We start from the raw sequence: 71,784 nt of genomic DNA, 5'->3' as shown, positions 1-71,784 counted from the left end.
GCTTTTGAATTGGAATAATAAGAATGCGTTTAGTACAAGGAGTTCAAAATAATCTAATAATTATCTAAAATATTAAGACAAAGAATATGATTTTTTTGAAAAAAAATTCAACATCTTTATTAATTGCAATCCATAGTGATTACATGATTAAAATCTGGAGTAACATCACTACTCCTAATAACACGATCAACAACTAAATAGGATGCTCGAGCTATGAAATGAGCAACATTATTTGCAAAACGTCTAATAAAATTGGCATAAACATCTTGCAAGTCATTTAACAACATCTTACAATCAGAAATAATACTCCCAAAGTATGAAACCACAGGAATAGAGCTACGTAAAGCTTACACCACAGTAAGATTATCAGTTTCAATGACAACCTTCCTTCAATCTTTCCGTTTAACCCAACTCAGTGCCTCCTTAACACCCAAAGCTTCCACCATTTCGGGTTGCAACACCCCTGATCGACAGCAGGTAAAAGCTTCCACCAATACGCCAGTTTCATCCCTAATCACCCCCTGCAAAGCTATAAAATGCAGTTCTTGAAAAATGGCAGCATCTACATTAATCTTTAAGGTGTTTTCAGCTGGTTTGGCCCAAGTTTAAGCATCATCGACATCAGTAAGGAATGCAATCGTAGAATTAAATGTTGAATCTTGAGCCCGAGTCTAATCTGCGAGTAAAGCTTGAGCTAAGTGAACAACACTCACAACAGTAGGAGACTTATCAGACCATACTAGCTCATTTCGATGTTTCCAAATTTTCGATATAGAGCAACAGTAAGAATATATGATTTTTTTGAAAACTTGGCAAGTGTATTTTCGGTTGTACAAATTATTATTAGTTAAATTATTATCTAGCTTGAAAAAGTATAATACGAAATTATTAATATTCTAATAGATGACAATGTTTAAAAACTACCTTTCAAAAAGATTTAAACATACCCTTTAATTTCATTTTTGTAGTAATATTTTCTAAACTTAGAAAAAACTACCAAAACTACATACCAAACATGAAAGTTAGCATTCGCAAAATATCAGCCAATTAAAAAAGATTATCAAATATGTTTCCAGTCTTATTACTTTTTTACTGTTAATATTGTGATAATTAATTTATGAACTTATTATTGCATATTTAGAAGAAAAAAAAATATTGCATAGTGACAATATATCTTAGGATATATATTACATTTTTAAAAGAATATATTTTTGATACACTTAGTCAATGTTTAAGATTATTTTTTAATCCAATATTTTTAAGACACATTATAAGAATACGAAAATAATGTTAAAATATTTTATTGCAAACGTTATTTGTTTTTCTTATTTATATTCGTGGTAAAGTTATTTGAACTTTATTCTTATACAGTACTTTATTAAAAAAAAATTAAAAATTTATGAATTATTATAAATAATTATAATATACACAATAATTAAAAATAAAAATAAATTAAAAAAATTATCCTTCATCACCAAATTAATAAGAGTGTACTGAAACATCTATTTTATAGGTGTACTAGTAGAGACTTTTCCTATACGTTATAAAAAAAATGTTAAATGATTTTAAGGTGCCAAACATTATAAAGTATTTATATCGTTATCATTATATAATTTGTAATATTAAATTCATATAACAGTGACTCTTTCTCAGAAAAAATAAATATATTTATTATGTGTGAATTAGCCTCCCCAAATAATTTATCATGTGGTTATATAGTTGTACACGAATTATGTGATTAGCTGAAATATACAAACATTTTATTAATATAATAAATAAAATAAAGCTTAATCAAACAAATTCTATAGCCAACCATAGGAGAATCCGTGTGTTGGAGGTTTTGGATTCGAATCATGTTTGTAAATTATATAAAGAAGTATTTTTAATAGCCACAATAGTGGCTAGTACCTCTAGACTTGTCGCATTGCGATTGACTAGCAATACTGTTTAAAAATTATTATATTAAATTATATAAACTCAATACCTAGTTGAACTAAAAACTATATTAACACATAAGAAGATTTCAGACACTACTGATTTGCTTTAGCATTTCTCTTAGATTTACCAAATCATGCTACCAAATCATGTACTGATTTGCTTTAGCATTTCTCTTAGATTTCAAACACATAAGAAGTATTTTTGTCCCCTAAATTTTAACATGTACCAAATCACGCTACCTGAACTTTTCTGACCGTTAAAATTTTTTCTTGAACTATTGAAATTGTTAGATTTAAGAACTTTTATCTAATTACATTTAATTTTACTATTTCAGTGATTGTTTATATACTAAATCATGCTCCCTAAATTTTAATATCTATCAAATTATGTCTCTCGAACTTTAATATATATTAAACTATGTTCTCTGAACTTTCATTCATATTAGATTTTTTATTAAAAATTAGACAAAATTTATTAAATCTAACAATCTTAATATAATTAAGAGAGCATTTTTAACGACCTTAAAAATTAAAAAGATATAATTTCGTACATATTAAAATTCGAGATCAAAAATTATAATTAGCTATTCACTTATATAAAAGGTGACATGGCACGTTGAAGACACCCTATAAATCATAAACCTAACCTAACCCCTTCTTATCTCACTTTCTAATCTCCTATCTTTTACTACTACTACTGACTAAAGATAATACAGTCTCTGACTTTTTCAAACCGGTCCCACCTCTCTCATCTCACTCACTCACACCCACGATCACATAACAACGACCGTTGATGCCTTGATGGTCGTTAACTACTACCCTCACACCAAGGGCATTTTCGTAACTTCACCCACACACACACATATAAGAAACACAGATGAAGAAACCTCTCTTCCCCACTATGGCTATTTTCTCGTGAAGAACAAGCGCCAGGAGCGTTTTCTCTCTCACATTCATCACCACACCCCCCCACTCCTCTCTCTCTAAAAAAAAACTCAAAGCCCATTTCATTTCTCTCTCTATAAAAACCACAATTCAAAACACTCAAAAAAAAAAAAATCATGAATAATCAGTCTGAGCCAGAAAATAACAGTGTTATTATGGAATCAGTAATATTACCACCAAAGCTCTCTCTCTTCTCACTCCCCAACCAACTCCCGGAGCCGTCGGGCGGCTCGGCTTCACCGCCGCGGCGAGTCTCGGCTTCGGTTCCTTTCCAGTGGGAAGAAGCGCCTGGGAAGCCGAGAGCCGAGCCGAGTCGTCAAGGTGGTGCAGATCAAGAGGAGGAGGAAAGAAGTTTAATGATGAAATCGTTGGAGCTTCCTCCAAGGTTGTTGGGTGAAGTTAAATTTACGAATATGACCTCGTCATCGCCTACTACGGTGCTTTATGGGCCTGAAGTGGGCCGGTCTCTTTCGTTCACGTTCTCGTTTCGAAGCCCAACTGGTGATCAGAAACTGAGCAGAGATAGAGTTGGGTATTTTGGGTCTTCAAGGTGGGGAAGTTTTAGAAAGAATAATAATAATAACAATAAGGTACCACCTGTAGTCGTTGGGGGTAGTTTCGACATTTCACCTAAGGAGTTTTATCATCATCATCATCAACATGGTATTACTACTACTTCTAGTAATAATACTAATCATGATTATAATGGAAAAGTCAAGATTAGTAGAATTAGAAGAAGAGGCAGCCTTTCGAGTTTTTCTAACGCAAAGTCACATTTGTTGGTAAGTAACGAAAACGACACTACTTTATTTACACAATTTTCACCACATTTTTTTTAAAAAAATTATAAAAAATTTATATTCATTTTTTACCAATAACTAACAGATTTATTTAAGTTTCATTACTATATTACTATAGAGAGCATTAATATTGCATGGATCTATATAAACCATTATATTTATACCTAGCTATACGTACTAGCACATATATAATAATAATAACATTATAGAATATGGTATTATTATTATAACATATACAACTCATGAATTACAAAAAGGTCACATGTTATATGCATTATGTTATATATATTGCCATGTTGTATCTCGTTTATTATTAGCTAATTTAATTTGCCTAACTATACTAATTAAGCTTTTTCTGCAAAAAAGAATCAACCAGTGAAACAGAATTTTTATTATATATATATATATGGGTGACTATTCAATGGTTACATTTTTATTGTAACCATATGGTAATAGCAGGTTACTAATAGGTAGACTTTCCTTTTTTAGATTTAATTAATTATAATTAACTATTTTCTTAAAATAATTAATTAAATAGACATTCCTTTTTTAGAATTATTTAATTATAATTAACTATTTTCTTAACATAATTAATTAAATATTTAACAAGACCTCTTTTAGTAATTAATATTTATATTTAAATCCTTAATTGAATTATTTTAATAATTAAGCCATTTAATTATAATATTTACAAAAAAAATTATTTTTCTTACAAAAATTAAACTTCTTTTGACACAAATTAAAATTCTCTTCTTATAATAAATTTTCAAATAATTAACTATTTTTAAATGATATTTAATTATTTTGTTACAATTATATGAACTAAGTATGATCGAGGCCTCGAGCTAATCAATCGATAACAAGTGCAGCCATTTTTTTTAAAAAAAATCCTTCAACTTATTTCATTTTTTACTTTTTAAATATTTAAATAAAAAAATTAAATAATTATGTGTAATAATTTAAAATTAAGATTACAAGTATAATAAAATTTAAATTATGAAATTATATGTGTATAATTTTAAATTATAAAAAACTTTGCTATAAAATTTTAAATAATTTAAGTATAAAAATATAAATTGCTAAAAAATCCTTATATAGTAATAAATTGTAAAAAATTAATTAATAATTATAATTAATTTAATTTTAAAATATAATTAATCTTAATTAAAGTTTTATAAGGAAATAAATGATAAGGTTACTTTCAGGTTACAAGTTATTTTTTATTTATTTTTATTTAATTTCCAAATTAATCACAACCATTAAATAGTAATCCAATGGCTTAAAAAAATGTAACCATGTTACAATAAAAATGTAACCATTGAAACCTCTTCCATATATATATATATATATTATTAATTTTTTAATTATTTTCTTAATAATGGTTTGCTGCGGTAGTTTCTATAGATGATGATATAGTTGGCGTTATCATGGAATATTTATCTTCTTTTTGCACATTAATTTATTGATATTATTATTATTATTATATACAATCAATATCAGCTATAATTAATATATATATATATATATAAATATACATGGTAATAATGTATACATTTTTATCAAAAATGCAGGCAAGCATTTATGAAAGTTTTAAGCAAGTGGTCCCATGGAGACGCAAGCAAGAAAAACAGAGAAAAATGGGCTCTTCATCATAATAAATATGTATCTATATATCTATATCTATATATATATAATGTATTAAATAATCATACTAGTAGTCTTGGTCGATCTTCTTGATTGTGGTTTCATTGACTTTTCTATATAAGCTTCAACTTTTCTTTATTTTTCCTTTCATGATTTTGTATATAGCTGGAAAACATATTTCTAATATAGTATATCATGATATGATTAGAAAAGCTTCTATTTGATATGATGTAATACTTGATATAATCAACCACTTTGATTAATTAATCTATATATATATATATATAGATATATGTGATGTGTACTACTAGTAGTACCACCACCATATATTATATTAATCCAATTAATAATCATATATATTTATCTCTAATCTTACAAGAGCCAACTACTTCAATCACTTAATTAGAATTTATAAGAGAAACAAAGTGAGATTTATAAAGTGAAAAAAGTAAACCACATCATCATAAAATTGACATTTAACAACTTTGTACAGAGTACTACTTGATTAGAACACAACATGTTTCAATGGTAATTCTAATATGATTAAACCTCTATCTAGAAAAGTAGTACTACAACTACTACTATAATTTTCAATATTTGATTCAAAATGATATCTTTTTTGTGGTTTTAACTTTGTGTGCCTGTAAAGTCATGAAAGTCAATATAAGAAAGTAGTTCTAAGATCGATGAAGTGAGGATGCTAAAGACCTTTTACTCTTGTAATTAGCCTTAAAACAAGCTTGTCTGAGCTTTTTGGCTCTCTCAGTCAATTCCATGTCAGGAATCTCTTCCACAAGCCTTTTTTGTTCTTCTAACATCATTATCTCATTATTACTCAATCCCATATTCTGCATTGCCCAAAATATCAGCATTAGATATGTATATTACTCATAACTATTTATACATATATATGACAAAAACACATGTATACAAACCTTGACATTCTTTAAAAGATACTTTAAGCTCTTGAGTTTTCTATGAGGCCACCTCATGATGTTAAGCTCTCTGCATCTTTTCTTTAATCTTGTTACTCCAATTCCCAACTCCATAGCAGCATCTTTGATTGGTAATTTGAAGCACCTTTGAATCTCATCCAATTCTAATTGAGCAACTTTCTTTTTCTTCTTCCTATTGTTATGATGACCATTGTTATTATTATTGACTCTACCATTTGACATGGTCTCTTCATCATGATTTTTCTTCACCAAACTTCCATACAATTCTCTTGAAGCATCATACCCAATATTGTTTTTGTCATCATCATCATCATGGCAAGTTTTCAAATTTTTGTCATGATTATGATGACCAAAAGAAGTAATGACCATGTTTGGGTGAGGTTTTTCTTTAACCATATTGGGTTCTTCAAAATTTAAAAAGGCATTTTCTAATGAAAACCCATTATCAAAATCTTCAAAGCTGTTGAAATCAATTTGAGGAAGTTGGTCATTTTGGTATGAAAATGAACCAAATTGGGAGTAATTCTCATATTGATCAAATGTTGGAAAATCTAGTACTGATGATACCAAGCTGCAATAATACCCAAGAACAAAAAACAAAAAGGAAGAGTTTTTATATACCAAACAATATCAATATGTCGATTTCAAACAGAATCTTCAGCAGTAATACACATATACATATTATATAATAAAATATAGCAAATGGGGGTTTAAAGAAATGTGAAATCAATGAAGGAGAGCACACACTATGAATCATTATAAACTTAAAAGAAAGTAAAGGTTGAATTTTTACAACTTAAATAATGAAAAAAAACTTACTTTTCATTTGGGTTTTCATGGAAAAACCAGTCAACATCAAATGGGTTTTCAATCTTTGGCACGATGAGTTGGGTAGAGTACTCCATTTTAAAGTTTGAACTAACAGAATTAAAATATGGGTATTTAACTATCTATGTGTATGTGTAATGACTAATGACACTGTGTGTGTGTGTGTGTTTACATATATATATATATATTTATACGAAAAGTAATAAGTGGAAAGTAGAAGAGGGTATATATGAAAAGAGAAAAATTGGGAAGGATTGGTGATTTTATTGATTATAAGTTCGTGTACGTACCCATATTTGGGAGTTACAATGTAAGTGGAATTATTTACTTAATAAATGCTTATAATACACATGTAATTGGCTATAACGATTGCCAATCCAAATTAGAGGCTTATTAATTAGTATTTATCCTAGTTAATTCTTTTATTCTAATTCATATATACACATATATAGACCACATCCATGAGCATGCATGGAATAATAAATACACATTGAGAAAGTAAAAAGAGATTTTACATGTAGAGAAGAGTAATGTTTTTTAGCACTACTAGTATGCATCACTTTTTATATAGGTGACATTTAGCGATATTCTTGAAAAATTATTTCACTCGATATTTAATTACATCAATAGCAGTATGAGAAGTGTACTAGACACCAATAATACCTTTAAACAATTCTCTATATATAATTCACTATTACAACCTCGTAGTTATTTTTTGTGTCCAAAATCACATGTCAGAATATTTTTTTTCATAACAGTATTATTATAGTTATAATATTATCACGGTAAATTTTTAAAATTTTTAAATAATTTACAGTATCAAAAATAAGTTTGAAGTTTTTTGAACACGCGTGATAAATTGAAATATCAGAAACTCTATTTTCGGTACATAAGTTTTAAAAAATTTACAAGAATGTTATTGTAACTATAAAGAATACCGTTATAAAAAAAAAAATCTAACATTTGATGACTAAAAAATTATAATTAGTACTCCTCGTCCATTATATCCATACATAACAATATATGAGAAATGTTAAAAGACACCCGTGGTATTTAGCACATATTATATGTATCAATATCGTTATTGATCCAATTAAGTATCAGGTCTCATATAGATTAATGTAATAATTTTTAAAGAATATCGCTAACGAATTGTAAAACGACATGTCTAGAGGTACTAGGAGTGTCTAATAGTATTACTATATATACATATTAATTGAAGGAAATGGAATAGTTTAATGAGAGGAAGTTACATAACGATTAACGAGGTTAAAGGGGAATAAAGGCACCCCAATTAATATAATGATGGTGTTAATTCCGATTATGATAAGAATGATTTTGCTTTCACATTTTATATTCATCATTTTCATTTAGTTTGGCATGCACTATTTAATGATTACTTAGGGAGTAAATTAAAAATTAGTAGTTAAGAGAGCCGTCATAACCTGAAAATGGCCCAATTATAGGGATGACACGTGTTATCCCTTCTTTATTTTCAGTGTAAAGATGAGTAAATTAGACCATTAATGCATGGGCTTCTATAACACATAAAAATGGGCCCAAATCCACTCAAATTTCAATCTCTCACCATTTTTGTTTCGGCCCAAATATGTAATTTTGATTGAGCCTTCGTATAAGAAAAGTTAAGAAGCTATTGATACTTTGATATGTGATGGAGAATTATGTTTTCGAAGAGTAAATTATAATTTTGTTTATGATTGATTGCAATGATATTCATTATATATTAGTTTTAAAAACTTTGAATGGTGATTGGTTGATAAGGTCAAAACAAATAAGCAAAGGAATATTTGAAGATTTTTTTTGTGAATAAGTGATTTGAAAAGGAAAATTTCATTAATAATATATGATAAAACTCCAATATTAAAATTTATATTTTCCATTAATTTGTACAAAACAATGTCATTATTTTTCTAAACTACTCAAAATACTCTTTTATTTAATTTTCCCTCCCTAACTATCTCTCTCTTCCTTTGCTCTCTCTTCGTCATTCTCTCTCTCCACCACACCAAGAACCCAACCGGTGTGATATAAATCCACCCCAAAGGCCTAAAGTCTCACCCCTTCCTCAATCTTGCATCTCTCTCTCTCTCTCTCTCTCTCTCTCTCTCTCTCTCTCTCTCTCTCTCTCTCTCTCTCTCTCTCTCTCTCTCTCTCTCTCTCTCTCTCTCTCTCTCCAAATCCCGCAGGCGACCCAACGCTCACCACCACGACGACGACAACGAAGACCACAGCAGGCGACCCACAACGATGACGACCACGAACCACCGACATCAGGCCACCACCGAGAGAACCCAAATTCAAACCGTCGCCACCATCAAGCTTAGTAAAAAAGTAAGTTTTTTTTAAAAAAATAAATAATTAGATTTTTCATAGATTTGGATACAAATTTGTGTATGTTCTTCAAATTAGTTGAATTTTTTGTATATTTTGGATAATGTGTGTTTTTCTGTATGTTCTTTAGTGGTATCTGTGTGTTTTAACAGTGTTATCGTTGAGATATCGATAGGTTATCGATATAATGTCGACCAAAATTAAAAATAGTTTGAGCATAAGAAATTTCTATTTTGTTATGTATATCAATAGGTTATCGACATTTTGATTAGGATATATTTTGTAAGAATTTATTGGTTATATTGAATTTTGTCGATGAAATGTCAATATGTTGTCAATAGTAGGTTTTGTTTGAACAGAATTGTTTTTTTCAATTTATTAAGAATATATCGATAGGATGGCGACGAGATATCGATAGTTTTTCGACACCCTATGTGCAATAATTTCCTGATGTAATCTATCAATAAATTTTTGACAGGTTATCGATATGTTGACAATTCTTTTTTATGACATTAGTAATATTTTTCTGTTATATATTTTTTCAGATGGCTCTACGACTCATAGTTCTAGCATCCGAGTATTTTACTGGTCGCATGACATATAGAGGCACCGGAGCTTTTGCAAAAGTCAAGTCTCGATTTGAGGAGTATAATTTGAATAACACAGCGAAAGAAAGCAGTTTCATCAACTTTGGAATTATGTACCCCTGACATTCTCCTTGGTGTTATTTCACCAAGTCATGTTGCACAAGATGAAGGTTGATGTTGAGGAGGATTTGCACTTGCGACTTTACATTGGTCGGAAGGAGCTCAGATTCGTAGTGGTTGAGTTTGCACTCATTACAGGCTTGAACTTCTCCTCGGGGCCAACAACGGAGGAAAAGGTTGCGTAGGTTGCCCACTCAGGGTCAGACCGATTGATCAATGAATATTTCAACTGGTCTGATAGTGTGAAGATAGAAATACTCCAAGATAGGTTCACAAACTGTCAGAACCCGGAAGACTTGTACAAGCTTGGCTTGTGCTTGTTTGTTGAGGTAGTGCTACTGGGTCACGAGGCTAACGCGTTGATTACGGCTGGCATACTTAGATATGTCGAAGATCTCGAGTTCTTCTTTCGAATTCCTTGTGGGAAGCACTCATTCACCAGACTTATGCACTCGCTCCAAAAGGACATGTTGAAACAGAAGGCCAACTAAGAGAAGAAGTTGAGTTTAGAAGTTCAGCATGACTGCAAATACACAGCTTATGGCTTCACACCTGCAGTACAATATTGGGCGTATGAAGCCATTTTAGAGGTTGGGAAGAGGTATGGCACGAATCATGGGATTCAGTTTCCTAGGATGCTTAGTTGGACGAGCAAGGGTGATATAGTGAAGAAGGACCTTAGTGCATTATTTTCTAGACGGGTATGAGTTTCTCTTATGTTTAGAGTAATTATTTAAGATAAATGCTTGTGATAAATGCTACATCATTTTTCTCTTTTATTTTTTGAATCTTAAACAACATCTTGAAGTGGTGAAGGGGTTACTTCTACGCACACAAGATGAGAAATATGTGAGGACAATCTCTTATGATGGTGTGGAGAACCTGGTTGAGAGTGGGTGGATGCTGCACAGGCTGAGGAGGACACCCAAGATCCAACCGTTTTTAGAAGATAAGTAGAAAAAATAGCATAATATGTTGAAAATGATCCTTTGCCCAAGACAGAGACTCATGTACCATTATTTAAACTTTTTTTTTTATGATTATTGATTGTCATTAGTTGTGATTTATTGGTTAGTTGTAATTTACATAGGTTGTAATTTACTTGGTTAGTTGTGTTTACTGTGTTATATATTTTAGGGTTTAGGGTTTACGTTTAACCAGGCCTGATCCTGGGCATAGGCGGGCTAGGCCTGTGCCTAGGGGCCCCAAAAAAAATATTTTCCTTTTGAAATTATACAATTTTTTTTACTAATTTTGAAAAATACCACATTTTTTTATAAATAAGGGCCCAAAATAATTTTTTTTTTCTATGGCCCACTAAATTTCAGGGTCGGCCTTGCGTTTAACGGTGTTATATATTTGTCGATAAGATGTCGATAGGTTATCGACAAGTTGTCAACAATTGTCCATCGACATTGTATTAATTAACTTTTTTGCACATATTCGTCGATATGTTGTCGACAGGTTGTCGACAATTGTTCACCCAAAAGTCTAACATGAATGAAAGTTCAGGGAGCATGATTTAGTACATGTCAAAGTTCGAGGGGCATGATTTGGTATATATCAAAGTCTGAGGAGCATGATTTAGTACATAAACAATCACTGAAATAGTAAAATTAAATGAAATTAGACAAAAGTCCTTAAATCCAACAATCTCAATAGTTCAGGGAACATTTTTAACGATCTTAAAAATTCAGGGGGCATGATTTGGTACATGTCAAAGTTCAATAAGCAAAAGTCATAATTAGCCTAAAATAATAGTATTATATATGTTCATGTGGCTAAATTATATAACCAGACTTCCACAATTCCAAAACCAAATCTCAAATAAATAAGTTTAATTGAGACTTAAGTTATATGTAAGTAGTAAGATTTAAGTGAATGTCATGTAACAATTTTTAATTGGTTTAAGTTATTAAATTTTAAATTTTTATTTAAAAATTAACTTAAAGATACTAAAAAAATAACATGTGGATAATGACTTGACATTTAACGGTCAGGTTTTCAAAAATATAACTAAGTATTATTAACGTCAAAAATTAAACTTAAATATTTATGTGCAAACAAAAATTAAATTTAAATATTTACGCCACAAATTACTCTTACCCTTGCTCATTTAGAATTTTTTTTTTTTTTTGAAAAAGAACGTTTATTGATAAATAAATTTATAGCTTACGGTCATTACAAAATAAGTCCTGCGGAATAGAAGAGATAATCAAGTTACCAAATTGTCTGTGGGTAGAGGCCCATTTCACCACATTATGGGCGGAAAAATTATAAAATATGAGAATACAAGTAAAAACACAACCATCAAAACATTTAGAGAGTTTCCAACAAAAAGAAAAATAGTTCTCAACCTATAAATAAAATCATACATTTTAACCTTAAATTACACAAAATACAATAAAATGAAATGGAAAACTTACATTTATGGCGTGATGGTTGTGGTTCAGAGATCTTGGATCTTGGATTGGTAGTCGTCGATGGGTTGGAGGCGCGGTAGTTGGCAACCGTGAATTGTTAGGGTCTTCGTGTGTTAGAGAAGATTAGAGCGAGAGAGAGACCGAGAAAATATCTAACTAATTTTGATATATTTTGATTTAGTGTGCCAATTTTGTCCAAATACAAAAATATTAATTTAAATTTTCCTTTTAATATTATATTTCCTTATTTTAATTAAGTTTTTTAGTTAGGATAGGAAGAAAACATGAAAAGGAATCTTAGGAGGAGACTAAGAATGAACAATCATCATTCCCATAAATTATTTAATTGTTTTGGTCTTCTACGTGACCCCACTTTATCCCACCAATCACGGCACTAATTATTATTAACACTATTAGATATGTCAAAAATAAATGAATTAATTAAAAAGCATTTAGAACTCAAAATTCTGAACCCAGAAAAGAAAAAATTGGGTTTCACAAGTTCAAAAAGAAAGGCACCAACCCACTCAACAACAACAACAACAACAACAAAGTGTCCATTATTGTTTGGATCAAACACTTTAACGTTTCCTGTTATGTGGGTCACTTGACGAGGCCTCACATTGCTGAAATACCTCAATACATTAACCCAAACTAAGATAAATTAGGGCTAAATAAATTCTTATGGGTTGGTGTCTTGAGACTAGCTCAAGTGGTCATAGGTGGGTATGTGAGTGTTGGAGGTCCTGGGTTCGAGTCCTAGGTAAAACATGGCTTTAATATATAAACGCTTAAATCAAAAAAAAAAAAAAAAATTCTTATGGAACTTGATGCATCTTTATCCCAAATTTTAATATAATATTATAGCTGCTTGTGATCTGTAATGAGCTCAAAGTACCATCGATTCAAAAATACGAGCTAAACTAAAAAAATACATGTTAGTTATACCCACAAATTTTTCGACATGTACATTCACAAATTTCTTAGGATTCTTTTAAGGGATTTTTTCTATAATAAACTAAAAAGGGAAGCAATTTACATTTATAACCTAAAAAGGAAAAATAAACATAAATAGAAAACAAAACTTTCTATTTACAAAAATACCAGCCAGCCACAAAAAACGGAGGAGAGACCTCCTTCTTCGTGACCCAGCCGAGAAACCCCAAACAACCAAATCTCCACCATTTTTTTTTTCAAAAACCATGGAAATCAGATCTGAACAAGATGTAGATCTCAACGAAAAACCAATCAAAATCCGAAAAATCCATATAGGAAAAAAAAAAAGTATTCAACCTCCATTGCTGTACAAAAAATGTAAAAACAACCTACAATCAAAAACCCAACGAGTTCAAAGGAGAGGAATCGAAGAGAAGGACATTGAGAAATCATTGAAACTCACCCATAATCGAATCAAAGAAAGAATTGAAGGTAATACAATTTCTTCATGAACCTCTTCCTATTTTTTTATTCTACATAATTGAGAATGTGTTATAAATTGAGGAAAACATGAAAAAATTGAAATGATCAGGAAATTTTATAAACCTGAACAAAAAAAGAACAACAAATTGCATCAAAAAAAAATATTAATGCATATAATTAGATGCTACAGGATTTGAATCTGTAAACAGTTGTTTATAAGTTGTTTTCCAGTAAAATAATTGTTGTTTGGGATCTCCAAACAAGAAATGTTGAATTTATCCTTATTAACTAACGTATGCTTCAAAATAGTTGTTTAATAGTTGATTTCACAGATAAAAATATGATGATGGCAGCATATGACAACAACTCAGCACAGGAAGATTTGCAGCAACCTGGAAACAACCCAGGAACAACTTCCAAGCAACAACTATTTGCACACACAATTCAAGATGATACATTTTTTCTAGAGACAGGGACTGTGACATCAGAGACAACCATCCAACAACCAAAAAACAACACAAAAAAACTACAGGAGTAAATGAATATTTTGACTTCACCGACTACGCAAAGCTTGTGGCTGCAGAAATGGTACAACAGCTTGAAAACAACCAGGAAGAAGAAAAAGAAGTCGACAACACAAAAATGATTATCATTACTGACAAATGACATGAAACAATAGAAAAGGGAAAAACAGAAATGTACTATAAAAAAACACAAAAAAAAAAACACCTTAGAAGGATTTTTTTTTTGGGTAAGTCAAAGTCTTCATACTTTTCTGAGCTCTTAGCATGGACCTGAAAGAGGGAAAACAAAAAAAAAACATAAGCAACAAATTTGAACAACTAAATAAATACATTGCAAGCAACAACTAAAATGCAAAACAAAAAATAAGCAACCAGGAAAAAACCAAAAAACAACTCCAATATGCTCATCCTAAAAGATGAGCAACTACAAAGCAATATATTAACAACAATATGCAGAAAATAAAATTAAAATAGTAATTGTCAACTAAGAAATTAAATTAAACAACCTAAAAATAACTGAAAACAAACAGTTAAACAAATGTTCATAACAAGGTCATAAGTTACTGAAAAACTAATAATGCTATAATTTAATAGCACAAAAAAAAAAACCAAAAAACACTAAAGAACAATACAAAATTAACATCAACAAAAAAGACATAAAAGAAATACAAAAAAAAATGAGACAAAACATAAAATCGTCATTATAAACAGGTAAAACATTGACAAAAAGAAAACAAAGGGTGATTAAAAATTTTAAACTTAAGATAATGAGAAAATTCAAGGTAACAATACCTTGGATTTAACTTTAGGCTTCACTTCCCCATCATGCACTTCATCCTCAAAATCAAAATAAGATATAACCTAAAACAAGAAGGGGGAAAAATTTAAAACACAAAACATCATATGAAAAAACACAACAACCAGAAAAGAAACTAAACAAAAATTGAAAAACAACATAACCTAACTTACATCCTTGGCAGATTTCGAAGATTTTGCTCTCTTTGTCTTACGAGACTCAATCTTATTTGGAATAGGTCTTTTCTTAGAACCAGATGGCTCTGCAACATCACTCATTCATTTCTTCGCAATGCGCTTCAAACTCATCTTAGGATCAACTTTAGATGAATTTGTAGGAGGTTTCTTAGAAATTTTAGAAATTTTTTTAGCTGGGGAAGGTAACTTCGAACTCGACTTAGTGGTGGCCATTTATAGAAGAAGAGAAGACAATGTGGGAGGAACAACTTACAGAGCTTATGGAAGATAATGGAGATAGTGACATAGATGAGAGGTTGAAAAAACATGGGTTAGGGCTTTGGACGGGATGATCGTGGGTTGTGGTAATGAAGAACCAAGGAAAGAGAAAAAGAAAATAAAAAAAAACAAAAAATAAAAAAAAAAAGAAAGGAGGAGTTATGGAAGTGGTGGAGTGTAAGAAGAGAGAAAACCATGACATAAGCATAGGGATAGGTATATTTGTAATTATGAAACTTTTGAAAATGTAAAATTGAAAAATAAAACTTGTATAAATGTTTAAATAACCCAGCATTGACAAAAAAGTAAAAAAAGGATAAAAAAGGACACCAAGTGTAAAAATCTCTTCTTTTAAATGTCATGCTCGACTATGTGATATCTTAAAAGTCATTCGTTATACTCACATTTTTCAGGCTCAAACATGATGAGAATATATTAGAGTTAGTCTCACATTGCTAATGCGTGGAAATAAGATATCATATATAAGTTGAATGAACTATACTCGTCTTATTGTCAATTAATTTTGAGATGAGACCTCATGCACCTTAATCACACCTTAGTCCTAAATCCTAACAAAAACTAAATATCAATGGAAAAAACATAACAAATTATTTGTTCTTCTTCATAGATGCGAATAATTGTTGAAAGCATCTAAATAGTAAGCCCTTACTAAGATAAGTAAACAAGGTTTCAAAAAGCAATAATAATAAAGCATAGAATAGGTGCGAAGACTCAATGGAAGTTGTTCTATGGAAGTTGTTCTGACAAATTACTCTTGATTTCTTTAATGTACGAGTGACTTGTGAGATTTATATTATACCAAGTAGCTACTAAATCAGAATCATGTTATAGTAATTAGACAAATGCACACTAATTAAATTTATCAAAAAAAATTAGAGCATTGTTGTTGGGTACCAGTAATGCTTAATATTTTCTATAAGTTAATTTTAACTGTAACTATATTAATAATTGTTGGAGAATCATGTGAATTCTCTGATTTCTTTCTATCGAACTAAAGGAGAGAGATAAGTAATGAGTAGTGATGTGTATTGTGTACTTAAATATTTAATCCTACGGGTCTAGAATTAAAAAGGAAAGTAAATAAAAAATATTTTTTTTTTCTTAATTTAGTACTTATATGAGTTTTAACATAGATGGTTGGATTAAAATTTATCTAAAGATTTAAAATTTGTGTTAAAAATTTGTGTCAAAAGTTGTGTTAATAGAACTCATCCTTGATATAATTTTTTTTTTGACAAAATATTGATATTTGGAAAGGGAAATTTGATTTTCTATACTTACATCTACCTAATATTTTATTTCTAAACTAATACACATCACCATTGAAAATATATGACCACTTTATCTAAAACCCAAAAATACCCTTCTCAAATTTTCCATACTTTTTTAACATAAAAAAAAAAAAAAATTGGTAGTCTGATGGGGTCCGATGGTGGTCCGATGGTCACCTGATGCTACTTTTGTATGTACAAAAACATAAAAAAAAAAAAAAATTGGTAGCAGATTTGGTCCGATGGGTCCAATGGATGGCCCGATGGGTGGTCCGATGGTGGTCCGATGGGGTGGCCCGATGGGTGGTCCGATGGTGTAAATGGGGTGATGTAAATGGGGGTATTTTAGAAATATCATAAAAGTTATCATATCTTACAAATATTAGTTATTATTTGTTTAGAAATTTTTTTTTAACCAAATGTAAACATAAAAAATCAAATTTCCTTTTGGAAACAACTTTATTAAATAGAATATGAATATTGATTTAATATTATTATGATAATAATTTTTTATTGTTATTTAGATATTATAAACTTATTATAAATAAAAAAAATTACTGAAAAAATAAATAATTACTGTGAAAAAAAAATAGAACAACTACAAAATACATAACCAAACCATTTTGTTTTTGAGTGGATTGATTTGGTGTGGTTTGATCATTTAATTTGTCTCGTTTAGTTTTAAATTTTTAAAAAATCGTAGTTTAGTTTGATAAAATTAAAATTTTGAACCAAACCAATACGTGAATACTTTTAAAAGATAGTACTAAATATCATTAGTCTCTAATACCAATATTTTATAAATTTCTGTTAAAACATTTATAAAATGACATTACTCATATTATATGCAATACTTTACTCATATCTAAAAAAAAAATAAAAAAATACTCATATAATCATATTATATCAAATTCCGGTAAATTCATTTTCCCGGAGTGTCCAAAATTAACGGTCAGATTTTATTAGATCAGTCAAATAAAAAAAAAGACTTGCTTGCACGTTTATAACCATGTCTCTTGAATTTGATTTGTCTTGTTATTTTATTTTATATTTGAACCTTGGATCATGTTATAAAAGTTTTCATGTGAATTCTTTTTTATGGACTCTCCAAATTAATTGTTAGAGTTTTCAGATTGAAATTGTAGTTTAATTAATGGCTAATTAGTAATTTTTCCCCATGAACTTTGACATGTACTAAATCGTGCCCCTTGAACTTTTTTGGCCGTTAAAAATTCTCCCTGAACTATTGAGATTGTTAAATTTAAGGACTTTTGTCTAATTTCATTCAATTTTACTGTTTCAGTGATTGTTTATGTACTAAACCATGCTCCCCAAACTTTGATATCTACCAAATCATGTCCCTCAAACTTTGATATGTATTAAATCATACCCCGAACTTTCATCCATGTTAGAATTTTTTTACTAAAATTAGACAAAAGTCCTTAAATTTAACAATCTCAATAGTTCAGGGAGAATTTTTAACGGCCAAAAAAGTTCAAGGGCACGATTTAGTACATATCAAAGTTCAGGGGAAAAAATTACTAAATTAATTAATTAAAGTTTCACAGGTGGCAGCGGCAATTTGATTGTTTGAAGGCTTAATTAATTGTGTGTTAGTTCGTGTTTGAGAAAATTTGTTAGGCTATTTTTAGCCTAAGTTTCAGATCGTTCTTTAGAGTTGTTTTTCTTATTTGTTATTGCTTTTAGAACGATTTTACGCTTATTTTTCTTGATTTCAGGTTCTCGAAGTAGTGCAAATTCTATCAAGTAACGAAAGGACAGAACGAGTTGAAAGCAAAGAAAAGTATAAGTGAAATTTTTAAGCTGGTCATGACTAGACCATATTCTCGTTGCGACGAGATGTAGTGTGGTTGCAACTAGCCAATTTGGCATGATGGATTTTGGCTTTACACTATGGTCGCGACCAAACCTTTCATGGTCGCGACGAGAGGCTCCTTACGAGAATTTTGGATAGTTTCATAATTTGGCCATTCTGAAGTATAAAATTGATTTTTATAAAAGGGTCAAATTTTTATGCCATTTACTCAAAAATAGAACCCTAGAAACAAAGAAGGAAATTGAGGAAACGAGCGTGGCGGTTTTAATCAAGTTCATTATCTAGTTCTTTCTTTTTTTCTTTTTATTTTCTTATGTTAATTTCTATAGTTTGAACATGGATTTGAGTTTAAAAGTTATGAACTAATTTTTTAATTTAGGAATACGATGAATGCTACTTGATTTTTACTCCAATAAGTTAATATTATTTGTTAATCTTTATTTTTGAATCTTTGTGATTTGTTCATATTTGTGTTAATACATGTTTTAGATTGACCACCTCTAAAACGATTTATAATCCTAATATAAAATCCGAAAAGCAAATATTAAAAATGCTCTAATTGAATAAACATAGTTTTTGATGTGAAACTAGAGTATTCACATAACTTGGTGACCATTAGATTATTGCTTAATGCAAACTATATGTTTATCTAATTCAGAGATGCAATAGATAATATATGGTTTAGGACTTCAATGATCTGAAAAGAGTTAGCGTTATTTCTATAATCTGTCATCACTTAAAGAAAGAAGATTAAAAAATTGTATTAATAATTGAGTAATTAAAACAGCAGGATTCATATTCCTAATCACTTATTCGTATTTGAACAACTTTATTTGATTTTTTTTTTTAATTTTCTGTCAAGTATTATTATTTTTCCTAGATTATTTCGATTAACTAAATAGAAATATAAGTCTAGTTTAATAGCATTCAATTTCAATTTCATGTGGTTCGACCTCACCTGTGTGAATACTATTTGATACGTACACTTGCGTAACTCTACCAACTTTGCATAACAGCAATTTGTGCACTTAGAATGGATGATGAACTAATTTAGATGGGTGTGTTTTCATCTTTTCTCTATGTAGTAACCTTTGATTATTTTCAATGAAAGTTCATTGTTAAAAAAACATCATTTTTTCTTATATGATGGTGTATATTGTAGTTATTTAAAGTTTAAAATTTTTTAAATAATTTACCGTATAAAACATAAGATTCACGCACATAAAAAATAAAAAAGACACATGTGCAATAAATTATTATATATTATTTTTTATGCGCTAACTAAATTTTTAAAAATTTGCAAAATGTATTAAATTACTACATTGTACACTGTAATATATAAAAAAAAAATAAGATTAAAACAATCTAGATATCAAACACTCAAAATAGGTGTATCGATATATCCATTTGAGAGTAGTACCATATAATTTTCCTAACATTCCTACACTATTGATTACATTATAAGTAGTAGAGATTTTGTCTTGCCCATGACATTGATATTAGGTAATTTGAATTTGTGGTCCTATTCCTATTCCTATTCCTATACTATGGTAGAAGAGAAGTAGAAGGTGGGATTGAATTGATTTCATTTAATCTCTCTCACCCAATGGAGTATGGAGTAGGGTGTAGGCTAAGAGTTGAAAATCACAAAGCACCACAATTGTACCACCCTCGCGTGCCTTCCAACCTCTCAACACAACATTTCCCCAATTTTTCATTTCTTTTTTATATTTTATTAAAGAAACAAGAAGAAAACATCACATGTTGCCCAAATAGTGGTAATCTACTTTTTGTACAAAATGACTATAAGTTCAAATCAAATACAATGCCAAATAACTTGTACATTTGTAAATTATATATGCAATGTATATTTGCAGGTATTAGGATCGGTCCTAAAATTTGTTGAGCTTAAGATCATTGAGCGAGAATTATTAAAAAATATTTGTATTTTTTTTTTTTAAAAAAAATGGACTATTAGGTTAATTGAGTTCTAAGTACAAACCTAACCCGTCTTAACTCGAAACAGATCTTGACAAGTATTTTGTCTCCATACTTATAAACAAGAGTTCCCAAGGCTATGTCATGGTGTTGTTGTTTCTATCTCCTTATTGTGAAAAAGTTTCACACTCTTTTTCTATTGGAGACTATTAATATATTTTGTATAAGTTAATTGTAGAATGTAATAGATTGAAGAAAAACTTTCCCACATACCATATTTGTCCAAATTTGATAGATTTGGAGTCATTAAATCCAATGGTTATTGATGAAACATTCATACTCATTACATACCCCATTTCTGACTCCCAAAATAAGAAAAGTGACAAAATGTGAGTTCCAATTGGTATGACAACTTAGTCATATTCAAATATAGTATAAAAATTACATGTGTATAGTGTGTCCACCCCTATGAAATTAATGTAAATTAATAAGAAGAGAGGTTTATATCTATTTATCCAATCTCAATGAAAGATTATTAAAACATTATCCTCTAAAAGCCAAGAAAGAAAGTCAAAAATATCAGAGAGCAAAAGTGTTTAAAAAACAAGTGGAGAGCCACTAATTATACCACTCAAATACAAACAATCATCTTCTCTCTCTCTACATATATATATATAAAAAAAATACTAATTACAACCTCTTAATCAATCAATATCTTTTCCAAATATTAAAATATTTTTTTCATAACAGTATTCATTATAGTTAATAGTATAATTTTGTAAATTTTTAAAAAATTTCGAATAATTTACAATGTCAAAAATATAGTTCGCGATATCCTAATTTACTACGCTTATTAAAAAAACTTCAAACGTATTTTCGACACTATAAATTATTAGAAAATTTTAAAAAATTTATAAGAATAATATTGTAAGCATACAGACAAATATTAAAAAAAAAACTCCAAAATATATTTTCTAACATAAAAAAAGATTCACTCTTAAAATAAAATTAAAATAATAATTAGTATTTATAAGTATAAACATGGTAATAAAAAAAGTTGGTTTTTCATATAGACTCATCTGCAGCGCATAGGACGCTGTGTGGACCATATGAAAGAAGAAAATAAGGAAATGGGTCCCAAATTAAATGGTAATGATTTAGGAAACTCACACTTTGGAGCAGAGACTCATGACCATTTTTTCCTTTTCAAACTTAATAATTTCCTAATTTTTTTTATTAATTTTCATTGTTTTTTTAAGCTGCCAAAAGTGCAGACTTTTTACTCTTCTCTTACTACAAATATATATATATATAGACAATGGCCAGGATTCCCTTGTCTATGGACCTATGGTTGTTGTTTCCTTCCTACTACTTTCTCTTTCTTTCTGAGCTTTAAACTTTTGTTCAGCTCTTCATACGTATATTCCAAACCATAGACTGTTTATTAGCTTACTAGGGTTGTTGTTGCTGTTGTTGTTGTTTTTGTTTTTGGCTTTTTGGGTTCTCATTGTTCAGTCAAAATCTCATACTAAACAACTAATATTGGTCATTATCAAAGGACTGGCCTCTCTTTCAGTCATTTGGGTTTTAAATTTTATGCTCAGAAACTCGAATTGTGATGTGGGTTATGGCGTTTCAGGCTTTCTTTTCGGTTGCTTAACGAGAATTTGGGAAAGAAGTTACCAGGTTTGGAAAATTTTGAATCTTTTTGTTTATACCCAGTTGGGATTTTTGTTAACTCTGTTTGGTTCCTGAGAAAAATGGTATTGACCAAAAAGAATGGGATTCCCAACTGAGGCAATGTCACTAATTTTTTTGCTTTGTTTAGTTGAAGTGAAGTGAGAGCTTTAGCTTTTTTCCTTTTGAGAAAACTAACAAGCATATAGGACATAAGAATGGCTTTTTCATTCACCTGAATTGTCTTTTAGGGAAGAAAAGAAAATTCCCACCTGTGTTTTATCTAGGCAAATCCAAAAGGAAGATTGAAATTTTATAGCTTTTGGTGTTTTTTAAGGATTAGTTGTTATTTACTTTATGTGGGTTTCATTCAATTTTTATACAATTTCCAGTGTATTAGTGAAGACTCAGACAAAATACTCTTTTTATGCAGTGGTTACAGAAGTATGGAATAACATTGTTTTTATTTATATATTTAATTTATTTTTTTCTTCTTTTAATAATTGATATGTTGATTTCCTTCTGAGATGGTTGCAGAAACGTGGCCAGCACTACCTGTTTTATGTTGCTTATTTCTTATATAATCTTTCATAAAATAGTGTTGAAAGCTCCCAAAATAGCGGTTTTTGGTATTTTATTTATTAGCTTTTTGTGGTTACTCAAACCACGCAGACAAGCATGGTTGCCTGTTATGTTCAGTTTATGTTTCTAACATATTTATAAATATAGTCTCATTAGTTTCTGGATTTGAGTTTCAATTAGGGAAAACAGGCTTTTAAATTTTGAGGTTAATGCTTGGTTATGCCATTTTCCCACCTTTGCTTTGATTCATCTCATCTTGTTCTTTGATGAGTATTAAGTTGACCAGCTTTACTTTCTTAGGATAAATTATTCTCTTAGTAGTAATCATGGGCACCATGGCAACATCTACTCTGCCCATTCCTAGAGAAGCATCGAATTTCGATGAGGTTTCTATGCACCAAAGCTTGCTATTTTCAGACAGTCTTCAGGTATAATTCCTCTGAATTTGAACAATCAAGTTTTCATGGAAGTTTAGGCATTCCCTTTAGCCTAAAGTTTGATTCTTTAATGTCGTTTTTTTGTTATTTTCAGGATTTGAAGAATTTGAGATCACAGTTATACTCAGCTGCTGAGTATTTTGAACTTTCTTATTCAAATGATGACCAAAAACAGATGTGAGTAATTTTGTTCATGGTACTGCTTTTGTTTTCAATAGTTTTTTTTTCCTTATTCTGTGGTTGTTATTTAAGTAGTTAGAGATAGTAAAAGAAATTATTGGCTCTATTTTGTGCAGAGTGGTAGAAACTTTAAAAGATTATGCCATTAAAGCACTAGTAAATACAGTGGATCATTTGGGTTCAGTGAGTTATAAGGTTAATGATCTGTTTGATGAAAAGGTGGATGAAGTTTCTGGAACAGAACTTCGAGTATCCTGCATTGAACAAGTGAGTTCTGATCAATTCTCTATAGCTAATTGTGAAAACTTTGCAGCATTTGTCTAATTAGTATGCAAATCTTCCTAAACAAAAATTGTGAGTTTGTATTTTTGTGTCGTGTTTTAGAGGCTACGAACATGCCAAGAGTATATCGATCATGAGGGTGTTACTCAACAATCCCTGGTGATAAACACTCCAAAGTACCACAAACGGTACATTTTGCCAGGCAATTACTGAACTCTAGCTCTTTTCTGTTCGTTAATAGTACTATTCGAACACCATTTTGGTAATATTTCTTGTCGGTTTTTCAGTTGGTGAGACCATGCACGGTGCCAATCACGCCAAATCAAAATACCAAGGATGCAGCCTAGATGATGAAGATGACTGGCATCAATTTAGAAACGGTAGTGCGTTTTCTATCTCTATTTTTGTTTCATTTCGTGTAAGTTGGGGGGTTGAAGTTAATGTTGCTCGGTTTTTTTGTAATCTGATTGTGTTTATGAAGCTGTTCGAGCTACAATTAGAGAAACACCAACAAGCACAGCCAGGTAAAACTGAATTTCGATTAAACTGATCACTCAACTTGTTTAAATTTACTTCACTATGATGAGCATTGTTGTGATGATACACTGTCTTTGCTTCGACGCAGTAAAGGGCGCTCCCCGTCTCCTGCACTACAAACTTCTCAAAAACCAGCAGTTTTTTCTTTTACTTCTACCATGCCTAAGAAAGATTTAGGTTTGTGTTCTTGTTTGAATCAATATTCTCTTGTTCTCTTTATCATCTAAACTTACTCCATTAATAATCCGAAACTGATCTTTGCTTGTTAATCAGATAAGCGAACGGTTTCTCCTCACCGGTTTCCACTTCTACGTTCTGGATCTCTTTCTACTAGTAGGTCTGTGACACCAAATTCAAGCCGACCAATTACTCCCAACTCAAGCCGGCCAACTACACCGAATTCTTCGAATGCAAGAAGACGGGTAAGATTGGGATAGTCACAGTTTAGAATTTTTTGAATGTTTTCTACTCTCATTTTCTGACTTGGTGTTTATTGTTTAGTACCCTTCGGAGCCTCGTAAATCCGCTTCAATGCGATTACATGCTGATAAGGAAAATGGCAAAGATGTTGAACTAAATCCCAGCAAAAGTAAACGCCTTCTCAAGGCATTGCTTAGCCGGCGCAAGTCGAAGAAAGACGAGACATTATACACTTACTTAGATGAATACTGAGAAAATAGTTTGGCAACAGAAAATGAAAGCCAAAGCAAAGCAGGGAATGACTGTAGAGCTTTACCCTTCCATACACATCTAGTCCTTTATTTATGATGTATCATTTTATAATTATTTTCAGTAATATGCTTTCATTTGTTGAATCTATATGTATGTTTAGAAGAAGCATATTCATAATTGTAAGTCAAAATCAATCTTGAATGAATGCAATTGTTAATTTGTTATCTTTGGATTCTTTACCCAATTTAGAAAAACCTACTCACTTTAAAGTACAGTCAAACCTCAAAAATTTTCAAACATAAAAGCTAGTTGACATTTTCTACTAAATCCCAACTGCCAATTCTTGAAAATTGTATTTAAAAGTGGTCAATTCATTGTTCATTTATACCAACCCATATCATTAAAATCTCTTAAAAAGAAACAATTATTATAAGGGTAGTTTAGGTTTAGGTTTCTTTCACTTTCTTGTTCTTGAAGACATTTGTGTCGACTATTAACTTCAAATATATTAGTGAATAAATACTTTTTGTCTTTACAAACCTAAACTATTTATTAGGTAGCTAATGATAAGAGAAACATAATAGAGTAACAAATTAGCCAAAAACCAACAATACATTTGATACTGAAATCCATGCTTTATAAAACAGAACAGACAGAAACAACAATATTTGAAGAAATCTTCATCACAATTCCATTCCTTTTCCGAATTCTTCAATAGTTTTTGTGGCGAGGATAACAACATCAACAAACGCGCTATATGATGCTCGAAGAAATCTTGCTTCGACTGCCTCAAAATGCCTGTATCATACAGAATATCGAAGATGTGAACTACTTTTTTTTCGGGTTGGTACAAAAGTAGGAGACAAACTCGACAAATACCAAAACACCATCTAAGTAAATGATTATGAATGGTCACATGAAATCCTAAATTTGGTGACAAACTCTTTGTTATTATACAAACAAAACATGCTAGATTTTCGCTACAAGTTAACTAATCGAAACATTCTAAACCTCTCCCTGAAAGTTATATTAAAGCAGACAACATCATGTATTAGTTAAGAATGGTTTGAAACTTTTTTCTTTTCTAAATTCACTACAGAAGTTGCTTACACTGAAAGCTTTCCATCAGATACCGACATCTGCCTTTTGACTTTGTCCGGCTGCAACTGCAATCAGCCAAAGAGTTCAATCAAAGGTCAAATTACTGTCTCAAAGATGAAATGAACACTAAAATGAATTACCTCCTTATCAACTGCTATTGTAGCATAGACTATTGAAGCATTCTCCTCAGACCCGAAATCAACTTCTAGGTCACTGCAAATTAAGTTTATTTCATAACAACAGCAAAACTCAATGCAAATATTCAACCAGAATGGAAAATGAGAACAACTAACATGAACTACTCATTTGAAATAACAAAGAAAATTCAAATTACAATCAATTTTAGAATTTAGCTAAGTAATTATTTCAAATTACTCCTAAATGCTTGATAAAAGATGAACTAACCAAATAAATTCCCAAGCATTTGGGGCTATAGCCATTGTACACCAATCCTAAACAAAAAAATGAAAAAAAGTTAATTATTCGAAATAACTTATAATAATTAAACCAACCCAACAAGCATCAATGGTGATTCTATAAAATAAATAAGTTGGAAGAACAAGATTTGGGGCGGAAAATTGCCTCCAAATGAATACTGACACTGAAATAAATCTGTTAGAGAAAGGATTTAATTATGGAAATGAAGTTTAAGTTGATATGGGCAATGAAGTAACAAGTAAGTCTTTGGTAATCTTATTAATGAAGCCATGGCCACTCAGCTCAATCTTCTGTTTCCAGTAATCTTCATACAGACATTTCAACGAACACCATATATCTATTAACTAAAACGAATTCATACAATAAAAATGAAAAGAAAAAGTATAGAGGAGAGATATTTACCGCAGTGGAAGATTGGAAGAACGGCGAGTTGGGGAGTGAGGCGCACGGTGGGGGACGGTGAGTTAAGGAGATGAGAGAATGGAAGTTTGAGTTCAGTCAGAGGAAAGTAGGGCTGAGCATTTAACCCGGTGGGCCGACCCAACTCGAAAATGGGCCGATCAACCCGTTTATTTGTGAGCCGAAATTATATTGGGTTAAAAAATTAAGGGAAAATTACATGAAATATGGGATTTTATAACAAAGTTAGAAAAATATGGCATTTTTAGGTTTGTCACTTTTCTATGGTATTTTTTCACATTTAAGTTTTTTATGGTATTTGATATGCCATATTTTTATAAACTTATTATCCAATCCCATATTTTATGTTTTTGTTTTTAGTTTAATTAGTTTTATTTATTTTTTTAATTTATTTTACACTTACATTTTAAGGTTTCTTTTTATTTGAAAAATTTACACCAAATACTACATTTTTTTTCAAACATTACATTTTTAATTTGACAAGAACATTTTACTTTTATACTTTTATTAATTTTTTTTTTCTTTTTTACTTATTGAAACTTCAAAAAGTTTTTTTTTTTTTTTGTCTTTTTTATATATTTTTTAGTCAATTTTGGCTCTCTTTTTTCTTTTCAAACTTTTAAGTCGATTCTTTACTTTTTTTTTTCTTTCTTTCGCTTATCTCTCTCTATTTTTTTTTTTTCTAATTTCTCTTTGTGTCTCTCTTTTTTTTTTCAATTTTTTTCTCAACCTAATTTTTTTCTCTTAATATATATAATAAGTGTACATTTTTATATTTCATTTTTTTTTTTACAAAAATTAAACTTGTTTTTTTTATTTAAACTACTATTCGTTTTTTTTTTTGTTAAAAACTAATTATTCCATTAAAAACAGCAGGAAAAAAAAACCAGTTTCATCAATATCATCCTGAAAAAAAAAACAATATAAAAAATCATAATCTAAAAAGAATCCAAACTTTAAAAACTAGTTTCATCAACATTGAAAGAAACTAATAATTTCATTTAAAGAATACAAAAAATAGTTTCATCAACAAGATAATGAAAAAAATTACAATCTAAAGACGATACTAACTTTAAAAACCAGTTTCATCAATATTAAAATAAACGAATTATTTCATTAAAAGAGGCAAAAAAAAAAAAAATAGTTTCAACAATAACATAATAAAAAATACACAATGCCTAATAACTAAACTTTTACAAATTAACGATACTAAATTTAAAAACCAGTTTCGAACATATAAAATTTATATCAATACCTAATAATCAAACTTCTAACTTCATTCTTTATTTTGGCATTTAATTTTTTATTTGCTTGCTCAAAAATTAGAGTTAATTTAAACATACAATATGCAGCAAATATAACAAAGAGAATCACAAATTAAAATCAAAGAGAAAAAAAAGAAACAAAGAAAATTAAAGAGACAAAAGTGCAATAAAAACCATAAAAGAATAACAAAAAAAAACAGTGGAATGTGAGAAACCAGTTAGTAAAACAACCAAAATAAAAACAAACAAATAAAAACCAGTTTCTTGAGATAAATTAATAAAAAATTGAATAAAACTCAATTATGAACAACAATAAAAAAAATTAATTACTTAAAAAAACCAGTTATGAAAATAATAAAATAATATGTATGTCAGAAACTGATTAATTAAAATAAAATAAAAATTGTTGTTCAAATATCATACAATAATAAAACTGGTTTTATACAAACGAAAAAATATATAATAATATCATAAAAATTGAGCAACCCCATTACAGAATAGTTAAAACATGTGAAACCAGTTTCGACATGTGAAACCAGTTTTGACGTTATAAAAAATCATAACAAAATACAAATGTTAATAATAAAGTTAATTGAAACCAGTTTCATCAGACAATCAAATAAAAACATACACACACACAAATATACAAAAAAAAAAAAAAATACTAATCACAAATATAATCAAAACAACACATAATGCCTACCAATAATTTAATAACAAAATATAAGTGTAAGTTTCCAACCTAGAAACAAAATAATAAAAAAGTAACTTGAAAAAAAATTCTAATAACATAATGAAACTATTTTTTTTATTCTTTTAATGAAATTAATAGTTTCTTTCAATGTTGATGAAACTGATTTTTAAAGTTTATATTATCTTTAGATTATAATTTTTTATATTGTTTTTTCTTCAGGATGATGTTGATGAAACTGGTTTTTTTTTTTTCTGTTGCTTTTAATGAAATAATTAGTTTTTAACAAAAAAACAAAGAAAAAAAATAGTAGTTTAAATAAAAAAAAAACAAGTTTAATTTCTGTAAAAAAAAATAATATCTATAGTTGAGATCATTTTTTATTTATTTTAGTATTTTATTTTTTTAAAAAAGAAAAAATAAATAAAAAGAAACACAAATTTTAAGTTTTTTATGGCATTACTCAAGACTTTTTCCCATATTTGTAAGTTTTAAAAAAAAATATCATATTTAGTATAATTAAGTTTTTATGCCATATATATATCAAAACTTATCTTTATTTTCCCATATTTTTGTAAATAGCCCAAAAATTAACAGGCCGCATGATACGGGTTGGAAATGGGTTGGGCTTTTTCTGACCCAATGAACCCAACCCAACCCATGTGCTATGACTTACTATATATATATATATTTTAGGGAAAGTTACAAAAATACTGAAATTTGGGTTAACTTTTACAAAAATACTGTCACACGGAAATTTTTTCAAAAATACTGTGTTTTTATAAAACACCAGTAAAACACATAGCAATATAACTCAAAACAACACTAGAACACTAGTAAAACACCAGTAGATCACCAGTGAAACTTAACACAGTATATTGCAGTATGAAACTTATAAAAAAACACAGTAAAAAAGTAAAAAATACCGTCTGACAGTATTTTTGTAAAAAAATGACAAAAGTTAGTATACCATGTAAATTTCCCTATATTTTATACATAAAGGGTCCGTTTGGGCATCAGGAAAAGGAGTGGGACTGTATTTATTAATCCTAAGCCCATGTTTGGTGATAAATTTTGACCAGATTATTAGTCCATTGACTAAATTTAATGCCTTTTTTTTATGGGATAACTAGTCCCAACTTAAAAGGTGGGATTAGGTGGGAATGCTTTATTTTTCCAAACCCTTCACCTTCCCACAAACTCTTGGCTTCACTGTTTGAAGGAGTAGTCGCACCACTCTTGCCGTATCCTCTCCGACCGCCATCACGAAACCTCACCACCATCACTGTCACGAAGTCTCACCACCTCACCGCCACGTTCTCACCACCGATGTACTTGAGCTCCCACCACCACTGTGAGGTATTTTATTGTTCTTTTTTTCTCTTATTTTTTTTTTCATCTCTTTACTTTTTTTTTTCTGTGCTCTATTTTTCAGATTTTACTTGTATTTTTTTTATTTTGCTTTTTCAATTTTTTGGTTTTAATCAGATCTAGATCTATAAAATATATGCCTATTTTGAAGTTGGGATTGAGAGTGCATCTATTCCTCCTCTGATTCGTTCCCTTTTGTCTTAAATTTCAGTTGGTTCTCAAAATATAAATTGCTATGAGAATTTTGTTAATTATTCTTTGTATCATCTAACACTAATTATATTTATAAAAAAAAATAGAAAATCATTGTAAACGAATTCTATTAAAATTAATTAGCTTAGATTTAGGCCAATTTTTTTTAAGACTTCGACTATAGCCTATTCTATCTCCTTTCACAATTTACCTTTTTTCCAAATAAAGTAAAGAGACCAAAAATCCTAATCATTTAAGCTATATGCAACATTAATTTTGATTGAGTTCTCTACTTCAAGCTACTAATATACATACACATAGGAGTAATATCAATTCATTACAACACCTTGGTCGTTAGGCTTACGATGATGAATGCTCTTTAATTGATTTTAGTATTTTAAACATTGTATGCTTTTGTTACTTTATATTAACTATTAAATGGAGTTTATCTTTAGGTGGTGAGTAACAATTAGATTAATACATATGACTTGAATATTTAGATCGATCTCATGTTAAAGCTATCATATATTTTGTGTATGCATTTATAAATGCATAGTAGTTTATATGAACAAGAATAGTTAGTTTTTTTGCTAACCGAGCTAATTATGTGTACTTTTGACTATATCTAACTATATAAATGTTATATTTTTACTATTTTGTTTATATATGTGTACCAGATATTATATATTATTTAAAAATATTTTATTGTCATTTTTGTTGCTTAACTTGTTAAATTATTAAAACAATAATTTGAAAAAAATAATAATTAAAAAAAATATTATTTGTTGATGTATATATATATTTTTTTAATAATTTAATTAATATTTAAAAAAATTTAGAAAACAATATTTAGTCCAGTCAAGCCATGTACCAAACACAATATTATTTATCCGTACTTAATCCGACACTTTACCAAACACAGTATTGTATAAAGCATAATCCAATCCTATCCAATCCTGTCCACGTAGTCCAGTCCAATCCTGCGCACCAAACAAGCCAAAGAAACAAAAAAAAACCCTAAGCAACCCTAAAGTCTCTCACGCACACACATCTCATTGACATCCGTCTCTCTTGTATGAGCCAAAAACACAAAACTTTCATTTCTTTTTTCATCTGAACTCTAAGAACCTCTCTCGTCTGAGGTCTCAGCCACGACCGAGTGATCCCTCCGTTCTCTCGCCTGAGGTCTGAGCTAAAGCCACAATCGAACTCTCTTCTTGGCCTACCTTATACGACCGACGACGGCACACAATCGGTGATGAAACACACGATCAACCTGTAAGCTCTTTAGATTCCCTCATTTATGTTTTCTTCTTTTTTTTTTTTTTTGCAAAACTCAGAGGTTTCATTATAGTGTTATTTGTTCTTATTATTATTTATGCAAGAAGAAAATCAAACAAGTTCGTTGCTCCGAACTGTCGTACACGACCTTGCATTCGTTAGAGGTAAGGTAATTTTTACTATTTTTTTTTTTATTTTCCTTTGCTGAATCGTTCAGTCTTAATGAGATATATTCTTAGTTCTAAGTTTTCTTAAGTTTGTTGGTAGAATAACAGTTTTTTTATATTTTGATATAATGATATTTATGATGATTTATAATCTATGATAGTGATATTTATTTTTTATTATTGTTTTTTTGAGTGATAAATCAAACAAAATATATTATGAGTGATATATAGTTTATGATAATCTGTTGTATATTATTTTTATGAAAAATTTCTAATGTGATTTAATTTTAAATATTTGTTATTATATTTTTGTTGTGATATTTCTTTGAGTTTTTATTTGTTTTTATAATATTTTTGTTTTCTTTATGCATTTTGTTATATAGAAATTAGGTTTTTTTTCACAAAATATGCAAAAATGAGATAAGACCTATTATTTTTCTTTATTTTGTATGTATGTTTTCTTTTTTATAAAAAAGTCAAATTGTTTTTTTTTTTCAAAGAAAATTGTAATCAGATCAAGTCTATTCTTTTTACCAATATTTGACATAATTTCCTCAATTCATTTTTTTTTTGAGAAAAATTTCTTTTTATTCTTTCAATAATGCGGTGTAAATTGTTGGAGGCACTAAAAATATTATATCAGGGGCAAAACAGTATACCAAACCAAAAAAATCTAAACCCTAAAAGCCCTCACCCTCGACTCTTTCCCTTCTCTCTTTCTCTCTCTCTTCTTGTGCTAACTCTCCCACCGAGCTCCGCAGTCAGTCTCTGCTACTTTCTCTTTATTCGCGGTATAGTTCTACCGACGCTATTCTCTCATTGTTTGCGACTATGGCTACTGCCTTTCACGAATATATTATATGCCTTGATGTTATGTTGGTAATGTTGTCGATTTCATTATGTTAATATTTGTTGTATAGGGAGAAAAATGGCGGAAGAGGAGGCAAAGGCTTTATCCTACATACCAGAAACAATATTGAAGAAGAGGAAAACCAATGAAGAAGTAGCCCTTAGGAGGAAAGCCCAATTGGAGCTCAGGAAACACGCTAGTAAGAAAGATAAGAAGGAGTATATCAAAAAGCCCGAGGAATTTGTCAAAGAGTTTCGCTACAGGGTAGGCAACATTAATATATATATATTTGTACTTGTATAAAGATGTTCTAATTGCAAGCGTAGTTGTTTAGATTGATATGTATTCCGAAAAACATATTGTTTGTTCGAGATTTAGATGGAAAATGCTTAAAAGTTATGAATTTGGTTTTTTCTATGTATTTCGAAACACTTGTGTTTTATTTGGGATGAGAATCATTGTTAAACTTGCTTTGGTGTCTTTAAATTATCAAACTTTATTAAGGTATAATACACATTCACTTCAGGTTTTGTTAGTTGCTGTCTGATTCAGTTAGCTCTTTATATCCAAAAATAGCTACACTTATGTACTTTAAGCATCATTTTTCTTTTTAATCAGTTTTGAACCATCTATTTCTACTGCACGAGTGATAACCAGAGGGATGCAAATTATATTTTAGGTGTGTCTTTTGCTGTGTACCAAGCTGTAGGTGGGTTTTTTCCCCAAAAATGGATCATGGAAATAGAATGACCTATAACAGCTACAATACATTAGAATTGTTGATGACCTAGATCATGAAATGACTTTTCTTGCTTGATTGGCTTATTGAGTAATATTCTTACATGCTATTTCTATTTAGGAGGTGGACCTTGTCAGGATGAGACACAGGTTAAAGAAAAAGAGGCCAGAGTTGGCGACTCCAAAGTCGAAGCTCCTTTTCATCATCCGCATACAAGGGTAGGTTTTCAACATATTTGTATGAATTTCTTGTCTGGCTTTCTATTGACTGTTGTCTTCTGTTTATATCATTTGTCTTTGTCTAGAACAAATGACATGCATCCAGCAGTTAGGAAGACCCTTTACAACCTGAGGTTGAGGAAAGTGTTCGGTGCTGTCTTTGTGAAAGTGAATGCTTCAGTAATTGAAAAATTACAAAGGGTGGAACCCTATGTTACTTATGGGTATGTGACTAGACTTCTTCATTGCTATTTGGTTGTATTATTTTTGATGTTAAACTATGCTGCAATCTCTGTTTACTGTTTCAATGATACTTTTTGCACCTTTGAAGGTATCCTAACCTCAAGAATGTGAAGGAACTGATTCACAAGAAAGGCTTTGGAAACGTAGCCAAGCAGAGGGTACCTCTTACGGATAACAATGTTATTGAGCAGGTATTCAATTGCTTAATATTTATAAATATATGTTGGATCATCTACATTAAAACACAATTTCTAACTTTCACCATATCTTCTTATTTGGCAGGCACTTGGGCAACATGGAATTCTTTGCATAGAAGATCTTGTGCATGAAATTGCTAATGTTGGTCCTCATTTTAAGGAGGTTGCTCATTTTCTATACCCCTTTATGCTCAACAAGCCACAAGGGGGTTTAAAAGGGATAAAGAAAGTCTACAAGGACGGAGGAGAATCTGGCAATCGTGAGGATCACATCAATGAGCTAATAGACAAGATGAATTAGAATGCAGAGAACATTATGGAAATATTTTTGTACCTTTCGGCTAGATGGTCTATTTTATTTTCTTTTTTATGCTAAGAATGTCACTAGTATTGTAATTTTCCTTGAAACTATTTAAAGTAGTAAAATCGTGGTGTTACTCGTACTTATAATTTTGTTGTTCACACGAAGTTTTGATCAAGTTGTGTTCGTTTCATATGTGCACGCATTTACTTTTTTCTTTTCCATGGTACCCTAATAACCATGTAGTTCTGCAGAACAATCTGACATATACGTGTGATCATGACTCATTTGAAATAATATTACCAAAGTTTGAAAGTTGTATTTTGGTGGGGAAAAGAAAATGTAGGTAAAAAATTAAATGTGGAGAATAAAAAATAAAATCATTTTTTCCTATTTGTATGAAATTTTTTGTTTTTTTTTTGAGTACATATGAAACTTTTTGTTGACTTTTTTTTTTTCATATTTTTTCTTACATTTTTTTAACATTTTTTCTTTCACCACTAAAATCTAACTTCCAAATATTAGTGGGTCTTTTTTTACTGATTTATAACACACTATACCTAGCTTTTACACTACTCGTGTTGTACATTTATAAAATCATTAAATATTATGATTTTTTCTTTATAAATAAATACAAAATTGAAATGGTATGACAATCTTAATTTCGTGTTTTATAGTATATTATACTTTTATTTAAGAAAAGAAGTCCTAAAAGTTACAAATTTGATGGGTTTTTATACCATTTCTGTAAAAATATAGCTTTTTTTCAAAATAATTATTTTATGAGAAAAATTTAAGAAAAAGTTGAAAAATATAAGAAAACCAAATAAAGTAACCTTAAGGTAACTAGATGGGTAACTAATTACTTTATACTATTTTTCTCATATTTTATAATTTCTTTTTAAATTTTCCTATAAAATAACTTAACTCTTTTGAAAAAGAAAGACATATTTTTACAAACTTATAACTAGGGCTGTGCATTTAACCCGGTGGGCCGACCAACCCGGCCAACCCAACCCGAAAATGGGCCGAAAAACCCAACCCATATGAGGCCGAAGTCCAATCGGTGAATAATATGCCAACCCGTCATTTATTGGGTCGGAATGGGGTTTAAATTTATTTGGGTCGATGAACCCAACCCAGACCGAAGCCCAATCATAAATAAAAAAATATTTTACTTTTTTATATACACTTATCACCCTACATATAAAAGGAAACTTTACATTTTCTTCTTACCCTAACCCTAAATTCTCTCTACCCATTTCAAAAACTCGTAGGCGCTCTTCTCCTTCTCTTACTCTCTCAATCGTTCTTTTCAAATTGAAAAAAAAAATGGTCTCTTAACCTCCTCTCTCATATCATCTCTCACACTCGTAGGCAGCCTTCTATGCGGGATAAAGCTAAGTCAAAGGTGGTGAGGTAATCTATCTTTTATAATATCTCGGAGTCGATCAATGTAGTCTTTTTCTTTTTCTTCTTGAGTAGTTTTTGCTTTACCCAGATGATTTTCTCGAGAAATCCCATTAATGAAGTTGGAGAAAAATAAAAATGCTTATTTAGTTACTTAATCTGAAAAAAGATTGCATTTTTCTTTACATATCTATGTTGAGTAAATTTTTGATGAAACACGTTTTGAACAATGGACTTTGTAAGAATTTGATTTTGAGTGTGAGGAGTTTCTTTTTTCAATTTTGGGTTCTTACCAGAATTTTGATTGTAGTGTTAGAGAAAATTATTGATGATTCAAAAATAGTTTGTTATGTGACCTGCCATATATAGTCAAGCCAAAGTTTTAACTAAAGATTTAATTTTTAGATTAATATTTGTTGTTTCTCAAGTTTAGTCTCTTTTTTATACATTTATGAAATAGAACAATGTAATGATCCCACAAGCTTGTTGAAAGTAATTTTGATATTTCCTTTTTTTATTGTTATTTTCATTAGATAAGAAAATCAGATTAAATAGAGTAAAGTGTTTTCACTTTTTTATTATATTGAGTTAAACGAGTATGTGGTTTGTAGTCTAATATTTGTAAATAAATTTGGTGATATTGTTTATGTTATTTTAGAAAATAATTAGATTATTTCTATTGTTTATATTATTTTTTCAAAAAGCTTTAGATGTTTTTCTTATTTATATTTTTTATGCTGTTTATTAACATGAGATATATTTATTCGTGATATAGTTTTTGCTAGGGGTGAGCATTTAACCCGTTGGGCCGACCAAACCGGCCAACCCAACCCGTTTTTGGGCTGAAACAATCCTTTATTTATTGGGCCGAAATTAAATGGGTTATAAAAGTCCCAACCCGTGATCATTGGGTTGGTTACGGGCTGCCTTAAGTGTAACCCATTCAACCCAACCCGAACCGGCCCAATAAACAATTTAAAGTATATATATATATATATACTATTACACATTTCTAACCCTAAATCCCTAACAACCGCCTGCTTTCTCTTCATCATTCATTCTTACCAAAACAAAATCCTAGCATAGGAGAACAGCTGCCCCTTCCTTCATTCTTACAAAAAAAAAAAAAAATACAAGCAGCTGAAGTTCTTCGTTCGCACGCACGAGTACCACCGTAGTACCTCCGCGCCTCTGCCATCGTCGTTGCCTTGCCGGAGGCCGTGCCTGAGATAACATCGCATGTAAGTTCTCTTATCTTCTCTAATCCTCTTGTTCTTTTCTCTTTTTTCTTCTTTGCTGAAACAAGAATGAGTCTTTTTTTTTTCTATTCTGTGTTGCTTGAAGTATCTAAGCCGATGCAAGAGTTTGTTGTTCAGGTGGCCATTGAATCGTCGATCGTCGTAGAGCCTACTCAGTACTACAAACTCAGGTCTTGATCTAAACTTTCTTCACCTTATTTTTATTTTCTAATGAACAAAATAATATGATCTGGATGTTTATTGTTCAAGTCTTAATGTTTGTTGTTTGTTGTTCAGGTCTTCATATTTATTTGTGATTAAAAACTGTGTTGGAATATAATTTTTTTTTTGTTATTGAGTTTGTTTTATTTTATTTAGTTATGATCAGGTTATTTTTTGTAGATAATTTTAAGCTAGGAACTAAAATGTATTGCTGATTTTTTTTTAATCTTTGTAATGTTTGATTAATATAGTAGTGTATATTAATATTGTTTTTGATGTTGGTACTGGAAACTGATTTAATTTTATTTATAATCTGACTTTTTTATGTATTATTTGACATTTGATTATCTTTTGTACTAATTTTTTTTTTATTTTTGTTTGAGTTGTGTATTTATTTATTTATTTATTATTTGTAATCTTCTCTTTTTTAGAATTATAATTGTTTTGCTAACTTGGTAGAGACATTAGTTTCTAACTCAAACTTGGGTGCTTCAGAGGATTCAAATGAGTTAGTATTTGGATGAAATTCAAATTTATGATAATTTTCTTCATGAATATTGAACATAGTCATTTATTATGTCATGGTTATTTGTTTATAATAATTTTACTATTTTTTTTTTATAATTGTAGAAAATAAACTCAAGGTGAAGGAATCATTCCCAAAAGCAAAAATTATTGACGTTGAGACTTGAGATTGTTGATTAAGGCTGATGTAAAAATTGATTTAGTTTTGTTTAAGTTTGTTATGGACAATTTTAATAGTTTTTAAGACTTTGGATCACTGTAATATTTGATCCTTGATATTATGTTACTTTGGATGAATTAGTTTACATTTGAAATTTTAATTTTTTCAGTATGCATTTGGTTACATTTAAATCTGATTTAATTTTGTGTTGAAATAAGGGTTATAACCCGACCCAACCTAAACCAACCCAATTCATAAAAGAAAAAATGGGTTGGGTTAGATAAATTTTAGTATGTGAATGGGTTATAAATTTCTAGGCCGATGTTATTGGGTTGGGTCATTGAAATACCTTCAACCGGGCCAACCCAACCCATGCTCAGCCCTAGAGGAAAGTAAACGTTTTTAGGGTTTTTGGTTTTTTTTTTCTTTTTTTTGTTTTGAATAAATATGATTTATCTCCCGCGAATTATGAGAGTTTTGCCCAAATGAATTTTTTTTGGGGTAATTACTATTTTGTATCGTAAAAGTTAATAATTAGAATTTCTGTTATGTTAAATGACAAAATAAATTGTGTATTTTCTAAAAAAGTACAATTAGGACTCTAAATTAATTTTTTTATCAAAACAAAATTTAATTATAATCTGATCTAAAAGTGTTATGATAAAAAGGTTAATATTTTCTATATCTGTTCGTATTAGGAATTGTCTTTAAGTTGGTTATATTAAAAAAAAGTTCTCTAAAATTAAGCTCAAGGTCTTATTTTTGCCATTTTAAAAAATATAAGATCTATTGAGGTTCTAATCGATAACTTTTGCAAAACACGAGGTCTAAAATAGTATTTACTTTTTTTTCTATTACAAAATTTTCTTGGAACTATATAAATTATTGTAAATGTTCCCCTGCAGTTGAATTTTGATCATTTATTTAAACAATTTGTTGATATATTACTAGTATAACCTTAATTTAGCCCAATTCAAGAGTTCGGAAAAAAAAAATATATAATTAGTAGTTTAATGATAAATTATAAGAGTACGTGTGTACATTTTTAAAGCTACTATTTATATGTTTAATGCTAATAAATTAGATTTTAAGTTGCTTAAAGTTATTGTATAATAATTATTTAGGTCAGCCCAAGTATATATTAGCCTGGGCTATTGCACAAGACCCCTAATATTAAATAATCTTATTTTTTACGTCATCCCTTTATATATAATATAATATATATTTTTTTTATATATAATGTATACTATACATAATAAATGCTCATAAGAGCAAATATGAACTTACAAAAAAAATTGATAAAACCTTGTGGTTCCAATTTCAATAAAGATTAGAAATCATATAATGACCTAGTTATATGTTTTGTTCACATGTTTTATATATGATTATATGTTTAATATATAATTTTTGTTAAATTTGGAGCATATAGTTATTCACAATTGCAGCGATGTCATCATAGTGGAAAGTAATTGTGATTATAGGCTTCAAATTATTAAGTCACACGATTTATCGGTGCATTGAATTGACACTGACGTGACAATCATCGATAATGTTTACTTATACTTAGATGAGTGGAATATCTTTTCCAAGGCATTAGTAAGGTAAACCAGGATTAGATGTATCAGTTATACATCGAACTGGACTGATATTGAGAGTGGAAAAGAGATCGTAAACTTATCGTTCTATCTTTTCTAAGTGAATATCATTCAGCTGATCGATCATAGATCATTTGATCTCAATCCTAAGATGGTTAAACTTTAGCTTAAATGTATTGCACAAGTTCTTTAACTTGTTCGTTACTAGCTTACCATGGAACTAGCCCAATACTTACATCTTAGGAATTCAGTATTGCAATTAAGTAGGAGTGTTAATCATAGATACAAACATCTATAGCTTCTATGTCTATTAGAAGTAAAATGATGGTTTCCTTAGAGCTCGGCTTAATGCGATAAATGATAAAAGTCTCATTTCAGTAATTATATTAATTTTTCGAAATATCATTTACAAGTAGCTAAGTGTTTTAATACATTGAAGGATAAAATAATTATCCTTACTCAATGTAAACAGTCTATAGAGGATCAATTACTAGTATAACCTTAATCTAGCCCAATTCAAGAGTTCGAAAAAAAAAATATAATTAGCAGTCTAATGATAAATTATAAGAGTACGTGTGTACATTTTTAAAGCTACTATTTATATGTTTAATGCTAATAAATTAGATTTTAAATTGCTTAAAGTTATTGTATAATAATTATTTGGGTCAGCCCAAGCATATGTTAGCTTGGGCTATTGCACAAGACCCCTAATATTAAATAATCTTATTTTTTACGTCATCCCTTTATATATAATATAATACATATTTTTTTTATATATAATGTATAGTATACATAATAAATGCTCATAAGAGCAAATATGCACTTACAAAAAAAATTGATAAAATCTTGTGGTTCCAATTTCAATAAAGATTAAAAATCATACAATGACTTAGTTATATGTTTTGTTCACATGTTTCATATATGATTATATGTTTAATATATAATTTCCGTTAAATTTGGAGCATATAGTTATTCACAATTGCAGCGATATCATCATAGTGAAAAGTAATTGTGATTATAGGTTTCAACTTATTAAGTCACACGATTTATCGGTGCATTGAATTGACACTGACGTGACAATCATCGATATGTTTACTTATCGTTATATCTTTTCTAAGTGAATATCATTCAGCTGATCGATCATAGATCATTTGATCTCAATCCTAAGATGGTTAAACTTTAGCTTAAATGTATTGCACAAGTTCTTTAACTTGTTCGTTACTAGCTTACCATGGAACCAGCCCAATACTTACATCTTAGGAATTTTGTATTGCAATTGAGTGGGAGTGTTAATTATAGATACAAACATCTATAGCTTCTATGTCTATTAGAAGTAAAATGATGGTTTCCTTAGAGCTCGGCTTAATGCGATAAATGATAAAGGTCTCATTTCAGTAATTATATTAATTTTTCGAAATATCATTTACAAGTAGCTAAGTGTTTTAATACATTGAAGGGTAAAATAATTATCCTTACTCAATGTAAACAGTCTATAGAGGATCAATTATTGTTGTGATTGAAACAGTGGATAATTCATATTGTATCTATATTTTGTATATAGAGCGTTCTATGTAATCAAGAGTGGAATTCTAAATCTATAGTGGAGTCTGGAAGAATTGATAAGATAGGAAATCTTACTCGATAAATTTTGATTCTATTTATTAGGAGCTTAATTACATAGTCCCCAAATTGTCTGAGATAATATCATTTTGTAGAATCAATTAATTGATTTAATAAGTCAATTAGAATTCAAAAATGGGCTATGTCTTATTTGATAATTTTCACCAAATTTGGACAATTTTAAGGAAAAAAAAAAGAGAAATAGGAATTTATTTGTTAACTAGTACACTTTATGAGTCTAATTAATAAATACATTTAAATTGTATTTTATTTGATTATTATTATAATAAAATTGTATTTAAATAATTAGATGGAAAAAGTGCTAAAATTAGAAGACACTTTTGTTTCATTAGTTGAAATAAAGTGGCAAAAATCTAACTCTAAAGCCCATCATGTGATTTCGACCCTAAGAGTTGATTTCAGCCCAAAGTCTTTTACATTTCATCTAACCTAACCCTATGTGAAAACCTATATAAAGAAAGTGATGAGAAGAGAGAATTAACCTAACAACCTAATTCTATGAACACAATCGAAGGAGAAGAAGATCCAAGTTCAGATCTTGATAATGCTCTGCTATAGACAGGAATCAAGGGTTAGAGATTTGAATAAAATGAGTCATAATATTCCACTGCAACTACTACAATGATTTCTATACCTTTATGTGTTTAATTCAATTTTTTGAATAATTTATATTTATGATGTTAGATTATAGAATTATAATCTAACATACATGTTAGTAAATCTAGACCTTGGTAAAATGATTTTCTACACATACCACAATCATTTTTATGCTTACATAGTTAGTCCTAAGTATACCAATGTATTTTCTTCATAACATCTGAGCCACCCCATCAAAATCTGACACACATTCTATGAATGAATATCATTGATAGAATTTATAAGAAGTTTGAAAAGATTCATGGTATAAGTGGGAATGGATTGAATAATTGCTTTGATCAAAACTTCCTATCCTGCCATAGAAAAAAGTTTGGACTTCCAGTTGTTGAGCTTTTTCCAGATTCTATCTTGCACCGCATTGAAGAAGACACTTTTATTATGACCAACAAAACTAGGGAGTACCAAATAATTCTCATGACAGTTAATATGCACCACTTTGAGAATAGATTTACAATAATATGGATTGGATAACTTTTTTTTTTTTTTTTTCAAATTTACAGTTTGAGTTGCTCCGGTAGTATATTCAATAGTGTCTATGTGGATTACCATATGAATTTTAATTGCAGTTTAAGTTACTCCATTAGTTGTTATAAAGATTTCTGTGTAAAATTTTATAAAAATATATATAAAAAATTATTTTAAAGTGTAAAAATAAAAAATAAAAAAAAAACCTTTTTAATTTATTTGTTTCGTAAAAACAGGGTGTTGTTTTATAAAATGCTAAACATAACACTATTATCACTTATTAATCACTCGATTATTATTGATGCAATAACACTTGTAATTGAATGGTATTGCGGTTGTGTCTAATAAGCACAAGAATATTCCAAAGGTATCACTATGAAGCTACCTTAACTTTTTCTTGAAAAAGGTATCTAATTCAGCATATCAAAAGAATCTTCCTCTTTCTCACTTGCAAAAAAACCTTAAAAAAAAACATATTTCTTGATTGATTTACATGGGACTCCATAACCATTCTTGGTCTCCCAAAACATTATAAGCAAAAGCAAGTGCAAGGCAAGTTCTTCTCTAACTACCTATCCTCTCATACTTAATATCTTCTAATCTTGCATATTATATTACTATTAGGTTATTATTTATCACTGGATTGTTTCTTGCATGGAGAATCAACAAGCAACCATATAATATTTTTGCATGAAGTTGTTTCCATTGTTTGATGCTTATTGTGGTTAGAAAGGTCTGAGATAGTAGATACTTGTATGCATGTGATTTTCTTGGTTATTTTGTGTGATTGCCTTAACTTTAGACATGTATTGATTTGATGTATTAGATACAAAAGTACATGTGTTAGAGCTATTGAAGAAGAAAGAAAGCAAAAATGAGATAAAGGGAATAAGATCTCCATAAGGGATTCCCTAGTGAACCTTGTATTGATAATATAACATACTGGTTCACTTTCACATCTCTTCATACATATAAATGTATATATATATTTATATATATATTTCCCTAACAGGTGACACCAAACCCCTGTAACAAGAAAGAAAAATTGGTTGTTTTAACTTCATGAAAAGGTGGGTTCTATGTATAGTATTACTGAAATCAAATGGTATAAAGGGGCAAGTGAAAAGAATTTTAGGAGTTGTGTGACCGTAGGTTTATTACGTATGAGAAGCTCCGACCCTGACCGGTTTCAAGTTTCTGAGAGTCCTCTTTGAAAACTCAAATACCATCACAAAGAGGCCAACTATGTACAATAGGAAAAGGTGTAACTTTTCTAACATGTTACAAGTAGAAGAGGCATTGCTTCCTTCCTCCGCATTTGTTCTCATACTTCTTCTTCTGGTCTCCATCCATCCTGATAAAATCAATTTTTTTTTAGCAAAAATATAGTATATAATGATTGGTAGGGGACTTGAGAAGGGGAATAAGTTAGGATCTTATGTTGGTCTTATTCTACATATTGTTAAAGTCAAAGATCACTAGGCACTAGCTACATTTAAACATTGCTCATTAAGGTGGGTATTCATGATCCGAGAAAATCAGAGAATGTCAACTAGTTCATGATATAATAAAGGAACTCGTATAAAGAAGAAATTTTTGTTTTTGTTGCAATGTGAAATGCTTACCGGGTCTCTTTTGGGGCAAATTTGTCCACTCGTGCGGTTTCATCTGCATTTTTGAAGCTTTGATCAAGTCTATAAGAGCTTGATTAACCTGAAATGAAATCAAAAGTATTCAGGTTTCACTTCACAGTTAGCAATGAGTAGAGCAGAGTGTGAATTCTGATGACAATTCACCAGTTACTGAAAAACGAATATCTAGAGAAGTGCTTACCTCTTCGGTCCTCTCATGGCTCACCAAATGGCCTCCGTGAAGATCTACCATTCTAGCTACAGGATACAGTTTCTCAGCCAGTCTCCTTGCATGATATATTTGAGCAATGACATCATGCCTACATTTCCAAAACAAAAACATGAAAATTTGAATTTAATATAGCAAAGTAGTAAATTATGAAAATCTTCAATCTGAGAACTCTTTATATGAACATGAATTTTTTTAATTTAATGTAGGGGCATAGGCTTTTGTTGGGATCTTATATTTTACTAAGGAAAATTTTCGTTAGCAAAAAGTGTAGAGAAAAATTGTCGGATAATATTTTCCTAAAATTTTACAAAATTACTACATTAAAATTTATTTTTTCTAGAACAAGAATTCTCAAAATTTGTATTTGAATCCAAACATGAGAAAATAAAATCCAAAGGATCTCATATTTTCCCCTCCTAAAATCCAAGATACAAACAAAAGGTTACTTGTTTGTAATTTATGTTATACACAACAGAATACTGGCCATAGAGGCATGCATGCATCTTTTTAGAAATCCCATTTCCAAAATACTCAGTGCAATCATAGTAATTGTAAAGAGCATGTCAAACGAAATCCGGAAATGATGATCTATAGATACATAGACGTTGGTAGAAACTTCCAAAACATCATGATTTAAATTTATTTGAATTCCAATGTCATGTTCCACAAACGATATATAGCCTTTATAGACTAGAAAGTGTTTGACATCCATTGCTGCATTGCACAAGACAAGTATTGGATATAGGATGAAAATAATGCACTTATAACTATAGAGTTTGATCATGCACCTTCCATGAATGACTGAAACTAAAAACCCAGCAGACCGAATCAACTCAATCTCTGTTCTTGTCACTTTATGAGTCCAGCATGCATTGACTTGACCCTCAAAACCATAATTAGACTGCATCCCAGTTGCCGATATACCTTTCACATATTCCTGCAGAAGACATGTTATCATATTAAACGAAAAAACAGGTGAATTTATTGGATTCTGCTTTTCAGTATAGAAACTTCACAACCGATTGGAAGAGATATAAAAAAGTTCTTCTTACTTGGTACAATATTGCTCTTCTTGTGGTAGAACCAACATATTCCTCAAGATACTCCTGCACATTGTTATTAGTGTAAAGGTGAGCCTTGTTTATGCTACTTTGAATTGTCTGCTCTTCTCTATAACAAACAGTGACATAGATTCAAGAGAAACATTTACCGTTGAGTAGTGAGTATCCAAGTCAACAGCAGCCCTCTGCTCAGGAGTCTTTGCCCTTAAGAAACGGACTGCAATAGATAACGATCGCCTGTCAATCTGCGAGAAGATCAGTTAAATTTAATAATCTACTCAAAACAAGCTCAATTGGAAAGAATAAATAATCTGTGTACAGGTAATGAAAATCAAGTTTAGAAAAAGCAAAGTTTTGTACAACATAAACATATAAGTAAAAAATATAGCGTATTAGCTATGCAGCAGTAAAGAGTCTATCTTCCACTAGTAAACAATAAAAATCCACAATCTCTCTCTCCAAATAAAAGAAAAAATAATCCAATAAGAGATACATTTCAAAGGACATATAACTTGAACAACCATGCAAATCCTCAAAAAAATTGAATTTTGGCTTATTAGGTCGTGACTCGTGTCTACTTGTTAATCATGTAACTGGTTTTCTAAGAATCCCAGCTGTCTGTCAGAGTTGGTTTTATTTTTTTGATACCTTTGGAAAACATTCAAATCCTCCACCTGTAACATTTAGCAAAGCCAATGAAAGAACCCTTTCAGGCACCATTGCTGCTAGTTTTGTAGATATCATAGCTCCTGTAATCAAACAAAAATTTAAATAAGACAGCAGATTGGACTCAAAATGTAACATATGTATACACACGTAATGCATACGTACATTATATACACATATATAACGTGTAAACTGTAGAGTAATTTAGCATAAGTACAAATGTTAAAAGTGGACTCACCCATTGAATGACCAAAAACATGGACCTTTGTCCAACCCAAATGATCCAACAAAGCAATGGCATCCTTTGCCATAATTTTTGTTCTGCAACAGAAAAATCATGGACCACCAACTTCAGTTACTTTTAGCTACAGGTCATAATTCCATAAACTAACAAGTAGATTTGAATTGTTATAACAGTCATTTCCCTTGTTTTTTCCACACTCAAGAAAAGACAATTTAGTGAGCAGGAAACCAACTCTTCTATTTCAAAAAGTTAAAAATTTCCCTAAAGGGTTCAGATAAAGCAAGCTAATTGTAATTTACAGCAAACCAATCAAAATTGAATTTTTATAAAGTACATTAGAAAAACAATAAAAAAAAAAACTAAGAGAAAAGATGAACACAAATACCCAAACATAAATTGAACAAAACTAATCAAAATTTGGAAGAATTGAAACTCACGTGTATTCGGACTTTTTAGTTGGCACAGAGCTCCGACCCATTCCACGATTATCAAAAGCACAAACTTCGATTCCATCACCGCCGAAACTAGCCTCATTGTCCGAACAATCACCAACCGGCGATTCATCGTCGTCGTTGGGCGTCTCGGTTCCCGTCAATCCTCTGATTTGAGGTCCCCAGGATTCATGAGTACCCGCCAATCCTGACCATTGATTAAATCAACAACCCAGAAAGATTAGACGACAAATTAATTCAGATACGAGAATAATTCAACGAAGAATCGATAATTGAGTTTGAATAATCGAACCTATAATGAGCAGAACCTTAGTGGGTCCGTGACCGTAGGTTCTGTAAAAAATCTTGACTCCATTGTTGAGCTGCGTGTGTGGGTCAGTTTTCTGCGACGTAACCTCGCAATAAGGCATCGTCTTCTTCGATGAGATAGAGAGAGAAAGAAGAGAGAGAGAGAGAGAGAGAGAGAGAGAGAGAGAAGGGTGGTTGTGTGAGTATCTGAATCGGATCCGAAAAGCGCAACAGAAATGGGTTTGGATATTTGGAGCTGCCTTTTATATAGGGTCCAAGATGTTGGGCGGGACCACGTGGCAGATAAGGAGTGGTTGTTTGCCACGTAGATGGTCGGCTTCACGACGCGGATATATGAGGTCAAACTAATTCAAAGTCTAACATGTTGTTCTCATTTAAAAAAAAAAATATGTTCCACAAAAATTCTAAAGAAAATTGTTGTACTCTTCTTATTAGTTTAATTAAATATTAAATATAATTTTAAAAAATAATTGTATAAAATATTACTAATTATGATATTTATAAAAAAAAATATTTGACACTACTAATATATAATATTAATAAATAAATATGTTAAATACTATTATTATTTATTAAAAAAATACCATTATTATTTGTGTAATAAAAAAAACATTTAATTACTTAAATCAATCAGAAATTATCACGTAATTATTGACTTGACACTTAGCAATATTAAAAATACAATTTAAATTTTATTACCGTAAAAAATTAAAATTAAATATATATTTACAACTAAAAATTAAATTTAAGTATTTGTGTTTCAAATTATTTTATTATTAAAATAAAAATATATTATTATTATTATTATTATTTTTAAAAGAATCTTTTATTGATTTGAATAAGATAAGACTATGACTTTTTAATTTTTTTTTTTTTTTTGGTAAGGGACTTTTATAATCTTTTATTATTTTGTTTATTACTATTTTATTGTTTTACCCCTCTATAAAATAATATATAATTTAACAGTTAACATCGGTGGCCACCTAAACAATTCAATAATTTAATGTTACTTTTTGAACAATTCATGCATGGGTTGGAAATAATATGGATTTGTTTAAACTGTCTAATTAATCAAATAATTTAAACAAGTAGGTGGTTTTTATAGATTTGATATATTTAATTATCTATATTATGATCTTAATTTTAGTTAGGAATAATTTTGATTATTTTGTTAATGGGTAAATTCCTAACGCATTTGTAGGATGAAAGCACAATTTATTTTAATTCAATCAATATTAAATAAACATAATTTTTTTTGTGTTGAATTCTAGTAATATGACTCAAAATCAGAATTTTATCTTCAATAGAAATAATATTTGCTCAAAAATTCTATTTTTCTTTACCGCAAAATAGTTGGGAATCTTAAATATTCACTTGCTCTCCAATTCTCCATTTTAATAACCAAAATTATTTAAAATAAATAAAATTTTTAGGTAATATCTTAACACATAATGTAAAATTCTATAAAATAAACTAAAAGAAAAGATGAGAGATGTTCTACAAACAATGTGGGAGCAACTTTAGTAAATTTATTATTGTTTTGGAGAAGGATCAACTTTAGTAAAATAATTATTTTTTAAAAAAAAATAATAAAAATATCAAATATATTACTTTTCAAAAAAAAAAAAAATTAATTAGAATTTTTACCCCTAAACTTTAACATGTATTAAATCATGCCCTTTGAATTTTTCTGGGCGTTAGAAATTCCCCTGAACTATTGAGATTGTTAGATTTAAGGACTTTTATTTAATTTCATTCAATTTTACTATTTCAGTGATTGTTTATGTACTAAACCATGCTCCCAGACTTTTATATCTATCAAATTATGCCCCTCGAACTTTGATATATACTAAATCATGTCCCCTAAACTTTCATCCATATTATATTTTTTTTTTACTAAAATTAGATAAAAGTTCTTAAATCCAACAATCTCAATAATTCAGAAGGCATTTTTAAGTTCTTAAAATTTGATAAAAAAATATTATTAGTTTTATTAAAAAAAAAAAAAAAACCTTAGGTGGAAGACTAGAAGGATGGAATTGATAGCGATGACAAAGTTGGATTAGAGCACGTGAGCAAAGGAGATAAGGCTTAGAAGATGCCATGTGTAATGTATACACAACACAACACTAGTCTCATTCTCAATCTTAAGAAAAAAACTACTATTATTTCATAACAAAATAAATTATAAAAATTCAACAATACACTCTTATCCATATATTTTTATTTATTTTTTATTATCATAAATATCTTACAAAATTTTAAAAAATTAACACGTTAAAAATAGAATTTCAACAATGTGTTGTATATATAATTATTTTATTTTATACGCATATAAAATAGATTGTTTGAACATTACTTTCTATATTTTAAATTATTCTACGTTTTTCAAAACTTTATAAAATATCTTAAATAACTATAACGTACTTGAAAAAAAAAAATATACAAAGTGTATCAATGCATCCCTTTATAAAAGCACCATAAATATATATAATACACTGAGAACTCTCCAGATTTGATAGTCATGCTACTAACACGTGCTTTGAGCCAATTGATTCCTCAATGAACCAAGACTAAAATCTTTTACCATGAATGAATAAAATCTTTTTTTTTTTTTTTGAATAAAAATCATAAGATCTATCAATTAATAAATTCGTTCAAAACAATAGAACGCACTTCAGAGGAACAGTCCTCCAACTGAAGCACACGACCTGTAGAGAAACAAGAATCTCTTGCCAAGCAATGAGCCAACTTATTTGCAGATCGTTTTACAATACACAAATTGTGAAGGCATAAAATACCGATCTGAATCGCTTGGACACACACCAAGCTATCTGTTTCCAACATGACTCCATCCCACGAATGAGTTGCAATCCAACTCAATGCTTTTTTAATATCTATTATCTCAACAATTTCGGGTTGAACACATCCATTCTTTCCCTTCTTGAATGCTTCTACCATAGCACCATGATGATTCTGAGCTAAACAACCCATGCCAAAAGACAAGACTCGAACCAGAAAAAACTAAAAGGAAAAGGCTAAAAAACCATGTCAAAAGACAAGACTAAAGAACAATGTCAAAAGACAAGACTAAAGAACAATGTCAAAAGACAAGACTAATGGAAAACTAAATTAGTTTCAACACATAAACACGATCACAACATTATATTAGATTGATTTTTAATTGGACTTTGAAAGTTTCTTCCAATAACCCTAATATAATTATCTTAAAAAAAAAAAAGCTTGTCTCTGCTTTGCCATAATGTCATATGCCCGGTAATACAAACATAATGAAAGTAATTAAGAATAATGAGAATAAAATTATTGGGCTTCAAATAAAATCTTAATATTATAACAATAGTAAAATAGTGTAGCAACACTATTATTGTAAATGAAAATAAACATAAAAACATAAAAATATAACAAATAAAACACTAAAACAACCGTAATTTGCAGTGGAATTATTAGCGGCAGATTTTATCTGCCGCTAATACTACCATTATTAGCGACAGATCCTAATATCCGCCGCTAATGGGTGGATTAATTTTTTTAAAAAAAAATACTATTAGCGGCAGGCAGTCCACCGCTATTGCCCGCCGCTAATAAGTGGGGGGATTTTGTTAGAATATTATTAACAGTCTATTAGATTGATGGTCGGTTATTCTGTTAAGTTTAACACTTGACAGTTAAGTTTGTTAACTGTCTATTTTGACACCAAACGACAAAGCTATAAATAGCTTTGTCCAATTCATTTGTAATTAGTTAATTGGTTAGACACACATTGTAAATACATTAGTATTGATTCAATAAAAGAGCACTACAGCTCACGGTTTTTCTAAGTGTTCAAATTGGTTTGTAATTGTTCTTAGATCAGTGTGTTGGATTGCATAGGAATCGACTCATTCCTTACAAACTGGTATCAGAGCAGGACGGGTTCTTGAGTCTTGAAGAGACAAGCTCAGCGTGATAGAACGTGAAGAACATCCAGGGCAACAATGGGGAATGCGAAGTTCGATTTGGAGAAGTTTACAGGCAAGAATGATTTCAGATTGTGGAGGGTGAAGATGAGAGCTTTGTTAGTGCAACAAGGGATTCAGGAGGCTTTACTTGGTGAAGAAAACATCAAGGAAAGAACAGAGAAGGAGAAGACTGAGATTCTTGATAAGGCACACATTGCCATTATACTCTGTTTGGGTGATAAAGTCCTGAGAGAAGTGTCGAAGGAGACAACTGCTGCTGGCCTATGGAACAAGCTGGAAAGTCTGTATATGACAAAGTCCCTAGCCAATCGACTGTTCTTGAAACAAAAGTTGTATGCATTTAAGATGCAATCTGGAAAATCAGTTGAAGATCATATGGATGATTTCAACAAGATAATTCTCGATCTTGAAAACATAGGCATCAAGATTGAAAATGAGGATCAGGCCATAATTGTCTTGAATTCTTTACCTTCAGATAATTATGAACATTTCGTTGATACGATGATGTTTGGGAGGGACTCTCTGACATTGGAAGAAGTGCAGAGTGCTTTGATGTCCAATGAGTTGAAAAAGAAACAAGAACTGAAGGAAGAGAATTCTGCAGATGGCTTACTGGTATCTCGAGGAAGATTTGATCAAAGAGAGAACAAGAACCATGGGAACATGCACAAAGGAAAGACCCAGTCGAAATTCAAGAAAAGATGTTACATATGCCACAAAACTTCTCATCTAAAGAAAGATTGTCCAGAATTGAAAAAGGGAGATCACAGAAGGTATGGAAATGCAGATGTGGCTTCAGATGAAGGGTATGAAAGTGCTGATGTAATGGTGGTAACTAATGACTCTGTGAAGTCGAATTGGGTGATCGATTCTGGATGCTCTTTTCATATATGTCCAGATAAAGAACACTTCCTTAATTACAAGGAAATTGATGGTGGAACTGTGAGGCTTGGGGATAATAGATCATGCTCAATAGTTGGGATTGGATCTGTACAATTGCAATTATCAGGGGGAGCCACTATGAAAATTCATCAAGTTAGACATGTGCCAGACATTAAGAGAAATCTGATTTCTGTGGCAATGTTAGACAAAGAAGGGTGTTCTATAAGGGTTGAAGGTGGAATTCTCAAGGTACTAAGAGGATCAATGGTAATGATGAAGGGTTCAATGATCAATGGAGTGTATGTACTACAAGGAATCACCTCAAGCAATCTGGCTTCAGTGGCTTCAAAGGAAATAACCAATTCAATGTCCCTATGGCATAAAAGACTAGGACATGTCAGCTTGAAGGGATTGGAAGTGTTGAACAAGAAAGGACTGTTGGGAAAAGATGCCCTACAAGATCTGGATTTCTGTGAGCAGTGCATTTTGGGTAAGTCTACCAAGGTTAAGTTTGGGAAAGGGAGACATACAACAAAGGGCACTCTAGACTATGTTCATTTAGATCTTTGGGGAGCTTCCAGAATTGTGTCTCGAGGTGGAGCCAGGTACTTTCTAACCATAATTGATGACTATTCTAGATATGTCTGGGTATCAATTTTGAAACATAAGCATGAAGCCTTGAGTACATTTAAAGAATGGAAAACACTGGTAGAAACTCAAACAGGGAAGAAAGTTAAAAGGCTCAGGACTGATAATGGACTTGAATACTGTTCTGAGTTGTTCAACTCATTCTGCAAACAAAGTGGAATTGCTAGACACAAAACTGTGCCAAGAAATCCACAGCAGAATGGTCTAGCTAAAAGACTAAACAGGACCATCTTGGAAAGAGTAAGATGCATGATAATCTACTCTGGTGTGCCTAAATTTTTTTGGACTGAAGCTGTTGTGACAGCTTGTTACTTGATTAACAGATGTCCTTCAGCTGCAATCCAAGCAAACACACCAATAGAACTATGGTCTGGACACCCTGCAAACTATGGGAACCTAAGGACATTTGGTTGCATAGCCTATGCACATGTCAAACAAGGAAAACTAGATCCCAGGGCAAAGAAATGTATCTTTTTGGGTTATCCTGAGGGTGTAAAAGGGTACAAACTGTGGTGTATTGAAGCTGGAAACTTGGATAGATACATCATAAGCAGGGATGTAGTGTTTGAGGAGGACAAGGTGTATAGAGATGTCATGAAAACCCAACCAAAACCTACCAGTGATGAATCTGAGAATGAATTGGAGTTTGAGGTGGAGCCTGCTGGGGAAACTCACAGAGAGAATCAAACACCAGTGACTCAAGAGGGCATTTTTAATGAAGAAGATGAAGAAGAACAACAAGAATTGACTGAAGAAATAACTACAGAATCTCAGGGATATCAATTGACAAGAGATAGACAGAGAAGGCAAACTAAACCTCCTGTGAGATTTGGTTTTGCAGACATTATACATTATGCTCTTAACATTGAGCAGTGTAACAATGAACCAAGAACCTATGCTGAAGCAATGAAGTCAGTTGATAGAGAGAAGTGGAATGCTGCAATGGATGATGAGATTTTATCTCTTAAAAAGAATAAGACCTGGATTTTGATTAAGAAACTGCTAGGACAAAGAATAATCGGGTGCAAATGGGTATATAAACACAAAGATGGCAGGTACAAGGCTAGGCTAGTGGCAAAGGGGTATACACAGAGAGAAGGGGTTGACTACACTGAAATATTCTCTCTTGTGGTGAAGCATACCTCTATTAGATTGATCTTAGCCATGACAGCAATGCTTGACCTAGAACTTGAACAGATGGATGTCAAGACTGCATTTTTGCATGGAGAATTAGAGGAACAAATTCTGATGCAACAACCAGAGGGATATGTCGAAGAAGGGATGGAAGACAGAGTGTGCTTGCTTAAGAGGTCACTCTATGGCCTCAAGCAATCACCTAGGCAATGGTACAAGCGTTTTGATGATTTCATACACAAAACAGGGTTCAAAAGGAGTGTGTATGATAGTTGTGTCTATGTAAGATCATCAAAAACCAAGGCCACTGTCTATCTACTTTTATATGTAGATGATATGCTAAGTGTGTTGGGTTTTATGCCCTAAATAAAACTCATTTCAATATAATCAGATTTACTTATTAATATAGATCAGAAATAACATTTAATGTTGCATGGTTCACATGATTTATTTCATGATTATATGTACATAATGTATAAATTCATCTGAAACCCTTTTCACATACTTGATCCTGTTTATTGTGCCGTCAACACATTGGAAAGTAAACATGACTATGTGAATAAAGTTTCCTAGATTTATCAGACACAGGGTTTTACTGATATGATAATCTACAACAGAGTTTACTTGTATTTGGAGAAATACTATGTTCTTTCCAGAACATTGGTTAAAGTAAAGCTCAGGTTGGATGCATGGAGTATGCATCGGAAGGGACCGATATTGAACTTTGACTTAGATTTATTAAACTTACCGTAATATCTATTCAAGTCAATATCGCCTAGTTGATCCTAGATCAAATGATCTTAATCCTGATATGATTAGGCTCAATCTTGAAAGGCTATTCGTGTTCTTTGATTTGTTAGTTAAGCCTACTCTTAGGTCAGGGTGATACGTACATTTTGGGAACACGGTAGTGCAATTGAGTGGGAGCGCTATCATAAACATGGAATCTATAGCTTCTATCTGGCGAATAGTAAGCAAAGGATGATCTCCTTCGAGCTTGACCAAACGAACATAAATGGTGGAGTACTCATTTCACATTAGCTGAAATATCATTTATACGGGGTCAAGTGTTTTAAGGAATAAATACATTGTAGGGTGTAACGGTAATTTAATCCCTTTACAGTGTAGATCATTCATATAGAGGATCATTGATCACATTAGGATTATAACAATGGATAACTAATGATGTGTCTATATGGTGGAACATATAGAGCATTCTATATGCTGAGAGTGCAATTCTAAGTTCTATGCGTGGATTCAACGAAGAATTAATAAGTTAGTGAATTTTAGTGCTAAATTCTTGATCTACTTATTGGAAGCTCGGTTATATAGACCCATGGTCCCCCCACTAGTTGAGATAATATTGCTTGTAAGACTCATGTAATTGGTTTTGATTAATCAATTATAATTCACGAATTAGACTATGTCTATTTGTGAAATTTTCACTAAGTAAGGGCGAAATTGTAAAGAAAGAGTTTATAGGGGCATATTTGTTAATTATGATACTTTGTATGGTTCAATTAATAAATATGATAAATGACAATATTATTTAATAATTATTTATAGTTATTAAATAGTTAGAATTGGCATTTAAATGATTGAATTAGGAAATTGGCATTTTTGAGAAAATCAGATACAAAAGGTGTTAAAATTGCAAAATTGCAAAGCCCAAGGCCCAATCCATTAAGTGTATGGCCGACCACCTTTGTAGCTTTTTTAAATTGATTTTTTCATTATTTTAATGCCATATAATTCAAATCAAGCCCTAGAGGAATGCTATAAATAGATAGTGAAGGCTTCAGGAAAATTACACTTTCTGAATCAGAAAAACCTGAGCATCCACTCTCTTCTCTAGCCGCCACTCTCTCTCTCTTTTCTTCCTCAATATTTCGAACCTCTCTTAGTGATTAGAGTAGTGCCCACACACATCAAGTGATACCTCAATCATAGTGAGGAAGATCGTGAAGAAAGATCATCAGCAAAGGAGATTCAGCATCAAAGATTCAGAGAAAGAGATCCAAGTTCAGATATTGATAATGCTCTGCTACAGAAAGGAATCAAGGGCTAGATATCTGAACGGAAGGAGTCATATTATTCCGCTGCACCCAATGTAAGGTTTCTTTAACTTTATATGTGTTTATTTTATCGTTTTAGAAAGTTCATATTTAGGATGTTAATAAACATACTTGTGAGTAGATCTAAGATCCTGGTAAAATAATTTCCAACAACTGGCCTCAGAGCCATGGTAATTGATTTACTTGCAAGAAATTTGGACTTTAAAACGATTGTTTGTATGTTCTTTGGATGGTATCATGTTGTATTGAGTGTTATTTGATGATTGATTGATGATTGTGAAATTTTCGTGAAAAATAATTGTTATTTCGGTTCTGGCATTATTTTTATTGGATAGTATGGAAAAAATTAAGCAAGTTAGCCTTTTACAGAACTCAATTTGGATTTTATTTGAATTAGTTATGATTTTTTGAAGATTTGACAAAATCGGTACATCTTGATAGTTTCCTGCGATCGCAGAACTGTCCGTACAGTTTCGGATTTTTTCCTTTTTCTTCAATTTTTCATACTTTTTCATGGAATTAACTTCCAATTTTTTGTATGGTTTTGTATATATACTATTACTATTCCTAATTCAATTCTAATTATCATTTTGAATTAATTTTTTTTAATTTAATTCAAGATATTAGTGTAATTTGAATTTGAATAGAATTAGTATTTATCTTTTTGCTTAAAAAAAATCTATCTTATTTTAAAATTTGATTATATCTTATCTTATTTTAAATTTTAAAAATAAGATATTTATAATCATTTAATTTTTAAATGATATAAGATATTTTGTTAATTTTTTAAATTTTGTTATTTTATTTATTTAAATTACATTTAAAATTTGAAAAAGATATTTATATCTTTTCTAATTTTTTATTTAATTTTTATTTATAAAATAACATTTAAAATTTAAAAGTAGTTAGCAAATTTTTGAAATGATATATAGGTTGGTTGAAACCTAATTTTTCAAAAATTGTAGGTTTAATTTTTAAATTTTTTTTAAATTTCGAATTTTTTTTAAATTTTTTAAAAATTTTCGAAATTTTTTTTATTTTTTTTTATTTAATTAATTATTTTCGAAATTAAATATTTATTTAAAATTAAATAAATCCTACATCCAACTATCCAAATGCCTAACCTTGTTGCAGTTATGAGTATGTGTTTTAGCTTATGTGTAAGTTTTTAAAACCTATTATTACTTGATTGCAAATAGCCATGGTTACTTTTTGCCAGATCTAATGATCTGATGGCTCCCTTGGTCAAGATAATAATTTGTAACAGGTAAATTTTACAATCTTCTTTCATCTGTGTATGACCTAGCAACATGATAGGACCCATCCAAAGTGTGCCTGTGTGAGCCTATGTGTTTAATTTTATTATAGATGCATATAAGTTAATGTTGCTAAATAAAATATCATAGTCATTGATAGATTTTATTTAGGCCCATTTAGTTTTGGGCTTATTCAATTAATAACAGTTGTTCTTATTAAGGTTAAATTCCTCTCTTTTGGGCCTTGTGTGAGAGTTGGGAGCCATAGAAGTGGGTACGACATACTGAACCCAGCACCCCCTCACACAAACCACCCCAATTGTGAAGGCCCATTTGCCTGATTTGAATGACTGTACTAGGTTAATTACACTAGTTTAACCTAATTAAAATTGATTAGCAACATAATTAATTTCATTTATTTTGAAATTAATTTAAGAAAAATATAGTTTAAAGAATTATTTTTTATTCTAAGCTAAACTATATGTATTTTCTTGTATTTAATTAAATATAGAATTATAACCATCTAGATTCTTTCTGGAACTTAATTTAAATTTTTCATTAAATATTCCTATTTAAGTTGATATTTAGTTATCTTCAACTAACCAACTTAAATCTGAATATCTTTTGAATTCAAAATTTCAAAATTAAGTTGAGGAATTTTAGGCATTAGTTATTAAGATTCTTTAGATATTTTTTAAGTTAATATCTTTTCGAATATTAACTTAAAATGGAATATTTTCAAATTAAGTGGTTACAACTTAATTTTTGATATTTAATTAAATTTAAATTTGAAAAATATTTAAGTTCTAGATTTTTTCTAGTCAACTTAAATTAGATATTTTTTCAAATTTTGTGGAAAAGATACTTAGTCAAATAAGATATTTTCTAGATAGTTATTTCTAGACTACTTATTATTTCTAATATTAAATAGGAAATATTATACATTGTGAAATTAATTATTTATTAATTAATTTTGGTACAATTTACTTTAAGTATATTTTTCCTAGTATTAAACTAGAGATTAATAATTAAGTCTTCTACACTTAATTATTTATTTCTTGAATTTAATACATTTAATTAATTTGAAAATTAAATATCTAAGTTGATTTTTATCATCATACTTAAATATTTCTTTTTCATGACATTTAATTAAATAGAAAATTATTTTTAGTTGAAATTTAATTTTTCAACTAAATTTAAATAATTTTCAAAATATATTTTTCTTTATTTTATTAATCAATTTTTTTCGAAATTGCATTTCTTAAATGCTAGAATTTCGAATTTTATCTTGAAAAATAGATTAAGTTGTAAATTAATTATTTATTTTAATTAATTCTTGGATCAACTTAAATCAATGATTTTTTCATTTATTGATTAATTTAAAATAAATTGAATTAAAGTATATTATTAGAAATTGAATTAATTAGTCAAAGGAAAATCTAGATAGGTGATATTTTTGCTTGAAGTATTTTTCTAGTGTATTTAATTAAATAGAAAATTAATATTTAAGTTGATTTTCATCATCATACTTAAATATTTGAAATTTTTCTTATATATTTAATTAAATAGGAAAATTATATTTTTTGTTGTAAATTAATTTTATTAATTAATTTTGGGCCAACATTAAATTAGAATAATTTTTCCGGGATTTATTTTTTATTTTAATATGCATTTTTCGAAAAATTGTATTCTTATATACTTTAATTTTTCGAAATGCAATATATATTTATAGAAAATTAAATTTGAGTTGTAAATTAATTTAAATTAATTTTGTAACAACTTAAATATTTTTTCTAAATATTTATTGGAAATTATTACTAAGATGGAAATAATTCATATTATTTTCATATCCATCTAAGTAAAATTTATAAATATTAAATTAAAATTTAAATTTAGAATTTTTCATTCTAAATTGGAAATTTTAATTAAATAAATATATATTTAAAACAAATAGAATAAATAAAGAGAATAAAAGAAAATACAACTCTTTTCAAATAATGAGCTTTATTATAGAGACATTCGATCTCCATTGTGGGTTTTACACCGCGTTTGTTTTAGTGAGTAATCCTCCCTAATGGAGGAACGTTCATTAGCAATTTCGCACCGTTTAACCTCGCATGATAAGTAGTTTGTAAGTGTTTTGTATGGTATGGATCACCCTAATGGTGGCGACCATACTTGACTTGCAAATTATGAAACAATGGTGGAAGCTCATAAGATAGAATTGCCTTGACTCTCGCCTAAACGGGACAACGCTGAATTCCAATCTTGATCGAATAAAAGGTTGCTAGAATGGTTATCATTTTAGATGAGCTGACAACTCTATTCAATGGATGATGCTTTGACTCTCGCCTAAACGGGACCTTTGTATCGGTTGTTGAAAAACCTTGCAAATTATTTAGGATTGTAAGTTTTAGTATTTTCACTTGTCATTCCTACTTGCTATATGCTTATAATTTCGAATTGTGTATGAATTTATATTGAACCATGTTATTTTCGTTATTAAGTTGTAGTTTAATTTCGAATCTTCATTGTTGGTCTAACTTGGCTTGTTTATCTAATGAGATAAATCCCTAGTGGATTTTCACCATTAGACATACATAATAGTGTTAGATCTCGAAAGATAAATATTGTATATGCGACATCTAGCTGTTCATCAATTGATGACACCTTAGACTAGTATTTTTACGATATAAAACAAGAAGATTATATAAATAAGATTACTTTGACTTTCGCTAATCGAAGCATCGTTGGATTCTTATTTTAAACGAAATTATCCTAATTCCTCTTAGCTTATTCATTTCGAATTAGCTTTCAAATATATCATTGGATGAATGGTCTATGAATCATTTCATGTCATTATATTTTCTCTTAAGAAATTAAATGACGCATATGATTATAACCCGAAATTCTATTCCCAATTGATATAAATCCTCAATCTTAGAAATCTCCTACTTGTATGGGCAAATCTGACTTAGAGTTTGTATTAGTAGTGGTGGTCCAAGAAAGAATTACTCATTAAATTTGGTTGAATTTAAGTCTTTGACTTTAATTTTAGATTCCAAATAGAAATTTTCTTAAATTTCTAATTCCGTAATACAATACGGTTACACTTTCTCAAGTGTTTAATATCCATCTTTTATTAATGGATTAAAAACTCGTATGGAATGTGAGTTAGGTATTCTGTGACCAGGATCCACTTGAAGTATTCTAAGAACTCTTTGATGTAACTAAACCTATGTCATCATAGACACTACCACATTTTCTTAATCTATGGCATTTGTATCTTGTTCATAGTGGATTTGACAAGATCAATCTCTGCAAAGAGTTAATATGCCTATATCCACTGAAAGTAGTTCATCTCATTCGCAGATGAATGTACATTCAGGGGTGGATATGAGTTTTTCGTTGTATTCTTAAAACGATAACTCTAGATTATACCTTATGCAAAGAAATTTGAAATGTTTAAAAAATTTCATTAATTTCTAGCAATGGTTAAACACCATTAAGGTAAGTGGTTAAAGATCTTGCGAACTGATAGGGGTGGAGAAATAGTTAGTAGATATGCAGTTCAAAGATCATTAAATTGATTTTTGAATTATATCCAAACTTACCTCCCCAGAAATTTCGAGTTGCATGTTGATGATTAGTTACTAGTCGTTGCCTAAATCCTTCTATGGTAATACAATTTCAGAATGATGTAATGGTTGTATACTTAATGTAAATCATTACTAGATTCATGGATGACCTAATCAAAATCTTAAGAAAAGCTAGAACTGTTAACCATGGTTTCTTAGCTATTCTAAGTGATTAGGGGTGGACCATCCCATTGTCAATAGATAAGAAAGTGTTTGTTCAAACAAATACTACTTTTCTAAGAAAATGACTAAGTCCGAAAAACAAGTAGAAAATAAAGGAGATATTTAATTCTTGATTCCAAAAGTGTTCTATCATCTTATATAATATATGATGATCCCACTACCTCTGTTGTCTTGTCACAACCAAAGAGGTTAATACCATTTAGTTTTCTTCGACATAATTCACGGTACCTTGTCGTAGTGGGAGAGTTTCTAGGAACTCACCTTCTTATGACTTGGGAGACACTAGTGATTAAAATCCATTGTGAGTTTAAACAAGTAATGGATTGTCAAGATAAGAAAATAAGAAGAAAGCCAATAGAACTATGGTTTAATCCATTCACATGGAATAACCTAAAGTTTTCTATTACAAGGACATAAAAGGAAATTTTGTTTATAAGTCTATTCAATGGACTTAACAAACTTCCTGTTCCTACTATTATAGGTTTGAGTTTATCTAAACCTATGGCTTGTGGTATACCTGGTAATTATTTACTCTAATGCAAGCAACTTACTTTAGTAAGATGCTGAAGCATTTTCTTTCTAATGGCAATCTATAGAAGCTTCACAACTTCTAAGGTATAGATTTTATTTATCTAAGGAAAAGTCTTAACTATTCCAGAAAAGATAAAGCCATGAAAGAATTTCTTACATCAACAGTGAGAGGTCTTAGATATGCTTTTGTATGCCTTAGACCAGACACTCGCTTGTTGAGTGGGAGTAATGAGTAGGTATCGATTGATCCAGAGAAGAACATTGGAAGACAATCAAGTAAATCCTAAGATAAAGAAGAGGAACTATATGTTAGTCTATAAGGGTGTGTTTAAAACTCTTAGACTACACCATATCAGATTTCAAAATTTGCCTATGTGCTAGTAAATATTTCTGATAAGATGGTGTTTACTCTGGGGGTGGAATAGTGATTTTGGAGAAGTGTAAAAACCTATCTGAAGTCTCTAGGTCTACCGAAGTGGACCGAATGTTAAAGTCTGAGGAAAGTTACTTATTCGGTCTAAGGAAAGTTCTATACATCTTTGGCACCATTCCAAATTGCCTTAAACTACTAGTGTTAATTTCCTGATTAACCAAAAGTAGTTGCCAAAGGTATAGAATCCAGTATCCCGAGAGAGTAAACATATAGAGAGGAATTTCACATTATCAATGATTTTGTGATTAAAGGAAGAGTAATGGTGGAGAAAAGGTTGTGGTTAATTCAACCTTTCAGATCCTATTACGAGGAGTTTACTACTACTACACTTGATTTGTATATCAAGGTGTTGAGATTATTTGAAACGCATTTTTTGGTTTTATATTAGTGCAAGTGGGAGTTTGTTGGGTTTTATGCCCTAAATAAAACTCATTTCAATATAATCAGATTTACTTATTAATATAGATCAGAAATAACATTTAATGTTGCATGGTTCACATGATTTATTTCATGATTATATGTACATAATGTATAAATTCATCTGAAACCCTTTTCACATACTTGATCCTGTTTATTGTGCCGTCAACACATTGGAAAGTAAACATGACTATGTGAATAAAGTTTCCTAGATTTATCAGACACAGGGTTTTACTGATATGATAATCTACAACAGAGTTTACTTGTATTTGGAGAAATACTATGTTCTTTCCAGAACATTGGTTAAAGTAAAGCTCAGGTTGGATGCATGGAGTATGCATCGGAAGGGACCGATATTGAACTTTGACTTAGATTTATTAAACTTACCGTAATATCTATTCAAGTCAATATCGCCTAGTTGATCCTAGATCAAATGATCTTAATCCTGATATGATTAGGCTCAATCTTGAAAGGCTATTCGTGTTCTTTGATTTGTTAGTTAAGCCTACTTTTAGGTCAGGGTGATACGTACATTTTGGGAACACGGTAGTGCAATTGAGTGGGAGCGCTATCATAAACATGGAATCTATAGCTTCTATCTGGCGAATAGTAAGCAAAGGATGATCTCCTTCGAGCTTGACCAAACGAACATAAATGGTGGAGTACTCATTTCACATTAGCTGAAATATCATTTATACGGGGTCAAGTGTTTTAAGGAATAAATACATTGTAGGGTGTAACGGTAATTTAATCCCTTTACAGTGTAGATCATTCATATAGAGGATCATTGATCACATTAGGATTATAACAATGGATAACTAATGATGTGTCTATATGGTGGAACATATAGAGCATTCTATATACTGAGAGTGCAATTCTAAGTTCTATGCGTGGATTCAACGAAGAATTAATAAGTTAGTGAATTTTAGTGCTAAATTCTTGATCTACTTATTGGAAGCTCGGTTATATAGACCCATGGTCCCCCCACTAGTTGAGATAATATTGCTTGTAAGACTCATGTAATTGGTTTTGATTAATCAATTATAATTCACGAATTAGACTATGTCTATTTGTGAAATTTTCACTAAGTAAGGGCGAAATTGTAAAGAAAGAGTTTATAGGGGCATATTTGTTAATTATGATACTTTGTATGGTTCAATTAATAAATATGATAAATGACAATATTATTTAATAATTATTTATAGTTATTAAATAGTTAGAATTGGCATTTAAATGATTGAATTAGGAAATTGGCATTTTTGAGAAAATCAGATACAAAAGGTGTTAAAATTGCAAAATTGCAAAGCCCAAGGCCCAATCCATTAAGTGTATGGCCGACCACCTTTGTAGCTTTTTTAAATTGATTTTTTCATTATTTTAATGCCATATAATTCAAATCAAGCCCTAGAGGAATGCTATAAATAGATAGTGAAGGCTTCAGGAAAATTACACTTTCTGAATCAGAAAAACCTGAGCCTCCACTCTCTTCTCTAGCCGCCACTCTCTCTCTCTTTTCTTCCTCAATATTTCGAACCTCTCTTAGTGATTAGAGTAGTGCCCACACACATCAAGTGATACCTCAATCATAGTGAGGAAGATCGTGAAGAAAGATCATCAGCAAAGGAGATTCAGCATCAAAGATTCAGAGAAAGAGATCCAGGTTCAGATATTGATAATGCTCTGCTACAGAAAGGAATCAAGGGCTAGATATCTGAACGGAAGGAGTCATATTATTCCGCTGCACCCAATGTAAGGTTTCTTTAACTTTATATGTGTTTATTTTATCGTTTTAGAAAGTTCATATTTAGGATGTTAATAAACATACTTGTGAGTAGATCTAAGATCCTGGTAAAATAATTTCCAACAAATTGCTAGTAAGGATATTCAAGAGATTATTCAAGTCAAGAGAATGCTTAGTGGGGAATTTGAAATGAAGGATCTTGGACATGCTCGAAAGATTCTTGGCATGGAAATTCTCAGGGACAGGAAAGCAAAGACACTGAAGCTATCACAATCTGAATACATCCACAAAGTATTGAGCAATTTTGGCTTTTCTGATGCAAAACCAGTAAGCACACCTATCACTCAACACTTTAAATTATCTAGCAAATTGTCTCCATTGAATGAACAAGAAGCCAAAGCAATGGAGAACATTCCTTACACAAACCTGGTTGGAAGCATTATGTATATTATGGTTTGCACTAGACCCGATTTAAGTCATGCAGTTAGTATTGTCAGCAGATACATGGGGAATCCAGGCATGGAGCATTGGAAGGCTGTTAAATGGTTAATGAGATATCTTAGAGGCACTACTGATGTTGGGTTAATGTACAGCCCTGATGGAAATGATCTTACAGTGAATGGCTTTGTAGACTCTGACTATGCAGGTGACATCGATACAAGAAGATCTCAGTCAGGCTGGGTTTTCAGAGTAAACAATTGCACTATAAGCTGGAAAGCTAATCTCCAAACCATAGTGGCACTCTCAACTACAGAAGCAGAGTATATCTCTTGTACAGAAGTTGTAAAAGAAGTCATTTGGCTTAAGGGAATCACTAGAGAATTGGGGATAAATCAAGGAGCCATCACTATACTATGTGACAGTCAAAGTGTCCTGCACTTGAGCAAAAACCAGATGTATCACGAGAGGACTAAACACATTGATGTAAGATTATATTTCATCAGAGATGTTCTAGCTGAAGGAAAGGTTAAATTGGCAAAAGTGCCAAATGCAGAGAATGCCTCAGACATGTTAACCAAGGCCCTTCCAACTACAAAGTTTAGACATTGTCTGAATCTTCTCAGGATTACAAACTAGAACAGTGATCCTTGTCAAGTGTCTGTAAGCTAGTTTAAAGTTCTTTTTGTGTCTATTGTTTGTAATTAGAGTTAGTCTTACCAGAATTCCAACCAAGGTGGAGATTGTTAGATTGATGGTCGGTTATTCTGTTAAGTTTAACACTTGACAGTTAAGTTTGTTAACTGTCTATTTTGACACCAAACGACAAAGCTATAAATAGCTTTGTCCAATTCATTTGTAACTAGTTAATTGGTTAGACACACATTGTAAATACATTAGTATTGATTCAATAAAAGAGCACTACAGCTCACGGTTTTTCTAAGTGTTCAAATTGGTTTGTAATTGTTCTTAGATCAGTGTGTTGGATTGCATAGGAATCGACTCATTCCTTACACAGTCCGTCGCTAATAATAAAAAAAATAAAAAAAATTATTAACTATTAGCGGCGGAGATTCCGCCGCGAATAGTCCGCCGCTAATGCCTCTATATATATATACCCCATCAGACCCACTTTCCTCATTCTCCCATCTTTTCTCTTCAAATTCAAACCCTAATACCTCTTCGCCATTTTCGGCCGAAATCGTTCCTCTAACTCTGGTATTCTTCTTGCTGAAAAAACTTCCAAGGTATGTGTGTGTTCTTATTATATTATAAGTTTGCTTAAAGTTTGCCTGTTTTATTTCTGTAGATGTAAAAGTTTGTAGGAAGAATTAATAACAAGTCGTATATTTTAGGAGGCAAAATCAGTATTGTCGAGAGTTTAAAAGTAAAAGTTGCTAATTATTCTATATAAAAGAATATATAATTTAATGAACAATCAACATCGGTTGCTATTTAATAATTTAATGTTACTTTTTGAACAATTCATGCATGGGTTGGAAAGTGAGTCATATTATTTATTTTTCTAATTTAAATTTAAGATTTAACGTTGAAGCAGTTAAGCTGAAAATTTGGTTAAAAATTTGTAATTAAGATTTCATGAAAAAAAAATAATGTAGTATAGATTACAATAGTAATTTATTTTATGTGTTCGTTGTTTATTTTCTTTTTCGTTAGTTTAACTTAGTCTTTTTTCGAGGGCGAGTAAATGTTAACTTAGTCTTTTGTTGAGCTATTATGTGTGCTTGCCGTTATGCTGGTTTAACCCGGATGAGAGTTAACCATTCCATGAGGAAAGACTATGAATTAAACCCGACTTTAGAACACTACACTTGTGTAGTTGACCTACTCGGGCAGTCTGGCCGGCCGTCTACAAGAAGCCTCAAAGTTCATTAAAGAGATGCCTATTAAACCAAATGTTGTTGTATGGGGAGCTTTACTCAAGGCTTGTTGGTTTTGGATGGACATGAAACTCGGCGAGAGGGTCGCAAAGAAGATGTTTAGCTTGGAACCGAAACCATTATACGCTTACATTATCTTGTCTAACATTTATTTAGGGCACAAGATGTATTCTCGTTGTAATCTTATCTATCCCAACATTGGTTTCAAGCTCAATAAATGCATTTTAAACCTAAACCAAATTTTGTATTAGCCCTCTTATTTGGTGAAAACCATCACATTATTGGAGATGATTTACAGCAAAACTATGCAGACAAGTCTGATTATGGAGCAATGGCGATGATCGATTGGGCTTGTCAATAATGCATTGGCCGGCCAAATTCTATACCCTTGAAGATTTTGTAAGTAGTTCTTTCTCTTTTCTGTTGAAGAAATGATCTGTTATAGTGGAATAAGATTGAAAAAGAGTTCAAGTTTATATTTTTTTTTAATGGGCATTTTTCTCATGTTTGATTATTACAAATGAACAAAGATTTGACTTGTCATTGATCAAATGAAATTTATTACTCTTTGTGACTTTGTTTTATTTTTTCTTAAAAAAATTTAATCTATTTAGAAATATGATTATGTCACTATTATTTGATGTTATTTTGACAAAGAAAACAAATGTTCCAACTTCTATGCTGAATAATTTTCAAATCCTTTTAAAATCATTTGCTGTCATTTCAAACAAAAATGACATCTCTCATGTTTTTTTGCTAATTATTTTGCCATTTACATTCATTATATGTAAACTTTCCTTTTTAAACACAAGAATTTTAGTCAAAATCCCATTTTACTTTACTAGCCGTTAATTAGATGTATATAATTTATATATAAACTATATGTTGTAAATCAAATCAAACTAAGTAGATATTCTCAAATCTTTCATTAGATTTTTTTCAAAAAGATTTTGGCTAACAATAACATATTATATCTTTAGCATAGATTTTGTTTATAAATATGAGTTCATCATCATCTCATCATACTCGTTGTGCTGCTTGTAAGTATTTGAGAAAGAGTTGCCCTTTAGATTGTATTTTCTCTCCATATTTTCCTTCAAACAATCCTCAACGATTTTCTTTCGTTCATAAAATTTTCGGGGCCAGCAATGTCGGGAAAATGCTCAAGGTACTTACTATAACTAGTAAGTTTTCGGTTTCATTGTTGTTATAATGACAAAAATAACAAGTTTTTTTTTTCTTTTATAGCGAATACCAATGGAATTGCGCGGTGAAGCAGTTGATGCTATGCATTTCGAGGCGAAATGTAGAATGAATAATCGAGTTTATGGATGTGTTGGAATTATTTCTCAGTTACAACAACAAATAATGAATGTTGAGACTCAATTAGCTATTACAAGAGCTGAGATTGCCTTGTTTTCTTCAACTTCTTCTTGTTCTTCTTATCCTAATCCTAATTTTAGTGATTATCTTGAGATTGTACGAGAACCCCATTTTCAAGAGGAGTATTCTAATCTCAATAGCTTCACACAATCACAACAAAATGAAGATCATCATTTCTTCAATTTTTAGTTGTCAATATTATGTTCTAGTAATGTACCTTTTTTCCATTGTAATAAAGTTGCTTTTATATAAATGATTTTTTAGATGAGAAAGCAATATTATTTAGAAATTTTTAAATAATGTGGAATTTTTGGGCCAATAAACCCATTGAGATCTTTATATAATAATCAAGGAGGGATAAAAATCTACACTTATTATTTCTTTTTCTCATCTGTGTAAGTAAATATATTTACTTTCACTAGATAATATCCATGTCTTTGAACTATTATTCTATATGGTTTATGTACATATTTTTGTTCTCATGATCACTTTTATGCTCTTCAAGAGATTTTATAAGAATTGAGTCTAATTCAATTCCCATAGAAGCCGTCTATCTAAGAATTGAGATTTTATGTACATATTTTTGTTCTCTCTTTTGTGTCCCCTAAATCTATCTACATACAAGTCAAATTCTCTTAAGGTATGTTTGGTTAGAACTTAGAGGTAATAAAATATAAATGTATCAATTTTTATTTTCTTGCATTTTTAAAATATTGAAATTAAATGATTTTCTTATTTGCAAATGAGAAAAAAAATTCAATACAGTCTCAATGTATTTTCCCGTAGTACACACTCAACAATATATCTCCTCGTAATACATGCTCAATAATGTATCTCCTCGTTTTTTGTTATACATACTCAACAATGTATCTCCTCATAATTTATGCTCAACAATGTATCTCCTCGTAATACATATTCAATGATGTACCTCCTCGCAGTACATGTTCAATGATGTACCTCCTCGTACTATTCACTCAACTATGCATCTGCTCACAAACAACATGGTCTAACCAAGTCAAAGACCACTTCTTTTTGTATTTTAAATATAAATATTTATTTATGCTTATCCAATTGTTCAGCTATATGTGAAACATATGCATTAACCACCCATCACTTACAAATTTTTACTAAGATAAAATTGAGTAACCACCATCATATTCCTATACATAGGGGTTAACTCAAAAGAAATAGGAGATACAGTTTTAATTTAGAGAAACTATGTCCAATTGTAAACACAACCAAAACTCATAAATAATATTGACTGGTGGACTATATAGATTTAACTATAAAATTACGTAAAAATATTTAGTGTTCATTTATTATTTTACCTCTTCATTTCTTGAATTTATTATCCAATTAATTATCTTTTAAGATTAAGTTGATAAAAAATCGTGTCAAACACTATTAAGTAATATTATGAAAACTAAATAAAATAATTTTCAAAAATAAAATATTATTAAAAATATAGATTATTATGAAAATAATGTTAAATAATTCTTAAAATAAATAAACTGAATAATTTTTATTTTTTAAAAATTAATATTTCTAAAAATTATATAATTTATTATTCTAAAATTTAAAATTCATATTGTAAAAAACAACAAATAAAAGAATAAATACAAAAATTTTCATTTATAATTTTAAATATTAAAAATCTTATTATTTTAAATCAATATAATACATATATATTATTATTTTTTAAAATCATTAGAAGAAATGAAAAAAAAAAAAATAATCCACGTGGGACTATTTCAACCCATCCTCATCCTCTAGTTGGGTTAAAATAGTCCCAAACACAATGAAGTAAAGAATAATTATACCAATGCCAATTGTCACACCTTATGCAATTCAGCAAAATGAGAAAGAAAACATATCACCAAATCGTTTCAGCAAAAGGCATTCGGATGGACCAAATTTAAGGCAAACACTCAAAAAATGTAGGGGCTCTCCCTCAGAAATGTTCGTTTCATCCTTGTCTGGTGAAATTGAACCTCACCTTGATGTTTCTATTCACGAAATGGGTTCTATTGGTGATCATGACAACAATGCGGAGTCTGTTGTACAGCTCCGCCACCAACCATGAAAATCATAAGTTGGAACTCTCGGGGTTTGGGGAACCCGAGAGCTCTCCATCATCTCAAGTTGCTTGTCAAAGAGCATTCTCCAAGTGTGTTATTTATTATGGAAACTAAGTTAGCTCCTAATTCTATTACTCGTTTACGTAGTATTTTACATTTTAATAATGGACTTGAAGTCCCTCGTGTTGGTCTTAGTGGTGGCTTGATGTTGCTTTGGAAAGATGATATTGATGTAACACTTTTAAATTATAATATAAATACTTTCGATTGTTACATGACTTGTGGAAATGGTCCAACTTGGCATTTTACTACTTTTTATGGAGCACCAGCTGTTCAAAATCGACACAATTCATGGACACTTTTAGAAAGATTGAAAGATGTTGCACCTTTGATGCCATGGTTGATAATTGGGGACTTTAATGAAATCTTGTCAAATCGTCATAAATCGGGTGGAGCCTTGCGTAATGAGACTCAAATGGATAATTTTTGTCATGTTCTTGATCGCTGCCATTTACATGAACAAGCTTTTGAAGGAGATCCATTCACATGGACTAAGGGAAGAACCACAGCCGATACAATAAAGGAACGGTTAGATTGGTGCTTTGTCAATACTTTGTGGACTGAGACATTTCAAACCATCACCACGCACCACCTGGACTATTACCGATCCGACCATCGAGCTATTGCAATTCGCATACTGCTATAGAATGCATCACACCAGCAGCCCATAAGACGCACCAGATTTCGTTTCGAGAAGATTTGGTTACAAAAAGATGAAGCTACCACTTTAATTCAACAAAGCTGGTAGCAAGGTTCAACCGAAAATACTGTTGCACTTTTCAAAAACAATCTCCAAAGGTGTTCCGATTCTCTACAGCAATGGCATAGACAAAAGTTTGGCAATATTAAGAAGAAAATTTCTAAAGCTCAAAAGAAGGTTGCGAATTTAAACAATGTGGTAGACCGAGACTTAACTACCATGGCAGACTTGAAACAAATTGAAAATATCCTAGATGATTTGTTAGCCCAAGAAAAAACATATTGGCAGCGGCGTTCGAGAGTTGATTGGTTGCAAAATGGAGATCAAAATACCAAATTTTTTCATGCCTATGCATCGTCTCACAAAAAGCATAACACAATCAAGTCTCTAGTGGACAACAATGGGACTGTAGTCACCTCAAAGCATGGCATGACAGATGTTATTTCTGGTTTTTTTGGAGATTTGTTTACTGCATCTGAGATCGACCCTGAAGCTTTAAATCACACTTTATCAACCATTCCAACAACAGTAACAGCTGATATGAATGAGTCTTTGCTTCGGCCTTTTACCAATGATGATGTCTACAATGCTCTCAAAACAATTAATCCGGACAAAAGCCCAGGAAGTGATGGCATGTCGGCAATGTTCTATCATAAATATGTTCTATTGTTGGGGATGTTGTTACACGAGTTGTATTGGGGGTTTTGAATGATGGTCACTGTTTGGATTCACTTAATCACTCACTCATTACTCTCATTCCCAAGATCAATGTTCCTCAAGGTATGGGAGACTTTAGACCAATAAGCCTATGTAATGTCATTTACAAAATTGTTTCCAAGGCCTTGGCTATCAGATTTAAAGATGTTTTTCCAGTGGTAATTTCTGAAACGCAAAGTGCTTTTCTCTCTAATCCGCTCATTACTGACAATATTCTTGTGGCCTTTGAATTGGTACACCACTTGAAACATAAGACAAGGGGAAATAAAGGCTACTCAGCGCTAAAATTGGATATGAGTAAAGCTTTTGACAGAGTGGAGTGGTTTTACATTCAAGAAGTCATGCGTAAGATGGGATTTCATGATCGATGGATTGATATGATCATGA

General features: G+C 30.4%; 7 protein-coding genes and 1 long non-coding RNA gene across 13 annotated transcripts; 4 read left to right on the top strand and 4 right to left on the bottom strand.

Moving 5' to 3' along the window:
* The first annotated feature begins 2,842 nt into the window (after positions 1-2,842).
* On the top strand, positions 2,843-5,550 carry LOC115715707 (uncharacterized protein At4g00950). Its single transcript, XM_030644369.2, has 2 exons — positions 2,843-3,664; positions 5,254-5,550. The coding sequence occupies exons 1-2, from the start codon at positions 2,999-3,001 to the stop codon at positions 5,335-5,337; spliced, it is 750 nt and encodes a 249-aa protein (XP_030500229.2). The 5' UTR covers positions 2,843-2,998; the 3' UTR covers positions 5,338-5,550.
* A 631-nt stretch (positions 5,551-6,181) lies between these two features.
* LOC115717465 (protein RKD4) lies at positions 6,182-8,059 on the bottom strand. The gene is made up of 2 exons (XM_030646450.2): positions 7,102-8,059; positions 6,182-6,853 (listed from the first exon to the last, which is right to left on the bottom strand). Exons 1-2 carry the CDS (start codon positions 7,185-7,187, stop codon positions 6,211-6,213), a joined length of 729 nt encoding a protein of 242 aa, XP_030502310.2. The 5' UTR covers positions 7,188-8,059; the 3' UTR covers positions 6,182-6,210.
* Positions 8,060-12,291: 4,232 nt separating this feature from the next.
* On the bottom strand, positions 12,292-16,055 carry LOC115705979 (uncharacterized). Its single transcript, XR_009687772.1, has 3 exons — positions 15,505-16,055; positions 15,328-15,396; positions 12,292-14,805 (listed from the first exon to the last, which is right to left on the bottom strand). It is a non-coding gene; the product is annotated as an uncharacterized LOC115705979 (long non-coding RNA).
* A 5,986-nt stretch (positions 16,056-22,041) lies between these two features.
* Positions 22,042-25,444, top strand: LOC115717133 (protein ABIL2). Of its 2 annotated transcripts, none has more exons than XM_030646084.2 (10): positions 22,042-22,539; positions 23,413-23,540; positions 23,644-23,726; positions 23,846-23,996; positions 24,114-24,213; positions 24,299-24,391; positions 24,493-24,535; positions 24,637-24,725; positions 24,822-24,970; positions 25,050-25,444. In XM_030646084.2, the coding sequence occupies exons 2-10, from the start codon at positions 23,439-23,441 to the stop codon at positions 25,218-25,220; spliced, it is 981 nt and encodes a 326-aa protein (XP_030501944.2). In that variant the 5' UTR covers positions 22,042-22,539; positions 23,413-23,438; the 3' UTR covers positions 25,221-25,444. The 2 variants fall into 2 exon arrangements, with proteins under 2 accessions (XP_030501944.2, XP_030501943.2); XM_030646083.2 differs by having other exon boundaries at positions 22,047-22,539; positions 24,299-24,394.
* Positions 25,445-25,700: 256 nt separating this feature from the next.
* LOC115716741 (uncharacterized) lies at positions 25,701-27,315 on the bottom strand. Its single transcript, XM_030645635.2, has 5 exons — positions 27,162-27,315; positions 26,727-26,773; positions 26,462-26,534; positions 26,331-26,386; positions 25,701-26,018 (listed from the first exon to the last, which is right to left on the bottom strand). Exons 2-5 carry the CDS (start codon positions 26,759-26,761, stop codon positions 25,904-25,906), a joined length of 279 nt encoding a protein of 92 aa, XP_030501495.2. The 5' UTR covers positions 26,762-26,773; positions 27,162-27,315; the 3' UTR covers positions 25,701-25,903.
* A 4,349-nt stretch (positions 27,316-31,664) lies between these two features.
* Positions 31,665-34,836, top strand: LOC115716628 (large ribosomal subunit protein uL30z-like). 5 transcript variants are annotated; one of them, XM_030645468.2, is made up of 7 exons: positions 31,665-31,976; positions 32,087-32,148; positions 33,067-33,260; positions 33,856-33,953; positions 34,040-34,177; positions 34,285-34,387; positions 34,479-34,836. In XM_030645468.2, the coding sequence occupies exons 3-7, from the start codon at positions 33,075-33,077 to the stop codon at positions 34,692-34,694; spliced, it is 741 nt and encodes a 246-aa protein (XP_030501328.2). In that variant the 5' UTR covers positions 31,665-31,976; positions 32,087-32,148; positions 33,067-33,074; the 3' UTR covers positions 34,695-34,836. The 5 variants fall into 5 exon arrangements, with proteins under 5 accessions (XP_030501328.2, XP_030501327.2, XP_030501330.2 ...); XM_030645467.2 differs by having other exon boundaries at positions 31,702-31,976; positions 32,087-32,143; XM_030645470.2 differs by having other exon boundaries at positions 31,723-31,976; positions 32,084-32,148.
* An 8,558-nt stretch (positions 34,837-43,394) lies between these two features.
* On the bottom strand, positions 43,395-47,419 carry LOC115717254 (uncharacterized). The gene is made up of 10 exons (XM_061115279.1): positions 47,186-47,419; positions 46,879-47,080; positions 46,436-46,518; positions 46,180-46,280; positions 45,681-45,776; positions 45,523-45,576; positions 45,259-45,407; positions 44,441-44,558; positions 44,233-44,320; positions 43,395-43,961 (listed from the first exon to the last, which is right to left on the bottom strand). The coding sequence occupies exons 1-10, from the start codon at positions 47,301-47,303 to the stop codon at positions 43,765-43,767; spliced, it is 1,206 nt and encodes a 401-aa protein (XP_060971262.1). The 5' UTR covers positions 47,304-47,419; the 3' UTR covers positions 43,395-43,764.
* Positions 47,420-67,459: 20,040 nt separating this feature from the next.
* On the top strand, positions 67,460-68,031 carry LOC115717463 (LOB domain-containing protein 24-like). The gene is made up of 2 exons (XM_061116146.1): positions 67,460-67,627; positions 67,708-68,031. Exons 1-2 carry the CDS (start codon positions 67,460-67,462, stop codon positions 68,029-68,031), a joined length of 492 nt encoding a protein of 163 aa, XP_060972129.1.
* The last annotated feature ends 3,753 nt before the right edge of the window (positions 68,032-71,784 follow it).

Source organism: Cannabis sativa, chromosome 5 (assembly GCF_029168945.1).
Source record: "Cannabis sativa cultivar Pink pepper isolate KNU-18-1 chromosome 5, ASM2916894v1, whole genome shotgun sequence".
Lineage (NCBI taxonomy): Eukaryota > Viridiplantae > Streptophyta > Magnoliopsida > Rosales > Cannabaceae > Cannabis > Cannabis sativa.
The sequence above is the reverse complement of the archived record's forward strand: the minus strand, read 5'-3'. Positions and strand labels throughout refer to the sequence as shown.

Bases quoted from the DNA above. Each gene is read 5' to 3' on its own strand.
- LOC115715707 (XM_030644369.2), top strand. From the start codon at position 2,999: ATGAATAATCAGTCTGAGCCAGAAAATAACAGTGTTATTATGGAATCA. The intron at 3,665-5,253 runs GTAAGTAACGAA...TCAAAAATGCAG, and splicing joins ACGCAAAGTCACATTTGTTG to GCAAGCATTTATGAAAGTTT.
- LOC115717465 (XM_030646450.2), bottom strand. From the start codon at position 7,187: ATGGAGTACTCTACCCAACTCATCGTGCCAAAGATTGAAAACCCATTT. The intron at 6,854-7,101 runs GTAAGTTTTTTT...GTATTATTGCAG, and splicing joins CATGAAAACCCAAATGAAAA to CTTGGTATCATCAGTACTAG.
- LOC115717133 (XM_030646083.2), top strand. From the start codon at position 23,439: ATGGGCACCATGGCAACATCTACTCTGCCCATTCCTAGAGAAGCATCG. The intron at 23,997-24,113 runs GTGAGTTCTGAT...GTCGTGTTTTAG, and splicing joins GAGTATCCTGCATTGAACAA to AGGCTACGAACATGCCAAGA. The intron at 24,214-24,298 runs GCAATTACTGAA...TCGGTTTTTCAG, and splicing joins CAAACGGTACATTTTGCCAG to TTGGTGAGACCATGCACGGT.
- LOC115716741 (XM_030645635.2), bottom strand. From the start codon at position 26,761: ATGGCTATAGCCCCAAATGCTTGGGAATTTATTTG. The intron at 26,387-26,461 runs GTAATTCATTTT...GGCTGATTGCAG, and splicing joins CAATAGCAGTTGATAAGGAG to TTGCAGCCGGACAAAGTCAA. The intron at 26,019-26,330 runs GTAAGCAACTTC...TGTATGATACAG, and splicing joins TCTGATGGAAAGCTTTCAGT to GCATTTTGAGGCAGTCGAAG.
- LOC115716628 (XM_030645468.2), top strand. From the start codon at position 33,075: ATGGCGGAAGAGGAGGCAAAGGCTTTATCCTACATACCAGAAACAATA. The intron at 34,178-34,284 runs GTATGTGACTAG...GCACCTTTGAAG, and splicing joins GAACCCTATGTTACTTATGG to GTATCCTAACCTCAAGAATG. The intron at 34,388-34,478 runs GTATTCAATTGC...CTTATTTGGCAG, and splicing joins ATAACAATGTTATTGAGCAG to GCACTTGGGCAACATGGAAT.
- LOC115717254 (XM_061115279.1), bottom strand. From the start codon at position 47,303: ATGCCTTATTGCGAGGTTACGTCGCAGAAAACTGACCCACACACGCAG. The intron at 45,408-45,522 runs GTAAGAAGAACT...TGTCTTCTGCAG, and splicing joins GAAGAGCAATATTGTACCAA to GAATATGTGAAAGGTATATC. The intron at 44,321-44,440 runs GTAAGCACTTCT...ATTTCATTTCAG, and splicing joins GCCATGAGAGGACCGAAGAG to GTTAATCAAGCTCTTATAGA.
- LOC115717463 (XM_061116146.1), top strand. From the start codon at position 67,460: ATGAGTTCATCATCATCTCATCATACTCGTTGTGCTGCTTGTAAGTAT. The intron at 67,628-67,707 runs GTACTTACTATA...TTTCTTTTATAG, and splicing joins ATGTCGGGAAAATGCTCAAG to CGAATACCAATGGAATTGCG.